This window comes from Pseudorasbora parva, chromosome 14 (assembly GCF_024679245.1).
Source record: "Pseudorasbora parva isolate DD20220531a chromosome 14, ASM2467924v1, whole genome shotgun sequence".
Lineage (NCBI taxonomy): Eukaryota > Metazoa > Chordata > Actinopteri > Cypriniformes > Gobionidae > Pseudorasbora > Pseudorasbora parva.
The window spans coordinates 1,447,576-1,518,859 of NC_090185.1; the positions used below are offsets into that span (position 1 = coordinate 1,447,576).

General features: G+C 42.2%; 3 protein-coding genes across 6 annotated transcripts; all 3 read left to right on the forward strand.

Annotated features, from left to right (window-relative positions):
- Nucleotides 1–3,650: 3,650 nt before the first annotated feature.
- Nucleotides 3,651–30,585, forward strand: def6b (DEF6 guanine nucleotide exchange factor b). The gene is made up of 13 exons (XM_067415185.1): nt 3,651–3,811; nt 4,533–4,596; nt 5,446–5,654; nt 6,172–6,312; nt 8,926–9,105; nt 9,568–9,780; nt 11,769–11,915; nt 12,342–12,450; nt 14,622–14,920; nt 21,558–21,724; nt 26,699–26,897; nt 29,956–30,046; nt 30,130–30,585. Exons 3-13 carry the CDS (start codon nt 5,559–5,561, stop codon nt 30,294–30,296), a joined length of 1,809 nt encoding a protein of 602 aa, XP_067271286.1. The 5' UTR covers nt 3,651–3,811; nt 4,533–4,596; nt 5,446–5,558; the 3' UTR covers nt 30,297–30,585.
- Nucleotides 30,586–31,030: 445 nt separating this feature from the next.
- Nucleotides 31,031–48,710, forward strand: pparda (peroxisome proliferator-activated receptor delta a). Its single transcript, XM_067415186.1, has 8 exons — nt 31,031–31,207; nt 39,335–39,698; nt 41,752–41,891; nt 41,990–42,128; nt 42,780–42,982; nt 45,012–45,218; nt 46,361–46,604; nt 48,329–48,710. The coding sequence occupies exons 2-8, from the start codon at nt 39,359–39,361 to the stop codon at nt 48,574–48,576; spliced, it is 1,521 nt and encodes a 506-aa protein (XP_067271287.1). The 5' UTR covers nt 31,031–31,207; nt 39,335–39,358; the 3' UTR covers nt 48,577–48,710.
- Nucleotides 48,711–59,831: 11,121 nt separating this feature from the next.
- si:ch73-352p18.4 (inositol 1,4,5-triphosphate receptor associated 1) lies at nt 59,832–69,101 on the forward strand. Of its 4 annotated transcripts, none has more exons than XM_067415187.1 (12): nt 59,832–60,059; nt 60,166–60,238; nt 60,305–60,335; nt 60,409–60,549; nt 64,207–64,338; nt 64,420–64,564; nt 65,235–65,269; nt 65,802–65,849; nt 65,928–66,010; nt 66,503–66,580; nt 67,855–68,112; nt 68,189–69,101. In XM_067415187.1, the coding sequence occupies exons 1-12, from the start codon at nt 60,014–60,016 to the stop codon at nt 68,325–68,327; spliced, it is 1,209 nt and encodes a 402-aa protein (XP_067271288.1). In that variant the 5' UTR covers nt 59,832–60,013; the 3' UTR covers nt 68,328–69,101. The 4 variants fall into 4 exon arrangements, with proteins under 4 accessions (XP_067271288.1, XP_067271289.1, XP_067271290.1 ...); XM_067415188.1 differs by having other exon boundaries at nt 60,308–60,335; XM_067415189.1 differs by having other exon boundaries at nt 59,832–60,026.
- The last annotated feature ends 2,183 nt before the right edge of the window (nt 69,102–71,284 follow it).

Below are 71,284 nucleotides of genomic sequence, written 5' to 3' on the forward strand. Positions count from 1 at the left end.
GCTGCGTCATCACAAATAAAACACACAATTACCCAATATGCTTACAAAATCTTGTAATAATATTTGAATAAAGGTTGTCGAATCTCAAAAAATGTTAATTGTATGAACTGTATCATTGTTCAATGTATCAATGAACTCAACATTTTAAGGCAACCAGATAACTTATTTTTAAATATTTTTTACAGTGTGCTACGAGTGCGCGCTTGTGATATGTTGGCCAAACATTAGTGTGTTTCTGGCAGTGTGTCGGAGATGAGAACTCGTAATCCGTCTCTAATTCACGACATTGTGTACAACACAGGAGTAAAGGGAACATGAATGGAAGGAAAACAAACGGCTGATCTAATCCCTCCGTGCTTTGTGATTTAAAGACGTCTCTGCGCTTGTCTCGCACGTGTGTGTGTGTGTGTGTTTGAGCTCGAGGCGAATCATTGTGTGTATGATCAATGAAAACGTGCCATACGGCTACAAAGAAAAACATGCTGGTGTCTAGCACAACTATTCAGAAATGTGTGAATATCATACAATGCAAATATTAATCTTAAAATAACTAATTTGAGTTATGACTTTATTTAACATGGACTAATAATGAACTGCACTTTAGTAATAATTTCAACATTTACTAATGCATTAATGCATTCAAACTGAAAAACAAGATTATTTTTCAGATTATTTATCTTATATTAAGCAAAAACTCTCTTCATTTTGAGTTATTTTTCCCCAAAACAAGACAATTACTGTTGCTTGTCTAGTAAATACTTCTTGTTTTAAGAATTTTTAGATGTTTGGACTCGAAACAAGACAGAAATACTGAGTAAGAAAAGCATTTTTGGTAGTGTGACAAGCCACGAAATACAGTGTCATGGTTAGTTCATATATTAACTAACGCTAACTAATGAGACCTTATGGTTTAGGTTTACAATAAAGGTTTAGGCTTAAAACAAGTATATATATATATATTGTATATTTTCAATTTATAAATCAAATGAATTCAAATTAACACACATGCACACTGCAAAAAATGCTTTTTTTATTTGGTATATTTGTCTTTTCTAGTCAAAATATCTAAACATTCTTACATTATGAAACATTTAATAAACAAGCAAAAGTAATTGTCTTGTTTTGGGGAAAAATACTCAAAATTAAGAAAAATAATCGTGTTTTCTGTTTGATTAAGATTATTTTGCTTACCTCACTGGCAGATTTTCTTTTTAAATAAGATAAAATAAGATATTTATCTTATTTTAAGCAAAAACTCTTCATTTTGAGTTATTTTTTCCCAAAACAAGACAATAATTTGTGCTTGTCTAGTAAATGTTTCTTAATTTTTTAGATGTTTGGACTCGAAACAAGACAAAAATACTGAGTAAGAAGAGCATTATTGCAGTGTTCTTTATGCGTATAGTTCAAAAACACTTGACACAAACGATTTCTAAATGGCAAAAGCTGGGAGAACGTAGAATATATAAAACAAATAGTTGTCAATAAGCAGCATGCAGTATATATATATATATGAAATACATCATTTTTGTCTGCATGCATTAGATTAGATATAGTTCTTGCTCTGCACATTAGGCATTTGACGCGTTGTGTGATTGTTTTAGTAGTTGTAATATATTTACCTCTGAGGAAGCGGCTCTGCTGTCTCTGTCTGAGTGATGGTACAGGTGAGCTCTCAGCGCTTTACCTGCCGTCGAGCCCGCCCTCTGTGTGTGTGTGTGTGTGTGTGTGTGTGTGTTTACGCTCCGACAGGAACATTTCAAAGGCAGGATGAGCCTCAGGAAGTCGGCAGAGATGGGTTTGTTTTGTGTTGGAGTCTGAAATTACAGCGGGTGCAGAAAGCTGCAATGGGCTGTTTGCTGATCTCAGATCTGTCATCCAGACGCTACAGCGAGCACTTCTATCTGAACGATCTTCACAGGTTTCCTGAAGACCACGAGCGCTGCAGATGTAGATCACTGGATGAGGAGTGTGTGGAGGCTCTTCCTCTGCTTTATGAACGTGCAGACAGACGAGCTGCCACTCAAAACACACATTTGACATGATAACACAAGAGATGTCTGTCTGTGTCATTTTCTGTCTGTCTGTTGTTTTGTCTGTCTGTCACTCGTTTTGTTTATCTGTCTGTCTGTCTGTTGTTTTGTTTGTCTGTCTCTCGTTTTGTCTGTCTGTCTGTCTGTTGTTTTGTCTCTGTCTCTCGTTTTGTCTGTCTGTCTGTCTGTTGTTTTGTCTGTCTGTCTCGTTTTGTTTATCTGTCTGTCTGTCTGTCTGTTTATCTGTCTGTCCCTCATTTTGTCTGTCTGTCTGTCTGTTGTTTTGTCTTTCTGTCTCTCGCTTTGTCTGTCTGTCTGTCTGTTGTTTTGTCTGTCTGTCTGTCTGTTTATCCGTCTGTCCCTCATTTTGTCTGTCTGTCTGTCTGTTGTTTTGTCTTTCTGTCTCTCATTTTGTCTGTCTGTCTCTCATTTTGTCTGTCTGTCTGTCTGTCTGTTGTTTTGTCTGTCTGTCTGTTGTTTTGTCTGTCTGTCTCTCGTTTTGTCTGTCTCTCATTTTGTCTGTCTGTCTGTCTGTTTTTTTGTCTGTCTGTCTGTTGTTTTGTGTGTCTGTCTCTCATTTTGTCTGTCTGTCTGTGTTGTTTTGTCTGTCTGTTTTGTCTGTCTGTCTGTTGTTTTGTCTGTCTGTCTGTCTGTTGTTTTGTCTGTCTGTCTCTCGTTTTGTCTGTCTGTCTCTCGTTTTGTCTGTCTGTCTCTCATTTTGTCTGTCTGTTGTTTTGTCTGTCTGTCTCTCGTTTTGTCTGTCTGTCTGTCTGTTGTTTTGTCTGTCTGTCTGTTGTTTTGTCTGTCTGTCTGTCTGTCTGTCGTTTTATCTGTCTGTCTCTCATTTTGTCTGTCTGTCTGTTTTTTTGTCTGTCTGTCTCTCGTTTTGTCTGTCTGTCTGTCTGTCTGTCTGTCTGTCTGTCTGTCTGTTGTTTTGTCTGTCTGTCGGTTTTGTCTGTCTGTTGTTTTGTCCTTTCTGTCTGTCTGTTGTTTTGTCTGTCTGTCTCTCGTTTTGTCTGTCTGTCTCTCAATTTGTCTGTCTGTCTGTTGTTTTGTCTGTCTGTCTCTCGTTTTGTCTGTCTGTCTGTCTGTTGTTTTGTCTGTCTGTCTCTCGTTTTGTCTGTCTGTCTGTCAGTCTGTTGTTTTGTCTGTCTGTCGGTTTTGTCTGTCTGTCTGTTGTTTTGTCCTTTCTGTCTGTCTGTTGTTTTGTCTGTCTGTCTCTCGTTTTGTCTGTCTGTCTCTCATTTTGTCTGTCTTTCTGTCTGTTGTTTTGTCTGTCTGTCTCTCGTTTTGTCTGACTGTCTGTTGTTTTGTCTGTCTGTCTGTCTGTTGTTTTGTCTGTCTGTCTGTCTGTCTGTCGTTTTATCTGTCTGTCTCTTGTTTTGTCTGTCTGTCTCTCGTTTTGTCTGTCTGTCTGTTGTTTTGTCTGTCTGTCTGTCTGTTGTTTTGTCTGTCTGTCTGTCTGTCTCTTGTTTTATCTGTCTGTCTCTCGTTTTGTCTGTCTGTCTGTCTGTCTGTCTGTCTCTTGTTTTATCTGTCTGTCTCTCGTTTTGTCTGTCTGTCTGTCTGTCTGTCTGTCTGTCGTTTTATCTGTCTGTCTCTCGTTTTGTCTGTCTGTCTCTCGTTTTGTCTGTTTATCTGTCTCTATATCGTTCCGTCTATCTGACTGAATCGGTCTCGTTGGTCTTACTCTCCTGAACACGAGAGCCAAACTCCCTGAGGAATCTCTCCTGATGTTGACGTCAGCGCTGGGACTCTTCAGGTGTTGATCTGCTGAGGTATGAGAGCTGCATCCAAACCGCTGTCAGCATCATCTGGCCCAGTCCCCAAAACAAACCGTCTCCACTGACAGCCGTATTAGCGAGTGAAGCTCGGCCCTCGCACACACAGTGTGTGTGTGTGAAACTTTGAAGGAGGATCACGTTTAAGCGTCTCTCATCGATGGCGGATATGAACACACACACACACACACACTGTCCCTAAACCTACCCATCACACACACACACACACACACACACACACACACACACACACACACACTGCCCCTAAACCTACCCATCACACACACACACACACTGCCCCTAAACTTACCCATCACACACACACACACACACACACACACACACTGCCCCTAAACCTACCCATCCCACACACACACACACACACACACACTGCCCCTAAACCTACCCATCACAGGAAACATTCTGCATTTTTACTTTCTCATAAAAACTCCTCCTGTGTGATTTATAAGCCTTTTGTAAAGTGGGGCCATGGGTAATGTCCTCATATTTCACCCTCTCCTGTAATACCTGTGTCATACCCATGGCATTATACACATTTGTGTCCTCATATGTCACAAAAACACACACACACACACACACACACACACACACACACACACACACACAGCCCTGAGCGCTAAACACTCAGCAACAATTAACACATCTCTGTCTGTCAGAAATCATCTGACGTGATCATAACATCACCTCATTTCCACAGGTGCGAGTGTATCCAGGTGTGCGTTCAGGAAAACCTGATGACACTGCGTCTGTCAGTGATGTGTGTAAGTGTTTACAGTGTTTACGGTGTGTGTGCGGTATACGGCCTGTTATCTTTAAAACAGTATGACAAAGAGTAGAATGCTTCATTGTTGTCATGTGACCTCATTCAGTACACACACCGATCGGTGATACAATTATGACCTGATATTGTGTTCGTCCCCCTCACCCGTCTCTGATGGACTCCTCTAGACCCCTGAAGGTGTGCTGTGGTATCCGGCACCAAGATGTTAGCAGCAGATCCTTTAAGTCCTGTAAGTTGGATCAGACTTGTTTGTTCGGCTCATCCCACAGATGCTCGATTGGATTGAGATCTGGGGAATCTGGAGGCCGAGTCGACGCCTCAAACTGAGCTGCTCTGTGTATTCTGACAGCTTTCTATCAGAACCAGCATTAACTTCTGGAGCAGTTTGAGCTCCAGTAGCTCGTCTGTTTGATCGGACCACACGGGCCAGCCTTCGCTCCCCACGGTCATCAATGAGCCTTGGCCGCCCATGACCCTGTGGCCGGTTCTCCACTGGTCCTTCCTTGGAGCACTTTTGATAGATACTGACCACTGCAGACCGGGAACAGCCCACAAGAGCTGCAGTTTTGGAGATGCTCTGACCCAGTCGTCTAGCCGTCACAATCTGGCCAAACTCGCTCAAATCCTTACGCTTGCCCATTTCTCCTGCTTCACACACATCAGCTCTGAGGACTAAATGTTCACTTGCTGCCTGTTGAATTATATTTAAAGTTCAATGAAATCCACTGGGAAAAAAACACATTAACAAGCGTTGAATAAATGTGTTTCCAAAAGTCAATGAGTAATCATGTTAACCAAAGTAATCTGTTCTCCTGCACACTGATCTCAGGTCTGCAGACAGGAGGCGCCAGAGCTCTGCAGACGCCGACAGGATGTGGACAGACTTGCAGAGAGAATGAAGGAGAGGAGAAAAAAAGAGAGTAAACTCATCAGGTGCGAGAAATGGCGCTGAGAGCCGCTCTGCTGAAGAGTATCTGGTACGCCTTCACGTCCCTGGACACCGAAGACAGCGGCAAAGTGTCCAAATCACAGCTCAAGGTGAGACAGATGTGTGTGTGTGTGTGTGTGTGTGTGTGAGAGAGAGACAGGTGTTTGACTGTGTACTTGTGTGTGTTTATCATGGATTTACCAGACTATAGTATCTCCAGAATTACTAAATCTCACTTTATGGACGTCCACAAAGTAAAAAATGATTGATAAAGTGAATTATTCAACTGCGTGTAAAATAACCACACTTTTCTATGTTATGTGCAAATGTTTTATACACTGTGCATGAGTGTTTTCAAGTGCTCACTTCATGTTCCCTCTCAGTATATCAGTGTGTAAGGCTGTAAAGGGCTGTTATTGATGACCAGGACTGTCTTTATATAACGCGACAGAAGTCTACAGTGTTCTCGTCGAGTTATCTGAGTTTGTGAAACTGCTAATCTCTCTCACGCTCTGTGGCTTTAGCCGGATCGGTATCAAACAAAAGCTGCAGTCAGACTCTCTCTCTCTCTCTCCCTCTCTGTGTGTGTGCGTGTGTGTGTGTGTGTGTGTGTGTGTGTGTGCACAGGTTTTGTCTCATAACCTTCACAGTGTTTTGAGGATTCCCCATGATCCGGCGGCCCTCGAGAGACACTTCAGCGATGATGATGACGGTCCCGTATCCAGTCAGGGGTACATGCCCTACCTGAACCAGTTCATCCTGGACAAGGTAGCGCAACACACACACACACACACACACACACACACACACACACACACACACTGCCCCTAAACCTACCCATCACAGGAAACATTCAGCATTTTTACTTTCTCATAAAAACTCCTCCTGTGTGATTTATAAGCCTTTTGTAAAGTGGGGCCATGGGTAATGTCCTCATATTTCACCCTCTCCTGTAATACCTGTGTCATACCCATGGCATTATACACATTTGTGTCCTCATATGTCACAAAAACATGCCCACACACACACACACACACACACACACACACACACACACACACACACACACACACACACACACACACACACACACACACACACACACACACTCAGTAGAGGCTCATTGAGTGCTCACGTATGATTCACTGAAGGACCAACAGATCACTGGATGAGAAACTTAGCTATGTTTCCGTCCACCTGTTTTTATGCGGATTTTGGAATATCGCATTAAAAAAAACACAAAGACGCCAAGATGTGTATAAAATCTAAAACCATGTGCTCAATCAAGGCCGATACTTGCTTTATCCGATAAGACATGCACATAAACTAGGCTGAAAACACATATAGTGAATAAATCCCTCAAACACCTCATGTGCCTTCGCCTCAGCAGAGGCTGTGATTGGAAAACTGGCCTAACCAGCAGACCAATGGCGTCGCAGCATCTCAAATGTTAATTTGGTGGCTCGGAAACGCCTGATCAGAGTGATTTGGTTTCATTCGCTCTGGAAGCCTATGGCAGCCCATAGAACCACTTTTGGGAAAGTTATGAAATTTACCACACAGATAGAGGACAGTCCAAACATTCACCATAGCAAATTTGGAGTCTGTTACTCACTCCCTCTAGCGCCACCACCTGTCCATATTTTGATGTATGTTTGCGCTAAAACTTTTGATCAGTAATTCCGGCATTTTTTATTTCAAGAAAAAACTACTAACTCCCCCTAGGCCATTGCTCTGATATGCAAGAAAATTGATTGACCGAGATCATCTTCAGACCGTGCCGACAAAAACGTATGGAATTTAAGTTGATTTGTCTTTCCGTTCTCGAATAACATGCAAATTCATTTTACGTAGCGTTTGCGATAACAGACGTAAGGCTGTATCCCCGCAAGGCCTAATCGTATTCAAACCAAACTTGGTACATGTCATCACAATCATGACCTGAGGCAACATGCTGTGTTTCGGCGCAGCGCCACCTACTGGTCCGGAGATACAGGAATAGCTATTTTTGCCAATAACTTCTAACCCATTTGCCCAAAAATCATAAAAGTGGTTAGATGTTTAGTTGAATGATAGGTTTAGTTGAATGTCGAGGGGCCATGTTTAGTTGAATGATATCCCATTTTTTCATATCGGCCATTTTGAATTTGTGTCTGTATTTTGTGAACGCATTAGCGAACCATTATAAAACTCGGTATGGGTCATGGGTCAAAATTTTTGAGCCAGATTAAGTTAAATATTCACATGCTTATAAGTTTGGATTTGGTTGACTTATTTTCACGTGCGCCACCTCATGTGTTTAACGAGTCCAACGATACCAAACATGCTAGGTTTAACCTTATGATTTGTGCAACGTTGTGATTAGCTTTACATTTTTTTTTAACGAATATCTTCGAAACCGTTTGTCCGATCGAAACGAAACCACTGTAGAACAATCGAAAAGTAGTAGATTGGGTAATTAAAGATGTACAAATGTCAAAATTCTGATAGCAAGTAGCAAAATTTTTTTTTTATTTTATTTGTCATTTTAAATGCTCACAAATATAAATGTCCATGACTCCTAAACGAAATCAGATATTTTCACCAAATTTGACTCGCGTATGAATGAGGACACACAAAAAAGCGGTGGGACTGTGCCACTCGGTGGCGCTATAATAGATCAAAACAGGAAACCGTCTTTAACTACAGTACCGTTGACATGCAGTGTCTTTGTCTAAGTTGCAATCTATCATAGTCTATTATGACATTAGTCTACCTTAAAAACATGTCTGACATTTTAAAAACAAAATGACAAAAAAAGATCTAAAGCTGTAGCTGCAATAGTTTTGCATATTGCTATATATTTTACGACCGCATTGGCATATCGTTATGAAACTTGTAATGAAATTGTGCTATAGGCAATTATTTCTCATTACAACTGAATGCATTAATGGGTTTTCAAACTTTGCTTAAAGTAGTCTCCAAATGTCTTTATATACTCATTGTTGCAGTTAGTCTGATGTTGGCATGACTTATCATGCTCTTTGTGTTATATTTACATTTTACTTTTACATTTATGCTTTTAGCAGACGCTTTTATCCAAAGTGACTTACAACTGAGGAGTACAGGAAGCGATCTGTCATGAAGAGGCCAAGAAACGCAAAAAATGCCCTAAATACAAAGATTTGGACATTACTCGGAGTAGCAAACTCTGACTATATTTACTGACATTTTGCGCCACTTTCCCAGGAAGTGACGATTTTGTTCTCTTGAACGCATTGGATGGAAACATTGGTGTATTCAAAAATGTTTCTTGCCATATTTTGCACACTTGTTTACAACTTTGGATGGAAACATAGCTAGGGAAACTCATTGATTTTATTGGGTTTGCTGTGCGATAAGGTGACGGAGGGGACGTTTGTGAAAGAGGAAGTCGACGAGTTGTGCTGGACTCTGTGTTCCAAGAAAAACTACCGCCCAAACACACTCCAGGTTTTGACCAATCAGGACGCTCTGCGGCTCTGGTGTCTCTTCAACTTCCTGGCAGAGGACAAATACCCTCTCACACTCGTGCCGGAGGAGGTGAGCTCACACACACACACAGGTCTCAGCTCCAACCAAAACCAGATTCTGCTGGTCCGGATGGAAGCTCTTCATCAGTAACTGGTAATCGCTTGTAGACCTGGTAAACCAGCAAAAAACAGCTACCATGTTTTAAAAAACCAGCTTGACCACAGTAACATCAGCATAAAATCAAAAACACACGATTTACTTTCACTAGTAAATAAGTATTTATTTACTAGATAAGCATTGCTCTTTGAATGCACCGACAACTGCTAATTTCAAAGCAAACACTGCGCAACATGCCGTTGCATCACATAATCAAATTCAGTCTGCGAATAAAGCTCGATCATTTAATGCAATATAACATTGTAAAACTACAACAACAATTCTACCATTTAACACGAAGCATCAACATAATTGTTTTAGTCTATGAGCAACAGTCTATATAGAAAACCGGCTACCTGCACTGTGTGTGCTCAGGCGGAGTATCTGCTGAGGAAGGTGAGCAGCATGATGACGGTGGAGCTGAGCTGCGTGGAGCTGGAGGACGGCGCTCAGAAAGACGGCCTGAGCGTCTGGAGCTTCCTGGAGCTGGTGAACGCGGCGGCCGCCAGCCGAGGAGCCGACGCGGAGGGCCTGTCCTTGGCCATTGAGAAGGTGTATCGCGAGATGGTGGGCAACGTGCTGAAAGAGGTGCGCTGATGTCACTTCCTCAGTCCGATGTCGAATCAACAATTTTTTCACTGACAAGAACTACGGCTAACTCGAGCTACTTGTAATTTTTACATTACTAGTTACTTGAAAAAGTAATCTGATTACATTATTCAAGTTACTTGTAATGCGTTACTTTACTAGTTACTTGAAAAAGTAATCTGATTACATTATTCAAGTTACTTGTAATTTGTTACTTTACTAGTTACTTGAAAAAGTAATCTGATTACATAACTCGAGTTACTTGTAATGCGTTACTTCACTAGTTACTTGAAAAAGTAATCTGATTACGTAACTCAAGTTGCTTGTAATGCATTACTTTACTAGTTACTTGAAAAAGTAATCTGATTACGTAACTCGAGTTACTTGTAATGCGTTACTTTACTAGTTACTTGAAAAAGTAATCTGATTACTTAACTCGAGTTACTTGTAATGCGTTACTTTACAAGTTACTTGAAAAATAATCTGATTACATAACTCGAGTTACTTGTAATGCATTACTTTACAAGTTACTTGAAAAAGTAATCTGATTACGTAACTCGAGTTACTTTTAATGCGTTACTTTACTACTTACTTGAAAAAGCAGTCTGATTACGTAACTCGAGTTACTTGTAATGCGTTACTTTACTAGTTACTTGAAAAAGTAATCTGATTACGTAACTCGAGTTGCTTGTAATGCGTTACTTTACTAGTTACTTGAAAAAGTAATCTGATTACGTAACTCGAGTTGCTTGTAATGCGTTACTTTACTAGTTACTTGAAAAAGTAATCTGATTACATAACTCAAGTTACTTGAAAAAGTAATCTGATTACGTAACTCGAGTTGCTTGTAATGCGTTACTTTACTAGTTACTTGAAAAAGTAATCTCATTACATAACTCGAGTTACTTGTAATGCGTTACTTTACAAGTTACTTGAAAAAGTAATCTGATTACGTAACTCAAGTTACTTTTAATGCGTTACTTTACTAGTTACTTGAAAAAGCAGTCTGATTACGTAACTCAAGTTACTTGTAATGCGTTACTTTAATAGTTACTTGAAAAAGTAATCTGATTACGTAACTCGAGTTACTTGTAATGCGTTACTTTACTAGTTACTTGAAAAAGTAATCTGATTACGTAATTTGAGTTACTTGTAATGCATTACTTTACTAGTTACTTGAAAAAGTAATCTGATTACGTAACTCGAGTTACTTGTAATGTGTTACTTTACTAGTTATTTGAAAAAGTAATCTGATTACATAACTCGAGTTACTTGTAATGCAATACTTTACTAGTTACTTAAAAAAAGTAATCTGATTACATAACTCGAGTTACTTGTAATGCAATACTTTACTAGTTACTTAAAAAAAAGTAATCTGATTACATAACTCAAGTTACTTTTAATGCGTTACTTTATTAGTTACTTCAAATGTAATCTGATTACATATCTCAAGTTACTTGTAATGCATTACTTTACGAGTTACTTGAAAAAGTAATCTGATTACGTAACTCGAGTTACTTGTAATGCGTTACTTTATTATTTATTTGAAAAAGTAATCTGATTACATAACTCAAGTTACTTTTAATGCGTTACTTTATTCGTTACTTTAAATGTAACCTGATTACATAACTCGAGTTACTTATAATGCGTTACTTTACTAGATACTTGAAAAAGTAATCTGATTATGTAACTTGAGTTACTTGTAATGCATTACTTTTATAAAAACTATATAGATGTTTTTTTAAAAAGTGAATTGAGCTCTTTTGTGTATTTTTGCGCTTGAACGGTCAAAAACACAATTATGTCAAAATGTCAGTTTCCGTTTACACAGTGCTTAAATGCTCAATTACTGCTTTAGAATTTAACTAAACTCATTAGATATGAGTTGACTAAAATTAGACTAAAACTAAAAACAATTCAGGTGAATAAAATATGACTAAAACTAAATCTAAATTTGCTGTCAGAATTAATACAGGTGTGTGTTTCAGGGCTACCTGTGGAAGAAGGGACACCTGCGCAGGAACTGGACGGAGCGCTGGTTTTGCCTGAAGCCCGGCTCATTCTCATACTACGCCAGCGAGGACGGGCGGGACTGCAAGGGCGTGATCGAGATGGACCAGAACTGCTGTGTGGAGGTACGGCTCACCTGCAGCTCCTGTTCAAAGAACACTCCACCGTTTTTAGAAATAGGGCTTATTTAATTTCAATCCTACATTTAGATGTATTGGAAAAATACATTTTTGTCTCAGTGCATGCATTGTTTTTGTTGGGCAGAGTCGGCGCTAGCTTAGCTTAGCCTAGTAAATGGAATCCTATGTTGCCACAAAAGTTGAATACTTTTACTCGGGACATGCTAGCTGGCAACATAGGATTCCATTCATTATGCTAAGCTAAGCTAGCGGTGACCCTGCCAAACTAAAACAATGCATGCACTGAGACAAAAATGCATTTGTCCACATATCTAAATGTAGGAAAGTAGTTAAATAAGCCCTATTTTTAAAAACAGTGGAGTGTTCCTGTTTAACGCATTCCCTTTCTGACGGCTTGACTGTGATTGACAGGTGCTGTCGGACCGGGACGGGAAGAGATGCATGTTCTGCGTGAAGACGCTCAACAAGAGCTTCGAGATCAGTGCACCGGACTCCAGACAGAGACAGGAGTGGATCACAGGTCGGATTTCACCACAGAAAACACTACAGAAAGCATTTTCTCAATGGTTACATGTCTAAACAGCCTTTAAACAACAAGGCTTAATTTAAGTATATATATATATATATATATATATATATATATATACACTCACCTAAAGGATTATTAGGAACACACACTAATACTGTGTTTGACCCCCTTTGGCCTTCAGAACTGCCTTAATTACTGCCTCTTAGAAATGTTGGCCCATATTGATAGGAGAGCATCTTGCAGTTGATGGAGATTTGTGGGACGCACATCCAGGGCACGAAGCTCCCGTTCCACCACATCCCAAAGATGCTCTATTGGGTTGAGATCTGGTGACTGTGGTGGCCATTTTAGTTCAGTCAACTCATTGGCATGTTCAAGAAACCAATTTGAAATGACTCAAGCTTTGTGACATGGTGCATTATCCTGCTGTAAGTAGCCATCAGAGGATGGGGACATGGTGGTCATAAAGGGATGGACATGGTCAGAAACAATGCTCAGGTAGGCCGTGGCATTTAAACGATGCCCAATTGGCACTAAGGGGCCTAAAGTGTGCCAAGAAAACACCCCCCACACCATTACACCACCACCACCAGCCTGCACAGTGGTAACAAGGCATGATGGATCCATGTTCTCATTCTGTTTACGCCAAATTCTGACTCTACCATCTGAATGTCTCAACAGAAATCGAGACTCATCAGACCAGGCAACATTTTTCCAGTCTTCAACTGCCCAATTTTGGTGAGCTCGTGCAAATTGTCGCCTCTTTTTCCTATTTGTAGTGGAGATGAGTGGTACCCGGTGGGGTCTTCTGCTGTCGTAGCCCGTCCGCCTCAAGGTTGTGTGTGTTGTGGCTTCACAAATGCTTTGCTGCATACCTCGGTTGTAACGAGTGGTTATTTCAGTCAAAGTTGCTCTTCTATCAGCTTGAATCAGTCGGCCCATTCTCCTCTGACCTCGAGCATCAACAAGGCATTTTCTCCCACAGGACTGCTGCAGACTGGATGCTCTTCCCTTTTCACACCATTCTTTGTAAACCCTAGAAATGGTTGTGTGTGTAAATCCCAGTAACTGAGCAGATTGTGAAATACTCAGACTGGCCCGTCTGGCACCAACAACCATGCCACGCTCAAAACGGCTTAAATCACCTTTCTTTCCCATTCTGACATTCAGTTTGGAGTTCAGGAGATTGTCTTGACCAGGACCACACCCCTAAATGCACTGAAGAACTGCCATGTGATTGGTTGATTAGATAATTGCATTAATGAGAAATTGAACAGGTGTTCCTAATAATCCTTTAGGTGAGGGTATATATATATATATATATATATATATATATATATATATATATATATATATATATATATATATATATATATAACAGACCAAACAATGGGAATTAATATTTACATTTTTTTAAATTAAAAAAGTTGAAAATTATGCAATGTAATATGAAATATTTTCAAATATTTTACAAATTAATATAATAATTTATATATATATATATTAAAGGGATACTTCACCGCTTTTTCATATTAAACTATGTTATTCCCTTAACTTAAACGAGTTGATACACACCTCTCTCGTCTCAGTGTGTGCTCTTAATCTCTCTGACGCGCGGTGACGATCTGATAGCATTTAGCTTAGCTCCCTAAGCCCAGTTCATTCACTATGGAACCAAACAGAGATCAAGTTAGAAGTACCAAACACCTCCACGTTTTCCCTATTTAAATACAGTTACACGAATAGTTGAACGATCAAGTATGGTGACAAAATAAAACGTGGTACTTCTCTAATCGGATTAAAAAGGAGAACTATAATGTATGGCGGAATAGCACTTCTGAGAGTACTTCGGCTCGGCGCAGTAAAAAGTCCCGGCCGAAACATCTTTCCTCACACCTCCCCCTCACTCTCTCATTTCTGTCAATAGGGAGATGTGAGGGAAGATGTTTCGGCCGGGACTTTTTACTGCGCTGAGCCAAAGTACTCTCAGAAGTACTATTCCGCCATACATTATAGTTCTCCTTTTTAATTCGATTAGAAACGCGCCACGTTTTATTTTGTCACCATACTTGATCGTTCAGGCTCGGGTTTTCTAGTAATAATGTGTGAGTTTCCAGTATACAGCACCACCCTCACTGAATGTTCTTCTGTACATCTGTCAGCGATCCAGACCGCGCTCCGTCTGTCGGCTGATGGCAGGGCGTCCCTGCACGAGGAGCTGAAGGAGCGGCGGGCAGAGCTGCGGGCAGAGCGGGGGCGGAGGCGGGAGCGGCGGGCGGAGGAGACGCGGCGGCTGCAGGAGCTGCAGGGGGAACGGGCGGAGCAGCTGGTGGAGCTGCGGCTGCTGAAGGAGGCGCAGATGGAGACCCGAGCCTCACTGGAGCTGGAGGAGCAGAGGAGGCGCAGTCAGACCATCGAGCTGCAGAAGACCCTGGAGAAGCAGCTGCGCGAGGCTCAGGAGGTGCACACTAGGGCTGCAACTTATGATTTTTTTGGTGATCGATTAGTTGGCTGCTTATTTTTACGATTAATCAGAGGCGGACACAGTACACAGCTTCATTACTTAAGTACAAGTACAGATATCCCTTGCTAAATTTTACTCAAGTACAAGTAAAAGTACTACAGTCAGATGTCTACTTAAATAAAGTACTACTTAAGTAAAAGTACTACAGTCAGATGTCTACTTAAGTAAAAGTGCTACAGTCAGATGTCTACTTAAGTAAAAGTGCTACAGTCAGATGTCTACTTAAGTAAAAGTGCTACAGTCAGATGTCTACTTAAGTAAAAGTGCTACAGTCAGATGTCTACTTAAGTAAAAGTGCTACAGTCAGATGTCTACTCTAGTAAAGTACTACAGTCAGATGTCTACTCTAGTAAAAGTACTACAGTCAGATGTCTACTTAAGTAAAAGTTCTACAGTCAGATGTTTACTTAAGTAAAAGTGCTACAGTCAGATGTCTACTCTAGTAAAAGTGCTACAGTCAGATGTCTACTTAAGTAAAAGTGCTACAGTCAGATGTCTACTCAAGTAAAAGTGCTACAGTCAGATGTCTACTTAAGTAAAAGCACTACAGTCAGATGTCTACTCTAGTAAAGCACTACAGTCAGATGTCTACTCTAGTAAAAGTACTACAGTCAGATGTCTACTCTAGTAAAAGTGCTACAGTCAGATGTATACTCTAGTAAAAGTACTACAGTCAGATGTCTACTTAAGTAAAAGTACTACAGTCATATGTCTACTCTAGTAAAAGCACTACAGTCAGATGTCTACTCTAGTAAAAGCACTACAGTCAGATGTCTACTTAAGTAAAAGTACTACAGTCATATGTCTACTTCAGTAAAAGTGCTACAGCCAGATGTCTACTTAAGTAAAAGTGCTACAGTCAGATGTCTACTTAAGTAAAAGTGCTACAGTCAGATGTCTACTTAAGTAAAAGTATTACAGTCAGATGTCTACTTCAGTAAAAGTGCTACAGTCAGATGTCTACTTCAGTAAAAGTACTACAGTCAGATGTCTACTTAAGTAAAAGTGCTACAGTCAGATGTCTACTTAAGTAAAAGCGTTACAGTCAGATGTCTACTTCAGTAAAAGCACTAGAGTCAGATGTCTACTTCAGTAAAAGTGCTACAGTCAGATGTCTACTTAAGTAAAAGTGCTACAGTCAGATGTCTACTTAAGTAAAAGTGCTACAGTCAGATGTCTACTTAAGTAAAAGTGCTACAGTCAGATGTCTACTTAAGTAAAAGTTCTACAGTCAGATGTCTACTCTAGTAAAAGTACTGCAGTCAGATGTCTACTTAAGTAAAAGTGTTACAGTCAGATGTCTACTTAAGTAAAAGTGCTACAGTCAGATGTCTACTTAAGTAAAAGCACAACAGTCAGATGTCTACTTAAGTAAAAGTACTACAGTCAGATGTCTACTCTAGTAAAAGCACTACAGTCAGATGCCTACTTAAGTAAAAGCTCTACAGTCAGATGTCTACTCTAGTAAAAGTGCTACAGCCAGATGTCTACTTAAGTAAAAGTGCTACAGTCAGATGTCTACTCTAGTAAAAGTACTACAGTCAGATGTCTACTCTAGTAAAAGTGCTACAGTCAGATGTCTACTTAAGTAAAAGCACTACAGTCAGATGTCTACTTAAGTGAAAGCTCTACAGTCAGATGTCTACTCAAGTAAAAGCACTACAGTCAGATGTCTACTCTAGTAAAAGCACTACAGTCAGATGTCTACTCTAGTAAAAGCACTACAGTCAGATGTCTACTCTAGTAAAAGCACTACAGTCAGATGTCTACTTAAGTAAAAGCTCTACAGTCAGATGTCTACTTAAGTAAAAGTACTACAGTCAGATGTCTACTTAAGTAAAAGTGCTACAGTCAGATGTCTACTTTAGTAAAAGTGCTACAGTCAGATGTCTACTTAAGTAAAAGTGCTACAGTCAGATGTCTACTCTAGTAAAAGTGCTACAGTCAGATGTCTACTTAAGTAAAAGTGCTACAGTCAGATGTCTACTCTAGTAAAAGTGCTACAGTCAGATGTCTACTCTAGTAAAAGTGCTACAGTCAGATGTCTACTCTAGTAAAAGTACTACAGTCAGATGTCTACTCTAGTAAAAGTGCTACAGTCAGATGTCTACATAAGTAAAAGCACTACAGTCAGATGCCTACTCAAGTAAAAGTACTACAGTCAGATGTCTACTTAAGTAAAAGCTCTACAGTCAGATGTCTACTTAAGTAAAAGTGCTACAGTCAGATGTCTACTCTAGTAAAAGTACTACAGTCATATGTCTACTCTAGTAAAAGTACTACAGTCAGATGTCTACTTAAGTAAAAGCTCTACAGTCAGATGTCTACTTAAGTAAAAGTGCTACAGTCAGATGTATACTCTAGTAAAAGCACTACAGTCAGATGTCTACTTAAGTAAAAGCACTACAGTCAGATGTATACTCTAGTAAAAGCACTACAGTCAGATGTCTACTTAAGTAAAAGCACTACAGTCAGATGTATACTCTAGTAAAAGCACTACAGTCATATGTATACTCTAGTAAAAGCACTACAGCCAGATGTCTACTCTAGTAAAAGTACTACAGTCAGATGTCTACTCTAGTAAAGTACTACAGTCAGATGTCTACTCTAGTAAAGCACTACAGTTAGATGTCTACTCTAGTAAAAGTACTACAGTCAGATGTCTACTCTAGTAAAAGTACTACAGTCAGATGTCTACTTAAGTAAAAGTGCTACAGTCAGATGTCTACTCTAGTAAAAGTGCTACAGTCAGATGTCTACTCTAGTAAAAGTACTACAGTCAGATGTCTACTCTAGTAAAAGCACTACAGTCAGATGTCTACTTAAGTAAAAGTGCTACAGTCAGATGTCTACTCTAGTAAAAATACTACAGTCAGATGTCTACTCTAGTAAAGTACTACAGTCAGATGTCTACTCTAGTAAAAGTACTACAGTCAGATGTCTACTCTAGTAAAGTGCTACAGTCAGATGTCTACTCTAGTAAAAGCACTACAGTCAGATGTCTACTCTAGTAAAAGCACTATAGTCAGATGTCTACTCTAGTAAAAGCACTACAGTCAGATGTCTACTCTAGTAAAAGTACTACAGTCAGATGTCTACTTAAGTAAAAGTACTACAGTCAGATGTCTACTTAAGTAAAAGTGCTACAGTCAGATGTCTACTCTAGTAAAAGCACTACAGTCAGATGTATACTCTAGTAAAGCACTACAGTCAGATGTCTACTTTAGTAAAAGTACTACAGTCAGATGTCTACTCTAGTAAAAGTACTACAGTCAGATGTCTACTCTAGTAAAAGCACTATAGTCAGATGCCTACTCTAGTAAAGCACTACAGTCAGATGTCTACTCTAGTAAAAGTACTACAGTCAGATGTCTACTCTAGTAAAAGCACTATAGTCAGATGCCTACTCTAGTAAAGCACTACAGTCAGATGTATACTCTAGTAAAAGCACTACAGCCAGATGTCTACTCTAGTAAAAGTACTACAGTCAGATGTCTACTCTAGTAAAGTACTACAGTCAGATGTCTACTCTAGTAAAGCACTACAGTTAGATGTCTACTCTAGTAAAAGTACTACAGTCAGATGTCTACTCTAGTAAAAGTACTACAGTCAGATGTCTACTTAAGTAAAAGTGCTACAGTCAGATGTCTACTCTAGTAAAAGTGCTACAGTCAGATGTCTACTCTAGTAAAAGTACTACAGTCAGATGTCTACTCTAGTAAAAGCACTACAGTCAGATGTCTACTTAAGTAAAAGTGCTACAGTCAGATGTCTACTCTAGTAAAAATACTACAGTCAGATGTCTACTCTAGTAAAGTACTACAGTCAGATGTCTACTCTAGTAAAAGCACTACAGTCAGATGTCTACTCTAGTAAAAGCACTATAGTCAGATGTCTACTCTAGTAAAAGCACTACAGTCAGATGTCTACTTAAGTAAAAGTACTACAGTCAGATGTCTACTTAAGTAAAAGTGCTACAGTCAGATGTCTACTCTAGTAAAAGCACTACAGTCAGATGTCTACTCTAGTAAAAGTACTACAGTCAGATGTCTACTTAAGTAAAAGTACTACAGTCAGATGTCTACTTAAGTAAAAGTGCTACAGTCAGATGTCTACTCTAGTAAAAGCACTACAGTCAGATGTATACTCTAGTAAAGCACTACAGTCAGATGTCTACTTTAGTAAAAGTACTACAGTCAGATGTCTACTCTAGTAAAAGTACTACAGTCAGATGTCTACTCTAGTAAAAGCACTATAGTCAGATGCCTACTCTAGTAAAGCACTACAGTCAGATGTCTACTCTAGTAAAAGTACTACAGTCAGATGTCTACTCTAGTAAAAGCACTATAGTCAGATGCCTACTCTAGTAAAGCACTACAGTCAGATGTATACTCTAGTAAAAGCACTACAGTCAGATGTATACTCTAGTAAAGCACTACAGTCAGATGTCTACTTTAGTAAAAGTACTACAGTCAGATGTCTACTCTAGTAAAAGTACTACAGTCAGATGTCTACTCTAGTAAAAGCACTATAGTCAGATGCCTACTCTAGTAAAGCACTACAGTCAGATGTCTACTCTAGTAAAAGTACTACAGTCAGATGTCTACTCTAGTAAAGCACTATAGTCAGATGCCTACTCTAGTAAAGCACTACAGTCAGATGTCTACTCTAGTAAAAGTACTACAGTCAGATGTCTACTCTAGTAAAAGCACTATAGTCAGATGCCTACTCTAGTAAAAGCACTACAGTCAGATGTCTACTCTAGTAAAAGCACTATAGTCAGATGCCTACTCTAGTAAAGCACTACAGTCAGATGTCTACTCTAGTAAAAGCACTACAGTCAGATGTATACTCTAGTAAAGTACTACAGTCAGATGTCTACTCTAGTAAAAGCACTACAGTCAGATGTCTACTCTAGTAAAGCACTACAGTCAGATGTCTACTTTAGTAAAAGTACTACAGTCAGATGTCTACTCTAGTAAAAGTACTACAGTCAGATGTCTACTCTAGTAAAAGTGCTACAGTCAGATGCCTACTCTAGTAAAAGAACTACAGTCAGATATCTACTCTAGTAAAAGTACTACAGTCAGATGTCTACTCTAGTAAAAGTACTACAGTCAGATGTCTACTCTAGTAAAAGTACTACAGTCAGATGTCTACTCTAGTAAAAGCACTACAGTCAGATGTCTACTCTAGTAAAAGTACTACAGTCAGATGTCTACTCTAGTAAAAGTACTACAGTCAGATGTCTACTCTAGTAAAAGTACTACAGTCAGATGTCTACTCTAGTAAAAGTACTACAGTCAGATGTCTACTTAAGTAAAAGTGCTACAGTCAGATGTCTACTCTAGTAAAGCACTACAGTCAGATGTCTACTCTAGTAAAAGTACTACAGTCAGATGACTACTCTAGTAAAGCACTACAGTCAGATATCTACTCTAGTAAAAGTACTACAGTCAGATGTCTACTCTAGTAAAAGTACTACAGTCAGATGTCTACTTAAGTAAAAGTGCTACAGTCAGATGTCTACTCTAGTAAAGCACTACAGTCAGATGTCTACTCTAGTAAAAGTACTACAGTCAGATGACTACTCTAGTAAAGCACTACAGTCAGATGCCTACTCTAGTAAAAGAACTACAGTCAGATATCTACTCTAGTAAAAGTACTACAGTCAGATGTCTACTTAAGTAAAAGTGCTACAGTCAGATGTCTACTCTAGTAAAGCACTACAGTCAGATGTCTACTCTAGTAAAAGTACTACAGTCAGATGTCTACTTAAGTAAAAGTGCTACAGTCAGATGTCTACTCTAGTAAAAGTGCTACAGTCAGATGTCTACTCTAGTAAAAGCACTACAGTCAGATGTATACTCTAGTAAAAGCACTACAGTCAGATGTCTACTCTAGTAAAAGTGCTACAGCCAGATATCGACTTAAGTAAAAGCACTACAAACAGATGTCTACTCTGTCAAGTTAAAATGTCTAAATATCAGTTTGTTTTTAAAAAGTATATATTTTAATTATTACAAAATAAAACTAAATTACATTACTTTAATAATTTTATTTACATTAAAAAACTATGAAATTATATCTAGACTAATTGAATAAACTGTAATTTTTATTAATAATTCAATTTTTAATACATTTTTATTATTAATACAAAATGTATTTAGCTCTAGAAATAGTTAAGAGACCACTTAACATTGATTTCTCAGGGCTGTGTATTACTAAAATAATTTACATTTATTTTTAATTTATTGAAAATAACTGTGATTGACATCTCGAGCAGGGGCTCATTAGCATATGACCCGCCCACATTCACAAATCCACACATTGACATGATAAAAAACAGAAGGAACTAGAACAGAGATCATTTATATATTTATATATCTAACTCTTAAAGATACAGGAGCAAAACAATCTCTCTTTTACAGCTGAAGGAACTGATCTTTATTACTGCATCAAAAGTGTAAAGACTCTTGAAGAGCAACAGACATGAGCAGGAAGACCCATTCGAACAGTCAAACTGAACTCAGGCTTGTGTGTGTGTATGTGTGTGTGTGTGTGTGTGTGGCAGGCGCGTGCAAATCTTCGAGCGGAGGTGGCGGTTCGTGATCTGGAGGCCGAACATCAGCGAAAGAGAATCCGAGAGCTGGAAGATCTTCATCACAAACTACAGGAAGCTCTAGAGCAACAGATCAGAGCGCGACAGGAGGAAGAGACGTACAGATACACACAGACCAGGTGCACACACACACACTCTTTCACACACACACACACCAGAGAGACATACAGAGAGAGAGCGAGAGAGACAGAAAGGTTGTGAGTGACTCTAAAGGAAGCACCGCCCTCACACTTAAAAACCCACAGATGCTTCTCACACACTTGTTCTAGATACAGAGATAAGTTTTTATTTAAAAAATATTATAGATTTATATTTAATTTTTTGCATATATATTTATGTATGTATTAGAAAACATTATTATATTAACATTTTATAATTTACATTAAAATTACATTTCAACTGTTCTTTATTATATATATATATATATATATATATATATATATATATATATATATATATATATATATATATATATATATATATATATATATATATAATTTACTGTATTTATAAATGTTTTTTTTTTATCTTTATGGAGTTGATAAAGGAGGTTTAGACACATTTAGTCCCAGTCTGATTAATAATAAATAAGGATCTGTTAAGCACACACACACACACACACACACACACACACACACACACACACACACATTTTGCTGATGGATGTTTTTATTGCACAAATGTTGACGTGTGTGTGTGTGTGTTTTTACCACATTATCATCACTCATTTATCAGACACACTGATTTCTGACCGTAGATAAATAAACATAAAACAAAAGTTAAAGGGATAGATTTTGCCCAAAACTGAAGTGGACTTGAAGCAGTTTTACGGCTCCTGAACCTTTATTGTTGGGGCCGCTCCATCTTTCAGCATTAGATCTGCAAATCCCGAGTTGAACTGGGCCTTGTTTATAAAACATTTGTCGCCGAAATGCAGGGAACAAAAACACTTGCTCAACTCCGGAAAAACAAACTGCATCCCCTGTCCCCTTAACACTGGTTTATTTGGGAAGCTGAATAGGGTTGTCTTGTCCTGGCAACAAAAAACACACTTCTTTGGTGACATTGGTGCGTTTACATGCACGTTCTTAAGACGATTATGCCTAATAAGCCAACAATGATCATGGTCATGTAACCTCGCTAACCCGTTTTCTTTAATCGGAGTAAGCTCATAAACGGTGTAAGCATAAACCGCTCGACACAGGGAGTTTTTTACCTCTGATTTCGCACTGCATGTAAACGCATTAACCTGCTTTCTGTCGGCTTATTGAAGTGCGCATGTGTGATCGGTGACAAAAACGCAAACTTAGAGCAGATTTAAACTTCTCCAGACAGAGCGAGCGTTCTGCATGAAATAAGGACATATATCACTAACGCAGACTCTTTTAAGAGACTGTAAATTGTAAAGATGTGTTCTCATCTCATGCAGCAGAAGTAGAAGAGGTTCAGTCTAAACGCTGCATCTGGAACTCCGAATCAGATACAGACATCATTATGTTTGACGTCACTACAAGAAAATAACCCGGTTTATTAATAAAGTCATGTAAACGCGGTGTACTTGCGTTGTCAGTTTACTGTTTTGCTATGTTAGCAGTGATATTTCTGGTGTTTAGCTGTGTTAGCAGTGATATTTCTGGTGTTTAGCTGTGTTAGCAGTGATATTTCCGGTGTTTAGCTGTGTTAGCAGTGATATTTCCGGTGTTTAGCTATGTTAGCAGTGATATTTCTGGTGTTTAGCTGTGTTAGCAGTGATATTTCTGGTGTTTAGCTGTGTTAGCAGTGATATTTCTGGTGTTTAGCTGTGTTAGCAGTGATATTTCTGGTGTTTAGCTGTGTTAACAGTGATATTTCTGGTGTTTAGCTGTGTTAGCAGTGATATTTCTGGTGTTTAGCTGTGTAAGTAGGGGTATTTCTGGTGTTTAGCTGTGTTAGCAGTGGTATTTCTGGTGTTTAGCTGTGTTAGCAGTGATATTTCTGGTGTTTAGCTGTGTTAACAGTGATATTTCTGGTGTTTAGCTGTGTTAGTAGTGTTTAGCTGTGTTAGCAGTGATATTTCTGGTGTTTAGCTGTGTAAGTAGGGGTATTTCTGGTGTTTAGCTGTGTTAGCAGTGGTATTTCTGGTGTTTAGCTGTGTAAGTAGGGGTATTTCTGGTGTTTAGCTGTGTTAGCAGTGATATTTCTGGTGTTTAGTTGTGTTAGCAGTGATATTTCTGGTGTTTAGCTGTGTTAGTAGAGGTATTTCTGGTGTTTAGTTGTGTTAACAGTGATATTTCTGGTGTTTAGCTGTGTTAGCAGTGGTATTTCTTGTGTTTAGCTGTGTTAGTAGGGGTATTTCTGGTGTTTAGCTGTGTTAGCAGTGATATTTCTGGTGTTTAGCTGTGTTAGTAGAGGTATTTCTGGTGTTTAGTTGTGTTAACAGTGATATTTCTGGTGTTTAGCTGTGTAAGTAGGGGTATTTCTTGTGTTTAGCTGTGTAAGTAGGGGTATTTCTTGTGTTTAGCTGTGTAAGTAGGGGTATTTCTGGTGTTTAGTTGTGTTAGCAGTGATATTTCTGGTGTTTAGCTGTGTTAGTAGAGGTATTTCTGGTGTTTAGTTGTGTTAACAGTGATATTTCTGGTGTTTAGCTGTGTTAGCAGTGGTATTTCTTGTTTTTAGCTGTGTTAGTAGGGGTATTTCTGGTGTTTAGCTGTGTTAGCAGTGATATTTCCGGTGTTTAGTTGTGTTAGCAGTGATATTTCTGGTGTTTAGCTGTGTTAGTAGAGGTATTTCTGGTGTTTAGTTGTGTTAACAGTGATATTTCTGGTGTTTAGCTGTGTAAGTAGGGGTATTTCTTGTGTTTAGCTGTGTAAGTAGGGGTATTTCTGGTGTTTAGTTGTGTTAGCAGTGATATTTTTGGTGTTTAGCTGTGTTAGTAGAGGTATTTCTGGTGTTTAGTTGTGTTAACAGTGATATTTCTGGTGTTTAGCTGTTAGCAGTGGTATTTCTTGTGTTTAGCTGTGTTAGTAGGGGTATTTCTGGTGTTTAGTTGTGTTAGCAGTGATATTTCTGGTGTTTAGCTGTGTTAGTAGTGATATTTCTGGTGTTTAGCTGTGTTAGCAGTGATATTTCGCAGTGATATTTCTGGTGTTTAGCTGTTAGCAGTGGTATTTCTTGTGTTTAGCTGTGTTAGTAGGGGTATTTCTGGTGTTTAGCTGTGTAAGTAGGGGTATTTCTGGTGTTTAGCTGTGTTAGCAGTGGTATTTCTGGTGTTTAGCTGTGTAAGTAGGGGTATTTCTGGTGTTTAGCTGTATTAGCAGTGGTATTTCTGGTGTTTAGCTGTGTAAGTAGGGGTATTTCTGGTGTTTAGCTGTGTTAGCAGTGATATTTCTGGTGTTTAGTTGTGTTAGCAGTGATATTTCTGGTGTTAAGCTGTGTTAGTAGAGGTATTTCTGGTGTTTAGTTGTGTTAACAGTGATATTTCTGGTGTTTAGCTGTGTTAGCAGTGGTATTTCTTGTGTTTAGCTGTGTTAGTAGGGGTATTTCTGGTGTTTAGTTGTGTTAACAGTGATATTTCTGGTGTTTAGCTGTGTTAGCAGTGGTATTTCTTGTGTTTAGCTGTGTTAGTAGGGGTATTTCTGGTGTTTAGCTGTGTTAGCAGTGATATTTCTGGTGTTTAGTTGTGTTAGCAGTGATATTTCTGGTGTTTAGCTGTGTTAGTAGAGGTATTTCTGGTGTTTAGTTGTGTTAACAGTGATATTTCTGGTGTTTAGCTGTGTTAGCAGTGATATTTCTGGTGTTTAGCTGTGTTAGTAGAGGTATTTCTGGTGTTTAGTTGTGTTAACAGTGATATTTCTGGTGTTTAGCTGTGTTAGCAGTGGTATTTCTTGTGTTTAGCTGTGTTAGCAGTGATATTTCCGGTGTTTAGTTGTGTTAGCAGTGATATTTCTGGTGTTTAGCTGTGTTAGTAGAGGTATTTCTGGTGTTTAGTTGTGTTAACAGTGATATTTCTGGTGTTTAGCTGTGTAAGTAGGGGTATTTCTTGTGTTTAGCTGTGTAAGTAGGGGTATTTCTGGTGTTTAGTTGTGTTAGCAGTGATATTTCTGGTGTTTAGCTGTGTTAACAGTGGTATTTCTTGTGTTTAGCTGTGTTAGCAGTGATATTTCCGGTGTTTAGTTGTGTTAGCAGTGATATTTCTGGTGTTTAGCTGTGTTAGTAGAGGTATTTCTGGTGTTTAGTTGTGTTAACAGTGATATTTCTGGTGTTTAGCTGTGTAAGTAGGGGTATTTCTTGTGTTTAGCTGTGTAAGTAGGGGTATTTCTGGTGTTTAGTTGTGTTAGCAGTGATATTTCTGGTGTTTAGCTGTGTTAACAGTGGTATTTCTTGTGTTTAGCTGTGTTAGCAGTGATATTTCCGGTGTTTAGTTGTGTTAGCAGTGATATTTCTGGTGTTTAGCTGTGTTAGTAGAGGTATTTCTGGTGTTTAGTTGTGTTAACAGTGATATTTCTGGTGTTTAGCTGTGTAAGTAGGGGTATTTCTTGTGTTTAGCTGTGTAAGTAGGGGTATTTCTGGTGTTTAGCTGTGTAAGTAGGGGTATTTCTGGTGTTTAGCTGTGTTAGCAGTGATATTTCTGGTGTTTAGCTGTGTTAGTAGAGGTATTTCTGGTGTTTAGTTGTGTTAACAGTGATATTTCTGGTGTTTAGCTGTTAGCAGTGGTATTTCTTGTGTTTAGCTGTGTTAGTAGGGGTATTTCTGGTGTTTAGTTGTGTTAGCAGTGATATTTCTGGTGTTTAGCTGTGTTAGTAGTGATATTTCTGGTGTTTAGCTGTGTTAGCAGTGATATTTCGCAGTGATATTTCTGGTGTTTAGCTGTGTTAGCAGTGGTATTTCTTGTGTTTAGCTGTGTTAGTAGGGGTTTTTCTGGTGTTTAGCTGTGTTAGCAGTGATATTTCTGGTGTTTAGCTGTGTTAGCAGTGATATTTCTGGTGTTTAGCTGTGTTAGCAGTGATATTTCTGGTGTTAAGTTGTGTTAACAGTAATATTTCTTGTGTTTAGTTGTGTTAGCAGTGATATTTCTGATGTTAGCGTTTAGCCTTAATGTGCCGCTGTGTTTGCAGGCTGTTGGCGGAGGAGGAGGAGAAGGTGAAGTCGCTGCTGGCGCTGCAGGAGGAGCAGGAGGAGCAGCTTCTGCAAACCCAGCGGGAGAAGCAGGAGCTGAAGCAGGAGATGGACCGCAAGTCTCAGGCTCTGAGCGAGGCGCAGCAGCAGCTGGACACGGTGCGGGCCAGTCGGCGCAGAGTGGACCAAGATATCGCGGTGAGCTCAGAACATTAGCTAATGTTGTGGCAAAGTTCTCTCAAAGTTATGTTCAAACAATCTTCCAGTAACATTACTAGAACATCCGTTCTGATTTATCTGGGGCCTATTGCACAAAACTAGGATAAGGGATTAAGCCGGGATATCTTGGTGATCTTGTCATCTGTATGCAAAATTTAGCACACCGCTGTTGTGTAAACGTACCCTGAAGGCAAGCTCACACCAAGAACGATAACAATAACGAAAGATAACTGTATATTAGCGGATAAATTGAGCCAGGATCACCATCCGCTTAATCCCTTATCCGAGTTTTGTGCAATAGGCCCCTGGTCTTTAATAATGGAAAACATTACGGAACTTGGATACTAATATTTGTATCGTTATAGTTATCGTCAGCTGGTGTGGATGCTAATATAGTTATCGTTATAGTTATCATCAACTGGTGTGGACGCTAATATAGTTATCATTATAGTTATCGTCAGCTGGTGTGGATGCTAATATAGTTATCGTTATCGTCAGCTGGTGTGGATGCTAATATAGTTATCGTTATAGTTATCATCAGCTGGTGTGGATGCTAATATAGTTATCGTTATAGTTATCGTCAGCTGGTGTGGATGCTAATATAGTTATCGTTATAGTTATCATCAACTGGTGTGGACGCTAATATAGTTATCATTATAGTTATCGTCAGCTGGTGTGGATGCTAATATAGTTATCGTTATAGTTATCATCAACTGCTGTGGATGCTAATATAGTTATCGTTATAGTTATCATCAACTGGTGTGGATGCTAATATAGTTATCATTATAGTTATCGTCAGCTGGTGTGGATGCAAATATAGTTATCGTTATAGTTATCGTCAACTGGTGCGGATGCTAATATAGTTATCGTTATCATCAACTGGTGTGGATGCTAATATAGTTATCGTTATAGTTATCATCAACTGGTGTGGATGCTAATATAGTTATCGTTATAGTTATCGTCAGCTGGTGTGGATGCTAATATAGTTATCGTTATAGTTATCGTCAGCTGGTGTGGATGCTAATATAGTTATCGTTATAGTTATCGTCAGCTGGTGTGGATGCTAATATAGTTATCGTTATAGTTATCGTCAGCTGGTGTGGATGCTAATATAGTTATCGTTATAGTTATCATCAGCTGGTGTGGATGCTAATATAGTTATCGTTATAGTTATCGTCATCTGGTGTGGACGCTAATATAGTTATCGTCAGCTGGTGTGGATGCTAATATAGTTATCGTTATAATTATCGTCAGCTGGTGTGGATGCTAATATAGTTATCGTTATAATTATCGTCAGCTGGTGTGGATGCTAATATAGTTATAGTTATCGTTATAGTTATCGCCAGCTGGTGTGGATGCTAATATAGTTATCGTTATAATTATCGTCAGCTGGTGTGGATGCTAATATAGTTATCGTTATAGTTATCGCCAGCTGGTGTGGATGCTAATATAGTTATCGTTATAATTATAGTCCGCTGGTGTGGATGCTAATATAGTTATCGTTATAATTATCGCCAGCTGGTGTGGATGCTAATATAGTTATCGTTATAATTATCGCCAGCTGGTGTGGATGCTAATATAGTTATCGTTATAATTATCGCCAGCTGGTGTGGATGCTAATATAGTTATCGTTATAATTATCGCCAGCTGGTGTGGATGCTAATATAGTTATCGTTATAGTTATCGTCAGCTGGTGTGGATGCTAATATAGTTATCGTTATAATTATCGTCAGCTGGTGTGGATGCTAATATAGTTATCGTTATAATCATCGTCAGCTGGTGTGGATGCTAATATAGTTATCGTTATAGTTATCGTCAGCTGGTGTGGATGCTAATATAGTTAGCGTTATAGTTATCGTCAGCTGGTGTGGATGCTAATATAGTTATCGTTATAGTTATCGTCAGCTGGTGTGGATGCTAATATAGTTATCGTTATAATTATCGTCAGCTGGTGTGGATGCTAATATAGTTATCGTTATAGTTATCGTCCGCTGGTGTGGATGCTAATATAGATATCGTTATAGTTATCGTCAGCTGGTGTGGATGCTAATACAGATATCGTTATAGTTATCAACTGGTGTGGACACTAATATAGTTATAGTTATCTTAGCTGTTGTGGATGCTAATATGGTTATGGTTATAGTAATCGTCAGCTGGTGTTGATGCTAATATAGTTATCGTTAAAGTAATCGTCCGCTGGTATGGACGCTAATATAGTTATCGTTTAAGCTGGTGTGGATGCATATATAGTTATCGTTATAGGTATCAACAGCTGGTGTGGATGCTAATATAGTTATCGTTATAGTTATCATCAGCTGGTGTGGATGCTAATATAGTTATCGTTATAGGTATCAACAGCTGGTGTGGATGCTAATATAGTTATCGTTATAGTTATCATCTACTGGTGTGGATGCTAATATAGTTATCGTTATAGTAATCGTCCGCTGGTGTGGATGCTAATATTGTTATCGTTATAGTTATCGTCAGCTGGTGTGGATGCTAATATAGTTATCGTTATTGTTATCGTCAGCTGGTGTGGATGCTAATATAGTTATCGTTATAGTAATCGTCCGCTGGTGTGGACGCTAATGTCAGCTGTTGTGGATGCTAATATAGTTATGGTTATAGTAATCGTCAGCTGGTGTGGATGCTAATATAGTTATCGTTATAGTAATCTTCCGCTGGTGTGGACGCTAATATTGTTATTGTTATAGTTATCGTTAAGCTGGTGTGGATGCTAATATAGTTATCATTATAGTAAACTTCCGCTGGTGTGGACGCTAATATTGTTATTGTTATAGTTATCGTCAGCTGGTGTGGATATTAATATAGTTATCGTTATCGTCAGCTGGTGTGGATATTAATATAGTTATCGTTAAGCTTGTGTGGATGCTAATATAGTTATCATTATAGTTATTGTCCACACTAATATAGTCATCAAAATAGTTATTATATTTATTGTTGTTGGTGACGAAATGGCCTTTAGAACATATGTTTGTTAGCTGGATCCGCACTAATAAACACGTGTCATCCACAGGCCGCCCAGCGTAAACTTCGTCAGGCCAGCACAAGCGTTAAACACTGGAACGTTCAGATGAACCGCCTGATGCACCCCATCGGCCCTGGAGGTTTGTTTCTCTATGCTTATGCCTTTTGAATGCTACAAGAACACGTTGATGTCTTATGATGTCTCCATTCTTCTGTCTTAAAGAAAGGAGACTGTCCTCCGGTAATCTTCTCGCCCCTCCGGTCCGCGTCCCCTCCGTTAGCGAGACCGAATCGAGGCCTCCAGAGAAAGACAAACAGAACAGCCTGGACTGTGAAGAGGACAGAAGTGGGGAGAATATGGACACAAACAACCAAAACACAGCCGAGTGACGTCAAGGCTGAATAAACCTGACATAACAGTGATAAACCTGACTGAAAAATGACCTGACATGGCAAACTTAACTGACTGTGAATGATTCAGAGCTGTTATCATGACTGGAATACACTTGTGTTTGTTTTTTTGCTGTTGTATGAGAGACCCAATCTGTTTTTTTGGTGAAACTGTGGTTTTACATCCTGTTTCCTGTGTCAGCAGTAGATGCTGTGCTTGTGTAGAACTGATGATTATCTCTCGCTTATACTGTCTTGAAAGCGAATAAATGATTATAAAAACAAAGTCTGTAAGTCTCCAGAGTGTTTTATACACATTATAATCTCACTCAAACACTAAACAAACACTTAAGAAGCTAGCTCTTCATCTTTCACGTCACACAAATGAGACACCGTTTGAGCGTTTATAATTATCGCCATACTAGAAGAAAACATTTAACAAACATCAATTCTGTCAACTTTGTACAGATATTCGCTCGGTTTTTGTTTGTTTTGTGTGGCGGAGCGCGCCATCTGCTGGCGGTGACCGGAAGTGAGTCTGAAAACGCACGTAAGTGTATAAATATAGTTTGTGCTTCAGTTAGGAGCAACATATATAGGCTATTAAAGGGACATTTTAACAATATGCCGCATATTTAAATGATATCCGCATATATTCAAAAACAAAAACACACGAGGTTCTTATAGGGTTAATGAAACGAGCCGCTGTGACGTAATACCGGAGTGGGGCCGTGACGCGGGGAATCCGGAGCGCTCGCGCCGTCGGGACTCCCGTGTGATGAAGCGCAGCGGAGCGCGTCCCGGTAAACATGGCGCGCGTCCCGTGCACTCGCTGATCCGCCCGGAGAATAACACCGCGAACGGGAGGAGGAAACCCTCGGGATCGGTCGTCCTCACGCGGTTAAAGTCTCGTAAGTTTGTTTTTTCCGTTTTGTCACGAGGAGCGGATCGAGTCATACGAGACTCTGATGGTTTATTTACCGAGACCGTGAACTTATAAAGTTTCAAAGAGAGTTTTCAGATAGAGAGAGAGAGGGAGAGAGTGCGAGATGAGTGGATGATAGAGAGTGAGATGGATGAATTGATAGATGGATAGATAGAGAGATGATTGGATAGAGGAATAAAGAGATGGATAGATGGATGGAGAGATGATTGAATGGATGGATGGAGAGATGATTGAATGGATGGATAAAGAGATGGATGGATAAAGAGATGGATGGATGGACAGATAGATAGACGGATGGATGGATGGATGGACGGACCGAGATTGATAGATAGACAAAATGACAGATAGATAGATAGATAGATAGATAGATAGATAGATAGATAGATAGATAGATAGATAGATAGATAGATAGATAGATGGAGAGATGTGGCTTGTGTTGTTTGTAGGGTAAAGTTGTTTTGGCTGGTTTTTAGGATGATCTGTCCTCTTGCGACACTGTTTGTTTACCAATCACACACACACACACACACACACACACACACACACACACACACACACACACACACACACTGTAGAATCAGTTTGAGTGGCTTCATTCTTCATCACAGGCTCAGAAATACAAACACGATGAATCCGCCAAGGCCAGAGTCGCCCCCTCTCTCGTGTGTGTTGATCTGAACTTTGAGATGTTTGTGGTGGTTTCCGTTCATTGACCCCCAAGAGGTCACGACCTGCCGCTTAATATTAACACATCACCGGCTCGGTAGTGTCTCACACAGATCATGAAGTGTGTGTGTGATAATGAAGTGTGTGTGTGATAATCAAGTGATAATGAAGTGTGTGTGATCGTCTCTGCTCTGGTCTTGTGTTGTATTGAACACAAGTGTCCAGACGGACATCTAGCGGCCCCTTCCTTCCTCACTGTAGTCTGTATTGTCAACTCTCTCTCTCTCTCTCTCTCTCTCTCTCTCTCTCTCTCTCTCTCTCTCTCTCTCTCTCTCTCTCGATGTTTTGTAGTTAACGTTTAAACGTCATTCACTACCCCCCTCCTCCTCCTTAGACATCACCCTTCTTAGTGTTCTTCAATCAGTTCATTATAAACAATATACAAAGATAAAATGATAAAAGAATGCCTGTTACGCCGCAGTTGTGTCAGAAAACAACAGCTCAGAAGAAACAACAACAAACTCCGCACAAACGCTCATCAGGTTCGCCGTGCATTGTAGTGTTGTCCTCTTGTTTCAAGCGTGTTGTTGTTAAATCGCTCACAAAGTCGGAAGCATGAAATTGCCCAAAATGTCTTGGTGAAGCATTAAGAGTTCCTTTACCCGGAACTAAGGGGCCAACCCCTGAAAAACAACCCCACCCCCCCTCCACCAAACTTTACACTTGGCAGAATGCAGTCAGGCGAGTCCCGTTCTCCTGGCGACGGCCAAACCCAGACTCGTCCATGGGATTGTCAGCCTGAAGCGTGATTGGTCGCTCAGAGAACACGTCTCACTGCTCTAGAGCTCTTCATGGGGCACACGAGACCCGTGGACCCGGGTCTGTTTAACGCTGTAGCGTATGTACGTCGATCGGACTCGGAGAACACCTGGAGTCAGTGAGAGTCAGCACGGCTTGTGTGTTTTGGATATCTTGCAAATTGCTAAATTAGGATAAGAAAAGTTAAGCCGGGAAATAAGGTTTCGAAATATAAAAACACACGAACTCTCTTTCTCTTTCTCTCGCGCTCTCTCTCTCAGCCGTTTAGAAAGCGGGCATGCGCACAGTAATAATGTTCTCAAGAATATATTTCAAATCAGCAACAAGACCTCAGGTGAACGGTCACATAAATGTTTTCTGTGACGCTCAAATTGCGTAAAAAAGCTCTTATTTCAGGTGCTCCAGCTAACTTTAGATAGTTTAATGTGAACCCGAGCTTCCGCAGGGACTAAAAATAATGCTAGTCTTGTTTGAGAGTCAGTCGAAACGTTAAAGTTTTGGTAGTCAGACGCGGCAGATTATGGCAGATAAATCATGCTAACGTCAGCGGCCGTGGCTCTGAACGAGCAATCGTTATTGGTTTAAAAGAGCAAACAGTCAAAGTTATTATGCGTGTTAGCTCGAGCCGAAATGCCCTGCTGTAAATCCGTCACCGTGACATAAAGTCGACTATTACAGCTGAAATGATGAGTCAATTAAGCGTGCTTGGAACAACAAGAGGAATATTGTAATATATCAGAATCGGGTAGGAGCGAGACGACGGCTGTATCGTTAGGTAGGCTGAGACAGTTATTTTTCACAGCTTAGTTTATTGACTTAAGGCCGACTGAAGTGCCGTGAAACGTGCCGCGTTATTCAGTGTGTTGACGTGATTTCCCCTGAAACGGCTCCAGCTGTTAGCAGCTCCTCCCCTTTTTTGAAACAGCCAATAGCGTTTGGTTAATATACAGTTTGACTAGAGCGAGCCTCTCTCTCTGTTTGGTAAAGTCAGTTTCCTCTAACATCATCATAATCTCCTCCACATCGCTCTGTAATGCAGCATTCGGTGCAGAACTCAAATGGGTCGAGATGTTTGTTGTCAGCGCCGACTCGCGCATATGATCGGCATCTCGTGTCTGTAGTCTAAATTTAGACCAGAGCCGTTGGTGTGTGTGTGTGTGCGCGCGAAACCAACCTGAAAACGGACTTAATTCGCCTCAAATGAAAGCATATTTACACTGAATGGTTTCCTATCGCATATATAGTGTGCGCTGTGCCTTTCACCGTGTAGAAATGAGTAAATGTGTGTTAACAACTGACCAATTTCAGCTTCAACAATGTAGGGGGCGGGCTTTAGATTCTAGAGAGCATTCTGATTGGACAAAACATTTGACGAGAAAGTGAAGTATGCGATGATGTCACCAAAATCTGAGATTCGTTTTAGCGGAAGTGGGAAACTGTACATTTTGAATGTTTATATCTCCTAAATGCACATTTGGAACACACCAGCGTATTCATAACTTTAAGGCTAACACAGTCATACTAAAAGCTAAACAACTTAAATTTTGACTTCAGTGGACCTTTAAGAGCAGTTTCTAGTGGATTATGAGATAGTCGGGTCCAGTCGGGTCTGTGTCTTCCGGCCGGGTTCGGTTCCAGTTATCAAGTAATAGACGGGTCCGGGTCGGGTCTGTGTGGAACATCGCGGGTCTCTTCGGGCTCGGGTACGAATGTTTGGACCTGTGAAGACCTCTACTCTACACACTGTTCTTGAGCTCATCTGAAGGCCACAGAAGGCAACAGAGCTGTTGACTCCGCAGAAAGTTAGAGACTTCTGCTTTAAAAATCTGTTTTTAGCGATAAAACTCTTTACATTGGATTCTCCTGAGAACGAGAGAACGATCTCCCCGCTGGCCATCTGTTAGTCACCCCGAGGGTCATTTCTCACCGCAGTCGTCCTTCAAGCGCTGCGTTTGCCATGAAGACTTCTTTAACCCCTTCAACGCGTCTGCTTCCAGTCCCATGATCCTCTGCTCTTACAGCGCTCACCGGTTTGGTGGTTAGGGCTTTTTCCATAAGAGGTCAAAGGTCGTCTGCCTTTCACATTGTTGGGGTCAAAAGTTCATTTGAGCTTTTAGAATGTAATACTGGTGTACTGAACACGACAGGCACATTAAAGGGTTAGTTCACCCAAAAATGAAAGTTATGTCATTAACTCCTCTCCCTCATGTGGTTGGACACCCGTCAGACCTTCGTTCATCTTCAGAACACAAATGAAGATATTTTAGTGTAAAGCTGAGAAAGGCTTCAGATAGGCCTCCATTGGCATTCAGTCCATTCCCACTCACAAGACCCATAAAGGCCCTAAACACATCGACACACAGCCCATCTCACTACAGCGGCTGCACAATCACTTTACAATGAGACGAGAATAGATATTGTCTGCACTAAAATCAAAATAACGACTTTATCCGCCGAGTTCTTGTCTTCCGTGTCGGTCTCGCTCCTCTTCAGGTCATGAACGGCGGAGCTGCGTCATATTCTCACGCATGCGTCGAGTTCACGTCAGGGATGTTAAAGGTCCCGTTCTTCGCGATTCCATCTTTCAAACTTTAGTTAGTGTGTAATGTTGCTGTTAGAGCATAAATAATACCTGTACAATTATAAAGCTCAAAGTTCAATGCCAAGCGAGATATTTTATTTAACAGAAGTTCCCTTTCAAAGCCTACAGCGAGCGGCCGGTTTGGACGACACCGCTACACTTCCTGCTGTGATGACATCACTAGAACCGTTTGTTGACTAAAGCTCCGCCCACAGGGACACGCGAAATAGGGGGCGTGGTCTCGCCGCTCTCCCGCGTGGAGAAGAGCGCGCATTCAGTGCTTGCATCGCCCCGTTATGGTAAGAGGCGGGACCTTTCCGGGCAAAGTGCGCTAAGCTGCTGTCCAATCACAACACAGGAAGCGCTGGCCCAATCAGAACTCGTTACGTGTGTGTGTGTGTGTGTGTGTGTGTGTGTGTGTGAGAGCGGCAGAGAGATGCGACAGAGTTGCGAAACTGCAGGCGTGGCTCGCGGCTGTTATTTCAAATAGCGCAGCATATTTTAAACTAATCGGTTAACCGGTTTCAACCGACTAATGACGCTCGGTATAGAAAAGAAAATCTTTGGTTTTCGCCATCCCAAGTTCACGTCAATAACTTGGCGGATAAAGTCGTTATTTTGATTTTTTTTGTGCACAATAACTTCTCTCGTCTCATTGTAAAGTGATTGTCCAGCCGCTGTAGTGAGATGGGCTGTGTGTCGATGTGTTTAGGGCCTTTATGGGTCTTGTGAGTGGGAATGGACTGAATGCCAATGGAGGCCTATCTGAAGCCTTTCTCAGCTTTACACTAAAATATCTTCATTTGTGTTCTGAAGATCAACGAAGGTCTGACGGGTGTCCAACCACATGGGGGCGAGGAATTAATGACATAACTTTCATTTTTGGGTGAACTAACCCTTTAATAATCATTTTGTGTACTTAAAAATGACTTGCATTTGAATAAACGTTATAAGTATGCGTAGTGGCATGCCGCGCGGCTCGCAGTGACCTTTGACCTCACGGTGACGTATGTGAAGCTCTTTAGGAGATCCGTGTGTTTGAACGCACTCATTGATCCGCACACTGACCCACATCACGCTCATCTGACCAATCGTGACGCAGCTGAAGCTCCAGTGAGGGTCGGCGTTGTAACAGGACGACCTGTGCTCTTGTTTATTTGGGCACAGATTGGAAAGATTATAGATTAACCCTAAAATAAAATGTGGCTACTATTTAGTTTTATAGTTTTATTTCACTATTTTAAGTTTTGTTGTAAAGCAGTTTATAAATGATTATAGTGTTAAACCCACTTAAATGTATCCCGATCGCTCTTTTTAATATACACTGATCAGGCATAACATTATGACCGGTGAATAACACTGCTGATCTCTTCATCACGGCTCCTGTTAGTGGGTGGGATATATTAGGCAGCAAGTGAACATTTAGTCCTCAGAGTTGATGTGTGTGAAGCAGGAGAAATGGGCAAGCGTAAGGATTTGAGCGAGTTTGGCCAGATTGTGACGGCTAGACGACTGGGTCAGAGCATCTCCAAAACTGCAGCTCTTGTGGGCTGTTCCCGGTCTGCAGTGGTCAGTATCTATCAAAAGTGCTCCAAGGAAGGACCAGTGGAGAACCGGCCACAGGGTCATGGGCGGCCAAGGCTCATTGATGACCGTGGGGAGCGAAGGCTGGCCCGTGGGGTCCGATCAAACAGACGAGCTACTGGAGCTCAAACTGCTCCAGAAGTTAATGCTGGTTCTGATAGAAAGCTGTCAGAATACACAGAGCAGCTCAGTTTGAGGCGTATGGACCAGTCAGGGTGACCTCTGACCCCGCCGAAAGGAAGGCTTACCTGGGGAACACATGGCCCCAGGATGCACTATGGGAAGAAGGCGAGCCGGCGGAGGCAGTGTGATGCTTTGGCCAATGTTCTGCTGGGAAACCTTGGGTCCTCCATCCATGTGGATGTTACTTTGACACGCTCCACCTACCTAAGCATTGCTGAGACCATGTTCAGCCTTTGATGGAAACGGTATTCTGGTGGCTGTGGCTCTTCCAGCAGGATAATGCTCCTGACAAAAAGCACAAATGCTTCAGGAATGGTTTGAGGAGCACAACAACCAGTTTGAGGCGTCGACTCGGCCTCCAGATTCCCCAGATCTCAATCCAATCGAGCATCTGTGGGATGAGCTGAACAAACAAGTCAACTTACAGGACTTAAAGGATCTGCTGCTAACATCTTGGTGCCGGATACCACAGCACACCTTCAGGGGTCGAGTGGAGTCCGGAGTCGACGGGTCAGCAACACAATATTAGGAAAGTGTTCATAGTGTTATGCCTGATTGGTGTAAGCGCTGCAGTTTTGTCGTCTGTTGCTTTAAATGCTGGAGCTCTTTAAAGCAGGATTCTGATTGGCTGTCAATGTTTTTATCGTCCATCGTTCTAAAAATGGATTCCAATGATATTGTTCCTCTGTAATCGTTATAGATGTGGTGTGGACTCTGTTATTCATTTATATTTAGCACTATATCTTTATTATTATCGTTATAATTATCGTTGGTGTGAACGGCCTTAACCCTTAAATAAATCTTGTGACTGTTTTTTGTTTGTTTAGTTTTGCCGTGAAGCAGATTATAATGAGCGTAGACTAACTCTAACGTAAACCTGTTATTTTTATTTGACCTCTTTAGTTTGGTTGAGCTTGTTTTCTGCACTCGTCTCTGCTTCACGACAAAGCTAGCGTGTGATTTAATTCTATTTTTCTTTTGGATGTTAGAATCTGTTCCCCAAACTTGCAGGACTCGTGATCAAAGGCTGCGGCGTTGGTTTGTGGGCCGTTAATGTCCCTGTTCGTAGACTTTAGAGATGAGATGTGTGAAGCTCCAGTGACGCGCCGGACCGACCTCTGCTCTTCATTCTGACGCTCTCATTGTTTGTTTCTGAAACTGATACTGAGAAACTCCGATCTGTGTGTGTGTGTGTGTGTGTGTGTGTGTGTGTGTGTGTGTCAGAGGTCTAAAGACAGTCTGTGAACATTTGGGCTTCAGTCGCAGACGTTTCATGTCTCTGCAGCTGGTGTGTGTTAGTTCCCAGAATGCAGTGCGTCTGTCGGTCGGGGGTGGGCGGACCGCAGGTCTCTGGTGTCTTCTGAACACCATACAGCTGTCAAATCAGTGTTGTGTTATTTCAACTGTTCCTCGAATACACACACACACACACACACACACACACACACACACACACTCTTCAGGCACTTGTGGGACTTTATGAAACTTAAGAACAAGGTACAGTACAAAAGACATGAGGATATAATTATACAGTATAAACGAGAAAAAAACGTTTGTAGACAAACTTTAAGTTGGCTGATAGATAGATAGATAGATAGATAGATAGATAGATAGATAGATAGATAGATAGATAGATAGATAGATAGATAGATAGATAGATAGATAGATAGATAGATAGATAGATAATGAAGTCTAATGAGCCTCTCCAACTGTCAAAATTTGAATTTTGTCAGTTGGAGTTTGAACAGTCTTGGCTCATTTGAATATTCTGTTGAAAAACTTCCAGACAGAAGTTCACCAATATACAAACTTTTTAATTAAATAGTATTTTATTAAAGTTATAATTGAGCTTATCTATGTTAGTGTAATTCTGGGACAACAGACCAAATATATTGATGACATCATCTTGTTATGGACTTTTCTGTCCAATCAGATGCTTAGTAGAATGACAGCGCCCCTCCCCCTAGATTAAGAGACCACCTGACTCTGACCGGCAACAGCGAGTGCAGTCATGGCTTATTTGAGTTTCCCATCCTCAATTTGCTTTGAAAAAAGTGTCTTTGGTTTAGAAAATGTCTTAATTTTGCTGCTCTGTGCCAATAAAATGTACAACGGCCACCTCAAATTCCTTTTCCAAACTGAAACTGTGCTCAACAAACCTTTTCACCGTTAGCATAATGCCTTCGAAACGCTGCAGAAATGAATTATGACGCATAAAGCGTGTTTTCGGCATGTGTGTGACACGTTTGATTTTTACAGATGCTGTTATGACCGAAGCGGCTCATGAGCGTGTTTGAATTTCTGGAGATGGACGGAAGAGACTCGGCTGTTGTGGCCAGATTACCCAGAGATCCCGGCGCAGTGGGCGGAGTCTGTATGGCGAACGAAGGCTCCTCCCCCTGCATTAGCCAAGGGGAGGGGCCGGATGACGAGCGACTTGAGGATGTGCTTTGTGATCTTGGAGCGGGGGCGGGGCTTAACCTGGAGCTGGATGTGAGGGCGGAGCCTCAGGACGACGAGAATCTGCAAGGGGCGGAGCTTAGCTGGGAGACGAACCGACAGGAGGCGAATGAATTGGAGGAGCAAAGTACAACGAGTCCTGACCCTACAGCGACCTCTACAGGTGAGGGGAATGGACGCCAATTACTTACATAATAAAGCGTTAGTTCAGCCATAAATGTAAATAGTGTGATTAATTCCTCCTGTGGTTGGCCAGCCGTCAGACCTCCGCTCATCTTCACACACAGATGAAGATATTAGTGTTGAAATCAGATGGCTCAGAAAGGCCTTCATTGACACCAATGTCATTTCCTCTCTCAAGACCCATAAAGGCACTAAAGACGTCGCTACAAAGCCCATCTCACTACAGCGGCTCTACAATCATTGATGAAGAGGCCAGAATAGAGTTAGTGCGGGAAAACACTAAATAACGACTTATAGAGTGATGGCCGATTTCAGAACAAAGCTTCGAACCGTTATGAGTCAGTGAATCGATTCATGATTCGAACCGTTATGAGTCAGTGAATCGATTCATGATTCGAACCGTTATGAGTCAGTGAATCGATTCATGATTCAAACCGTTATGAGTCAGTGAATTGATTCATGATTCGAACCGTTATGAGTCAGTGAATCGATTTATGATTCGAACCGTTATGAGTCAGTGAATCGATTCATGATTCGGATCGACAGAGTCTCGTGATTTCAGCAGTTTGACACGCGATCCGAATCATGAATCGATTCACTGACTCATAACGGTTCGAAGCTTTGTTCTAAAATCGGACATCACTATATAAGTCGTTATTTCGTTTTTTTGCGCACTAACTCTATTCTCGCCGCTTCATAAATTGGGGGTGATTACTTTTGCAAACTTTTATCGCACAAGATTCCCCAGTGTTGGGTAAGTTACTCTAAAAAAGTAATTAATTACTAGTTACTAATTACATAGTCAATAGTGTAATTACATTACTGTACTAATTACTCTCTCCAAAAAGTATTTAATTACTAATTACTTTCCAGATCCTATATCAACCTCGACTCGTTTAGAGATTCAAGGATAGATATGAAACGACTCTTTTAATTCATTCAAATACAAAATATAAAACAAATCAATTCTTATTAACTGACCAAAGGTTTAAACGTGAGATGGATAGATAAAAACATGCATTTTAAAGTTAGACTTTAAATGTTGATGTTAATTCCACTATTGTATTATATATATTTATATCTAGTATTTAGTTCAATTACATCAAAGTAACTGTAATTAAATTACAGAAAAAAGAGTAATCCCTTACTTTACTTTTACAAGGTAAAAATAATCAAATTACAGTAACTTATTACCAGAGCTGGACAGTCCCTCAGCTCATCTACTCGAGTCCTGTACTGAAGTTCACTGTTTGAGTCTCTGTGCTTTACTGGAGTATTATTTTTTCTGTAATCTTCTGACTTTAACTTCACTCCATCTGAAAGACAAATATCGTCCTCTTTACTCCACTACATTTCTATCAAGGTCCTCGAAGTGGAAAGTCGTTTCTGTCGCAGCTTTGAAAGTCAGTGATGATTTTTTTCTTCTTTAAAAGGTGTTTGGGTTTTTGCAGAAAGCCTTTCAGGAATCACTCTTGTAGAGTCTCGTGAAGTTCAATGATTTCACAGCATTTATTAAACACTGATTTATAGTTTAGAGCAAAATGGAAGAAGACGGATGTCCAAATGCTCATTTAGTGGAGGATTCACATAAACAAAGTTGATTCTGTCTTCAGTGAAGGTGAACAGTGTGAGAATATCAGATGTGTATCAGTGTATTGGATCCGTGCATTCGGCCTTAAAGTGACAGCAGCTTTGTAACTTTTCTACAAGTATTTAAATGAGTTTAAGTTAGTCGTCTGCTAGTGTGTCAGATGGAGCGTCACTGACTGGCTTAAACCATGATGGCATAATGTGCATTTATACAACTATAATACAATAATGCGGCGACATAAAGAAGGACATTTACTTTTGATACTGAAGTACTTCTGAAAACAAATACTTCTGTACTTCTACTGCAGTAAAAATCTGTTTTTACAACTTTCACTTGTAACGGAGTAATATTTGACCAGTAGTTCTTTTACTTGAGTAATGAAGTTGTGTAGTTTTTCCGCCTCTGCTAATGTCACTGGTTGTGTGTGTGTGTGTGTGTGTAGATTTGTGCAAAATGTCGCCTCTGTCGGAGCAGCTCCTGCAGGGCCGTGAGGAAGGGGCGGGGCTAAACATGGAGTGCCGAATCTGTGGAGACAGAGCCTCGGGATTTCACTACGGCGTCCATGCCTGCGAGGGCTGCAAGGTCAGAGGTCACGCTCGCATCACACTCCAAAAAAAAATCCCCTTGGTTTGTTCTTCTCCCAGACCCGGAAAACTGGACGGTGTCTCTGTGTCTCTCAGGGATTTTTCCGGAGGACCATTCGAATGAAGTTGGAATATGAGAAATGTGAACGCAGCTGCAAGATCCAGAAGAAAAGTCGGAATAAATGCCAGTTCTGCCGATTTCAGAAGTGCCTGATGCTCGGGATGTCCCACGACGGTGAGCGAAACAATCGAAGTAATCCGTTTCAAAAACAGTGTGAAACAAGTTGCTTTTAATTTAAAAAACTGATTTATGTATAATATTGTCAACATTGTTACTCTACCTTGGTCACTGCAAAAAACGCTTTTCTTACTCAGTATTTTTGTCTTGTTTCTAGTCAAAATATGTAGAAATTCTTAAAACAAGAAGTATTTACTAGACAAGCAAAAGTAATTGTCTTGTTTTGGGGAAAATAACTCAAAATGAAGAGAGTTTTTGCTTAAAATAAGATAAATAATCTGCCAATGGGGTGAGAAAAATAATCTTAATTCAAACAGAAAACAAGATTATTTTTCTCACCCCATTGGCAGATTATTTATCTTATTTTAAGCAAAAACTCTCTTCATTTAGAGTTATTTTTCCCAAAACAAGACAATAATTTGTACTTGTCTAATAAATATAAATAAAATAAGTAAATATTTCTTAATGTAAGAATTTTTAGATATTTAGACTAGAAACAAGACAAAAATACTAAGTAAGAAAAGCATTTTTTGCATTGTAAATATTTCAAAATATAACCATTTGAGAATAATAATGACCTTGGTCAACAAATGTGCCTGAAATGATAGACTCAGTAAAGCAGTATTTGGTGTGATTGTGTGTTGGTAGCGATCCGATACGGACGGATGCCGGAGGCGGAGAAGCGTAAGCTGGTGGCGGGTCTGCTGGCGGGAGAAAAATGCTCTCACACCTCCAGCGGTTCAGACCTGAAGTCTCTCGCCAAACGGGTCAACAACGCCTACCTGAAGAACCTCAACATGACCAAGAAGAAAGCTCGAAACATCCTGACGGGGAAGACCAACGCAAGCCCGGTACGCTGCAAACAACGCTCTTCTTACTCAGTCATTTGGTCTTGTTTCCAGTCTAAATATCTAACAATTCTTAAAGGTCCCGTTCTTCGCGTGTTCTCGAAGCTTTGGTTATGTTCACAGTGTGCAATATAACATGAGTTCATGTGTCGCGTGTAAAACACAGTATTTTTCACACCGTTGTCTTATCTGTACGGCGCTGTTTCCTCTGTCCTACAAACGGCCTGATGATTTCCTTGTTCTATGAAGTCCCTCCTTCAGAAACACGTAACGAGTTCTGATTGGGCCAGCGCTTCCTGTGTTGTGATTGGACAGTAGCTTAGCGCACTTTGCCCGGAAAGGTCCCGCCTCTTACCATAACGGGGCGATGCAGGCGCTGAATGCGCGCTCTTCTCCACGCGGGAGAGCAGCGAGACCACGCCCCCTATTTCGCGTGTTCTTGTGGGCGGAGCCAACAAACGGCTCTAGTGACGTCATCACAGCAGGAAGTGCAGCGGTGTCGTCCAAACCGGCCGCTCGCTGTAGGCTTTGAAAGGGAACTTCTGTTAAAGCAGCACTAGGTAACTTTTCAACCTTCATAATATATTTTTTAAGACTCTTGTGATGATAAATCGACTTACAATAGGTTGAATGACACGTCTGCCATAGCCTGACGGGGTCTGTATCGTTTTTAATTGTACTTTTAAACTTCGGGTTTCGGGTAGTAACCCGAGAACAAAAAGAACTACAAAATTCGACTGCTTTTCGACGTCACTTCCACCAACACACACACTTCCTTACATTCGAACGTGCGAGCCTAACTTTGTTCGTCGGATAATATAGTCATGTCCGAAGCAGCACAGACACATAAGAAATAAAAGGTTTTGTTGGAGGAAAGCAATAAGAGGAAATGAAAAAGTGATGGGATTAAAGGCCGGACGAGGATCAACATGTGACCAGCGTTTGCTCGTCGGCGTGAGCTGAAGGAGGCGTGCCCGACCGATGCTGTCCTGCTTGTTACGGTGAGCTACCACTCAAACATTGAACTGAAGTATCATATAGATTCTGGAAAACGCTAACCAATAGACTACTATAATGACGCTGGCTTGTAAACGTGAGCATGGTGATTATTTGCCGTTTGAAAAAAATAAAACCCATGAAATTATATTCATATGACATGCTGAAGCATCTGCCACTGACTGTACCTGGGATGAAGACATTTCACACGCGCCGCCAGAAGAACACCTGCATGTGAACTCCTCCTGCAGTGTTCGGGGAACTGTTAGTGCTGCACCGACCCGCGGGACGCTTTTATGAAGTTATTTGGCCCGCACCGCACCACTGGATATATTTTTACAACCCGCCGCGCACCCGCGACCATTAAATAGACATACGGGGCCCGCGGGTTAAGAGACGACCCACGCATCACTAGTTCAGGGCTATCAGGGTTGTCATGTCAACAAATGCACGCGCGATGGCGTCCCCTGATGTAGGATTACAGAGCTTATGACAGTAGTTGAGGACATTATTTTTTTCCAAACTGTAGGGGGACCCCGAGAGCAAAAGTAGCCAAGTGGGGCTTTAAATAAAATATCTCGCTTGGCATTGAACTTTGAGCTTTATAATTTTACAGGTATTATTTATGCTCTAACAGCAACATTACACACTAACTAAAGTTTGAAAGATGGAATCGCAAAGAACGGGACCTTTGAATCAAGATGCATTTGCTATATAATTAAAACAACATAATTTTCCTTGTTTTCTTAAAAATAACTCAAAATTAAGAGAGTTTTTGCTTAAAATAAGATAAATAATCTTGTTTTCTGTTTGAATTAAGATTATTTTTCTCACCCCATTGGCAGATTATTTATCTTATTTTAAGCAAAAACTCTCTTCATTTTGAGTTATTTTTCCCAAAACAAGACAATCATTTGTACTTGTCTAGTAAATACTTCTTAATGTAAGAATTCTTAGATATTTGGATTTGAAACAAGGCAAAAATACTAAGTAAGAAAAGCGTTTTTTGCAGTGTGTGTCTTTGTGTGTCCTCCAGCCGTTCGTCATCCATGACATGGACTCGCTGTGGCAGGCAGAAAACGGGCTGGTCTGGAATCAGGTGATCAACGGAGCTCCGCCCAATAAGGAGATCGGCGTGCACGTGTTTTACCGCTGCCAATGCACGACTGTGGAAACCGTGCGAGAACTCACGGAGTTCGCCAAAAGCATCCCGGGATTCATCGACCTTTTCTTAAACGACCAGGTAATGCAATCCGGACATGAGGTTAAAGGGATAGTTCAGCCAAAATTGAAATGTATGTCATTAACTCCTCTCCCTAATGTCGTTCCTCAAGCCAATGCTGAATAAAGTCGTAGTTTTTGTTATTTTTGGACCCAAATGTATTTCTGATGCTTCAAGAGACTCTAATTAACCCACTGATGTCTCATATGGACTACTGTGATGATGTTTTTATTCCCTTTCTGGACATGGACAGTATAGTGTGCATACACTTGCATACGCTCTCGGACTAAATATAAAATATCTTAAACTGTGTGTGAAGATGAACGGAGGTCTTACGGGTGTGGAGCGACATTAGGGGGAGGAGTTAATGACAGACATTTCATTTTTAGGTGAATTAACCCTTTAAATGTTGAAAAACCTCATACAATGAAAATTTCATGCCATGGGACCTTTAACTACTTTTTTTATATGTGCGAGAGTTTACGCAAGAATTGCTTTACGAACAATGGGTCTCATTCATGAAACACAAGCAGAACATATTTATGTGTAAATCGTTCATAAAGCCGTTCCGACGGAAATTTTCGGATTCACGAAAATGTTCGTATTTTCAAAATGTTAGTTGGTACGAAAGAGAAGTACACCTGCTCCCTACCTCGAGTAAATGGTGCGTCAAATATTTAACGATCTGTGCTCTAATTTAGGCAAACGGATGACACTGCATTTTGATGCACTAATAATATTTCAAGAGTTGATTTGGCCCGTCTTTTTAGTTTAGTTTTGTTTGTACTGTTTAACTTTGGGCAATAGGCAGCGCTCGTCACTGTTGTTTGTTACCAGGCCGTCCAATCACAGTGGAGGAGGGGCGGGACAAATTGCATGTCATATGGCCAATTACTCTCTTTAGCATTTATGCAAAATCCTGGATCCAAACCTGAGAAAATTATGCTAATTAAGAATGAGCGTGCACGCGCTACTTATTTACACATGTTTGGAATTCACTAATACACACGTTTAACTAACAAATCTGTTGTATACGAAGCGTTTATGAATTTTACGTGCAAATTACTTCCAATTTGCTCATATATATATATATACGGAAGTTTCATGAATGAGGCCCAATATGTTTTTCTCGACTCTTGACTAGCTCCGCTTGGCTCCCGCAGGTGACGCTGTTGAAGTACGGCGTCCACGAGGCCATCTTCGCCATGCTGCCGTCGCTCATGAATAAGGATGGGCTGCTGGTGGCGAATGGGCGGGGCTTCGTGACCCGAGAGTTCCTCCGCAGTCTTCGGAAACCCTTCAGCGAGATCATGGAGCCGAAGTTCGAGTTTGCGGTGAAGTTTAATGCTCTCGAGCTGGACGACAGCGACCTCGCCCTGTTCGTGGCCACCATCATCCTGTGCGGAGGTGAGGTTTGGGCCACCCCTAGTGGTTTATAATGGAACTGCAGTAGGATTGTGGGAGAAAATTGGTTTAAAAAAATTGTAGAGACAAACTTTTTTTTTTTTTTGCTTGAGAAAGCCGGACTAGAACGCTTTCAAAAGTTTTAAAAGCTTAAGGGTCGAAGGTTCTCAGTTTTAAGTTTAAAGTAGTTTAAAGTTTGATGGTTTTATAGTCAACGCAGTCTATCAGAAGATGGATGGATGGATGGATGGACGGATGGATGGGTGGGTGGATGGATGGATGGATGGATGGATGGATGGATGGATGGATGAATGGATGGGTGGGTGGATGGGTGGATGGATGGGTGGATGGATGGGTGGGTGGATGGATGGGTGGATGGATGGATGGATGGATGGGTGGGTGGATGGATGGGTGGGTGGATGGGTGGATGGGCGGATGGATGGGCAGGTGGATGGATGGGTGGATGGGCGGATGGATGGGCGGGTGGATGGGCGGATGGATGGGCAGGTGGATGGATGGATGGATGGGCGGGTGGATGGATGGGTGGATGAATGGACTGATAGATCGCTGGATGGCTGGATGGATGGATAGATGGCTGGATGGATGAATGGACTGATAGATGGCTGGATGGATCGATGGACTGATAGATGGCTGGATGGATGAATGGACTGATAGATGGCTGGATGGATCGATGGACTGATAGATGGCTGGATGGATAGATGGACTGATAGATGGCTGGATGGATGAATGGACTGATAGATGGCTGGATGGATAGATGGACTGAAAGATGGCTGGATGGATAGATGGATTGAAAGATGGCTGGATGGATAGATGGACTGAAAGATGGCTGGATGGATAGATGGACTGATAGATGGACTGAAAGATGGCTGGATGGATAGATGGATTGAAATATGGCTGGATGGATGAATCGACTGATAGATGGCTGGATGGATGGATAGATGGACTGAAAGATGGCTGGATGGATAGATGGACTGAAAGATGGCTGGATGGATAGATGGACTGAAATATGGCTGGATGGATGGATAGATGGCTGGATGGATGAATGGACTGATAGATGGCTGAATGGATAGATGGCTGGATAGATGGATGGATGGATGGATGGATGGATGGATGGATGGATGGATGGATGGATGGATGGACTGATAGATGGCTGGCTGGATGGATGGATGGATGGATGGATGGATGGATGGATGGGCGGGTGGATGGATGGATGGATCGATGGATCGATGGACTGAAAGATGGCTGGCTGGATGGATAGATAGATGGATGGATGGACTGATAGATGGCTGGATGGATGGATAGATGGCTGGATGGATGGATAGATGGCTGGATGGTTGAATGAACTGATAGATGGCTGGATGGATGGATAGATTGATGGATGGATGGATGGACGGATGGACTGATAGATGACTGGATGGATAGATGGATCGATGGACTGATAGATGGCTGGCTGGCTGGCTGGATGGACTGATAGATAGATAGATAGATAGATAGATAGATAGATAGATAGATAGATAGATAGATAGATAGATAGATAGATAGATAGATAGATAGTGTAGTCTAATGATCCTCTCTAAGTGTAAAAATTTGAAATGTTGACAGTTGGAGAGGCTCATTAGACTGCTATCCTATGTACTATTTCTAAGCTAGTAAATGCTCTCAAGCCAACTTAATGATGTGCAAATAAAACTGGTCTGTGTGTGTAGATCGTCCAGGACTCATGAACGTCCATCAAGTGGAGGAGATCCAGGACGGCATCCTCCAGGCCCTGAATCAGCACCTGCAGCTCAATCATCCTGACGCCGGCTTCATCTTCCCCAAACTGCTGCAGAAGCTGGCGGACCTTCGGGAGCTGGTGACGGAGAATGCGCAGCTGGTGCAAAAGATCAAGAAGACGGAGTCGGAGACGTCGCTGCACCCGCTGCTGCAGGAGATCTACCGGGACATGTACTGACCCCACCCATTCCAGGCACGCGGACCAATCACTGTGGAGATACTGTTTTTATAAAACACTTCGGATCTTATGCGACTGGATGATTTGTTACGGAACTGAACTCAATGCAATAAAACCCTCATTTGCTGCTCAAATCTGCGTCGCATATGCGTCACACCTTCTTTAACCAAATCAAAGTGAATATTAGCAACTTTAAAATCGGAGCAATGCGTTCCTGTTGACATACACTCACCTAAAGGATTATTAGGAACACATACTAATACTGTTTGACCCCCTTTCGCCTTCAGAACTGCCTTAATTCTCCGTGGCATTGATCAACAAGCTGCTGAAAGCATTCTTTAGAAATGTCGGCCCATATTGATAGGAGAGCATCTTGCAGTTGATGGAGATTTGTGGGATGCACATCCAGGGCACGAAGCTCCCGTTCCACCACATCCCAAAGATGCTCTATTGGGTTGAGATCTGGGCACTGTGGCGGCCATTTTAGTTCAGTCAACTCATTGTCATGTTCAAGAAACCAATCTGAAATGATTGGAGCTTTGTGACATGGTGCATTATCCTGCTGGAAGTAGCCATCAGAGGATGGGGACATGGTGGTCATAAAGGGATGGACATGGTCAGAAACAATGCTCAGGTAGGCCGTGGCATTTAAACGATGCCCAATTGGCACTAAGGGGCCTAAAGTGTGCCAAGAAAACATCCCCCACACCATTACACCACCACCACCAGCCTGCACAGTGGGAACAAGGCATGATGGATCCATGTTCTCATTCTGTTTACGCCAAATTCTGACTCTACCATCTGAATGTCTCAACAGAAATTGAGACTCATCAGACCAGGCAACATTTCTCCAGTCTTCAACTGTCCAATTTTGGTGAGCTTGTGCAAATTGTCGCCTCTTTTTCCTATGTGTAGTGGAGATGAGTGGTACCCGGTGGGGTCTTCTGCTGTTGTAGCCCATCCGCCTCAAGGTTGTGTGTGTTGTGGCTTCACAAATGCTTTGCTGCATACCTCGGTTGTAACGAGTGGTTATTTCAGTCAAAGTTGCTCTTCTATCAGCTTGAATCAGTCGGCCCATTCTCCTCTGACCTCGAGCATCAACAAGGCATTTTCTCCCACAGGACTGCTGCATACTGGATGCTCTTCCCTTTTCACACCATTCTTTGTAAACCCTAGAAATGGTTGTGTGTGTAAATCCCAGTAACTGAGCAGATTGTGAAATACTCAGACCGGCCCGTCTGGCACCAACAACCATGCCACGCTCAAAACGGCTTAAATCACCTTTCTTTCCCATTCTGACATTCAGTTTGGGGCTCAGGAGATTGTCTTGACCAGGACCACACCCCTAAATGCACTGAAGAACTGCCATGTGATTGGCTGATTAGATAATTGCATTAATGAGAAATTGAACAGGTGTTCCTAATAATCCTTTAGGTGAGGGTATTCACAATGTATTTGAAGACGCAATGATTTTTCGAGTTTAAGGTCGTTTTTGTTTGGGGGGGGGGTCAAAATACTGCAACGCAACAGGACAAAAGCATTCTCGCCAACTGACGACTGCTACAAGTGAAATCTATTTTGCTCCATCTACACTTCAAAAAATGCTTTTCTTACTTGGTATTTTTGTCTTGTTTCTAGTCCAAACATCTAAAAATTCCTATTCTTATTAAGTATTTACTAGACAAGCAAAAGTAATTCTCTTGTTTTGGGGAAAAATAACTCAAAATGAAGAGAGTTTTTGATTAAAATAAGATAAATAATCTGCCTATGGGGTGAGAAAAATAATCTTAATTCAAACAGAAAACAAGATTATTTTTCTCACCCCATTGGCAGATTATTTATCTTATTTTAATCAAAAACTCTCTTCATTTTGAGTTATTTTCCCCCCCAAAAAAGACATTTTACTTGTGTAGTAAAAATTTCTTAATGTAAGAATTTTTGGATATTTAGACTAGAAACAAGACAAAAATACTAAGTAAAAGAAGCATTTTTTGCAGTGTATTTTGGGTCTGTTCGCAGGCTTCGCTAGTACGTCCATTGTCTTTTTGCTATGTTGCTGTTTGCAAACGTTGAAGGCCAAAAGCACACTACATGAGCACGCTAACGCTATTAAACTGTTTTATTTAGCTACTAGCTACAGATAACGAGCTTTAACTAACCTGCTTAGCAAGAGTTTTAACTGCTGTGGCGTAGTTGAGCTGACTGTAGACATTGCGCTAATGTCTGCTAGCGCCCCTTGTGGCGAAACTGAGATTGCAGCACGTACTTGTTATTGCTTTTTAAAAAGTGCCTAATGCTGCATTCACACCAAATGTGAATAGAACGTCTGGAGCGAGTGGATTCCATGTAAAGTCGATGGATAGGTAGTTGACGCGCATCTGGAGGTCCTGCAGATGCGTTTAGCGCGGCGCGTTGGACGAGATTTTGCCTCATTCGCGCATCCGGTTTGCGTGAATTACACAAATGTGACGCAAATTGAGTGTCGCAAGTTAGGCGCGAGTGGTGCTTTTTGTGCATTCACGTGCTGAAGGAAATTCGTGTCTGACGCCCGAGTTGAAAAATTTGAGCTTTGCCGTCAATTTACGGCACGTTAACCAGATATGATTCGTCTTGTGTAGATCTAACGGGTTATCTTTGGTCTCATGAATGTATAATTTGTTGCTTGCCAAATCGTTTAATCTTAAACTTGATATTCATATATAACTACATATTAATGTGTTTAATATTTTTTTTTAAATGCAAACGAAAAGAGGCATGGTTGTGTTTTATATTTCGTTTGTTATAAATATACGCAGTGAAGATAATCAATATGCGTTGCCTGAGCCACATTTGTGTGGCTATTAATGCTTCATTTTTTTTTTTTTTTTTTTTTATGAAAATTAAGAGACGCGTTTTATGACGTATTTTATTTTATTGTAGCCTAAAATACACATACAGGAGTGAGAGCGAGCTGAGCTCCCGGGGCGCCTTAAATGCGCGTCTATTTTGCTTCAAACGCTCGATTTATTCGCGTGAATGGATTCAAAATCTTCAAGCTAGACGCGAATTTGACGCTCTATTCGCGTTTGGTGTGAACGCAGCATAAAACCTCTCAAAAACCATCTAGAAGACAAGACAAGACCTGCTGGTTTTTCTAGCAAGAATCTTCGCTAGCACCTGGACGACTGACTACAACTTTTATAACCTCAAACTCTCCGTTGTTCTTTTAATTGTTTTTGTTTGCGATCCTGAGAAATGATACTGTGATCACATTTATATCCGAGTTCAGATCGGTGATTGAATATCTGACTCCAGAGTTTATATACATATTATTTAATTACGCTTTATTAGCTACTTTCGTGAATCAGAGGCCGCGGTCGCAACACGACGTGTATCCACTGTGACCTTTGACCCCATGCGCGTTGTAGGGCCTCAATCTGATGTCATTTCCTGCATGCGTCGTGGTCGTGCTGCTAACTGGTTCCTGTAGACATGACCAGCTGTGTGAAATGTGTCCGAGTCTTCCTGTTTGTTTCCTGGTTAATGTGAAAGATGTGGACACATTCCTCTGTCTGAACTGATTGATGTTTTCTATCGGCCTTTTGTAAAACGTCTGAATAAAACCACAGGGTAAAACCTCACAGATTGACCTCCTGGGCTGTTTCATACCTGCTTTTGCAAACCTAATGAACATCTCTTATGCTCACACAGGGGTCACGGGATTAATCGTGAGGTAAGTGGATGTTTTAGAGCGTTTGTGGGGATTTTAGGGTGTCTTCAAGGTCTTTGTGTGTGTGTGTGTGTGTGTGTGTGTGTGTTTTAGGGGACCATTGGGGTGTTTTTGAGGGTCACTGTTTGTTTTAGGGGACCATTGGGGTGTTTTTGAAGATCAATGGGTGTTTTAGGGGACCATTGGGGTGTTTTTGAAGATCAATGGGTGTTTTAGGGGACCATTGGGGTGTTTTTGAGGGTTAAGATGTATTTATGGAGAAATCTTGGTGTTTTTGATATTAAGTATGCATTTCTGAAGATCATTGGGTGTTTTAGATGACCATTGGGGTGTTTTTGAGGGTCACTGTGTTTTAGGGGACCATTGGTGTGTTTTTGAGGGTCACTGTGTTTTAGGGGACCATTGGGGTGTTTTTGAGGGTCACTGTGTTTTAGGGGACCATTGGGGTGTTTTTGAGGGTCACTGTGTTTTAGGGGATCATTGGGGTGTTTTTGAGGGTCACTGTGTTTTAGGGGACCATTGGGGTGTTTTTGAGGGTCACTGTGTTTTAGGGGACCATTGGGGTGTTTTTGAGGGTCACTGTGTGTTTTAGGGGACCATTGGGGTGTGTTTTAGGGGACCATTGGTGTGTTTTTGAGGGTCACTGTGTTTTAGGGGACCATTGGGGTGTTTTTGAGGGTCACTGTGTTTTAGGGGACCATTGGGTGTTTTTGAGGGTCACTGTGTGTTTTAGGGGACCATTGGGGTGTTTTTGAAGATCAATGGGTGTTTTAGGGGACCATTGGGGTGTTTTTGAAGATCAATGGGTGTTTTAGGGGACCATTGGGGTGTTTTTGAGGGTTAAGATGTATTTATGGAGAAATCTTGGTGTTTTTGATATTAAGTATGCATTTCTGAAGATCATTGGGTGTTTTAGATGACCATTGGGGTGTTTTTGAGGGTCACTGTGTTTTAGGGGACCATTGGTGTGTTTTTGAGGGTCACTGTGTTTTAGGGGACCATTGGGGTGTTTTTGAGGGTCACTGTGTTTTAGGGGACCATTGGGGTGTTTTTGAGGGTCACTGTGTTTTAGGGGATCATTGGGGTGTTTTTGAGGGTCACTGTGTTTTAGGGGACCATTGGGGTGTTTTTGAGGGTCACTGTGTTTTAGGGGACCATTGGGGTGTTTTTGAGGGTCACTGTGTGTTTTATGGGTGCTTGAGGGTCAATGGGTGTTTTTGAGGGTCACTGTGTTTTAGGGGACCATTTTGGTGTTTTTGAGGGTCACTGTGTGTTTTAGGGGACCATTGGGGTGTTTTTGAGGGTCACTGTGTGTTTTAGGGGACCATTGGGGTGTTTTTGAAGATCAATGGGTTTTTTGGGGACGATTGGGGTGTTTTTGAGGGTCACTGTGTTTTAGGGGACCATTGGGGTGTTTTGAGGGTCACTGTGTGTTTTAGGGGACCATTGGGGTGTTTTTGAGGGTCACTGTGTGTTTTAGGGGACCATTGAGGTGTTTTTGAAGATCTATGGGTGTTTTAGGGGACCATTGGGGTGTTTTTGAAGATCAATGGGTGTTTTAGGGGACCATTGGGGTGTTTTTGAAGATCAATGGGTGTTTTAGGGGACCATTGGGGTGTTTTTGAAGATCAAGGGGTGTTTTAGGGGACCATTGGGGTGTTTTGAAGATCAATGGGTGTTTTAGGGGACCATTGGGGAGGTTTTGAAGATCAATGGGTGTTTTAGGGGACCATTGGGTGTTTTAGGGGACCATTGGGGTATTTTTGAGGGTCAATGGGTGTTTTAGGTGACCATTGGGGTGTTTTTGAGGGTCAATGGGTGTTTTAGGAGACCATTGGGGTGTTTTTTAAGGTCAATGGGTGTTTTAGGGGACCATTGGGGTGTTTTTGAGGGTCAATGGGTGTTTTAGGGGACCATTGGGGTGTTTTTGAGGGTCAGTGGGTGTATTAAGGGACCTTTGGGGTGTTTTTGAGGGTCAATGGGTGTTTTAGGGGACCATTGGGGTGTTTTTGAAGATCAATGGGTGTTTTAGGGGACCATTGGGGTGTTTTTTAAGATCAATGGGTGTTTTAGGGGACCATTGGGTGTTTTTGAGGGTCAATGGGTGTTTTAGGGGACCATTGGGGTGTTTTTGAGGGTCAATGGGTGTATTAAGGGACCTTTGGGGTGTTTTTGAGGGTCAATGGGTGTTTTAGGGGACCATTGAGGTGTTTTTGAGGGTCAATGGGTGTATTAAGGGACCTTTGGGGTGTTTTTTGAGGGTCAATGGGTGTTTTAGGGGACCATTGGGGTGTTTTTGAAGATCAATGGGTGCTTTAGGGGACCATTGGGGTGTTTTTGAGGGTCAATGGGTGTTTTAGGGGACCATTGGGGTGGTTTTGAGGGTCAATGGGTGTTTTAGGGGACCATTGGGGTGTTTTTGAAGATCAATGGATGTTTTAGGGGACCTTTGGGGTGTTTTTGAGGGTCAATGGGTGTTTTAGGGGACCATTGGGGTGTTTTTGAAGATCAATGGGTGCTTTAGGGGACCATTGGGGTGTTTTTGAGGGTCAATGGGTGTTTTAGGGGACCATTTGGGGTGTTTTTGAGGGTCAATAGGTGTTTTAGGGGACCATTGGGGTGTTTTTGAAGATCAATGGGTGTTTTAGGGGACCATTGGGGTGTTTTTGAAGATCAATGGGTGTTTTAGGGGACCATTGGGGTGTTTTTTAAGATCAATGGGTGTTTTAGGGGACCATTGGGGTGTTTTTGAAGATCAATGGGTGTTTTAGGGGACCATTGGGGTGTTTTTTAAGATCAATGGGTGTTTTAGGGGACCATTGGGTGTTTTTGAGGGTCAATGGGTGTTTTAGGGGACCATTGGGGTGTTTTTGAGGGTCAATGGGTGTATTAAGGGACCTTTGGGTTGTTTTTGAGGGTCAATGGGTGTGTTAGGGGACCATTGAGGTGTTTTTGAGGGTCAATGGGTGTATTAAGGGACCTTTGAGGTGTTTTTGAGGGTCAATGGGTGTTTTAGGGGACCATTGGGGTGTTTTTGAAGATCAATGGGTGTTTTAGGGGACCATTGGGGTGTTTTTGAGGGTCAATGGGTGTTTTAGGGGACCATTGGGGTGGTTTTGAGGGTCAATGGGTGTTTTAGGGGACCATTGGGGTGGTTTTGAAGATCAATGGGTGTTTTAGGGGACCATTGGGGTGTTTTTGAGGGTCAATGGGTGTATTAAGGGACCTTTGGGGTGTTTTTGAGGGTCAATGGGTGTATTAGGGGACCATTGGGGTGTTTTTGAGGGTCAATGGGTGTTTTAGGGGACCATTTGGGGTGTTTTTGAGGGTCAATAGGTGTTTTAGGGGACAATTGGGGTGTTTTTGAAGATCAATGGGTGTTTTAGGGGACCATTGGGGTGTTTTTGAGGGTCAATAGGTGTTTTAGGGGACCATTGGGGTGTTTTTGAAGATCAATGGGTGTTTTAGGGGACCATTGGGGTGTTTTTTAAGATCAATGGGTGTTTTAGGGGACCATTGGGTGTTTTTGAGGGTCAATGGGTGTTTTAGGGGACCATTGGGGTGTTTTTGAGGGTCAATGGGTGTATTAAGGGACCTTTGGGGTGTTTTTGAGGGTCAATGGGTGTTTTAGGGGACCATTGAGGTGTTTTTGAGGGTCAATGGGTGTTTTAGGGGACCATTGGGGTGGTTTTGAAGATCAATGGGTGTTTTAGGGGACCATTGGGGTGTTTTGAGGGTCAATGGGTATATTAAGGGACCTTTGGGGTGTTTTTGAGGGTCAATGGGTGTATTAGGGGACCATTGGGGTGTTTTTGAGGGTCAATGGGTGTTTTAGGGGACCATTTGGGGTGTTTTTGAGGGTCAATAGGTGTTTTAGGGGACAATTGGGGTGTTTTTGAAGATCAATGGGTGTTTTAGGGGACCATTGGGGTGTTTTTGAGGGTCAATAGGTGTTTTAGGGGACCATTGGGGTGTTTTTGAAGATCAATGGGTGTTTTAGGGGACCATTGGGGTGTTTTTTAAGATCAATGGGTGTTTTAGGGGACCATTGGGTGTTTTTGAGGGTCAATGGGTGTTTTAGGGGACCATTGGGGTGTTTTTGAGGGTCAATGGGTGTTTTAGGGGACCATTGGGGTGGTTTTGAAGATCAATGGGTGTTTTAGGGGACCATTGGGGTGTTTTTGAGGGTCAATGGGTGTATTAAGGGACCTTTGGGGTGTTTTTGAAGATCAATGGGTGCTTTAGGGGACCATTGGGGTGTTTTTGAGGGTCAATAGGTGTTTTAGGGGACCATTTGGGGTGTTTTTGAGGGTCAATAGGTGTTTTAGGGGACAATTGGGGTGTTTTTGAAGATCAATGGGTGTTTTAGGGGACCATTGCGGTGTTTTTGAGGGTCAATAGGTGTTTTAGGGGACCATTGGGGTGTTTTTGAAGATCAATGGGTGTTTTAGGGGACCATTGGGGTGTTTTTTAAGATCAATGGGTGTTTTAGGGGACCATTGGGTGTTTTTGAGGGTCAATGGGTGTTTTAGGGGACCATTGGGGTGTTTTTGAGGGTCAATGGGTGTATTAAGGGACCTTTGGGGTGTTTTTGAGGGTCAATGGGTGTTTTAGGGGACCATTGAGGTGTTTTTGAGGGTCAATGGGTGTATTAAGGGACCTTTGGGGTGTTTTTGGGGGTCAATGGGTGTTTTAGGGGACCATTGGGGTGTTTTTGAAGATCAATGGGTGCTTTAGGGGACCATTGGGGTGTTTTTGAGGGTCAATGGGTGTTTTAGGGGACCATTGGGGTGTTTTTGAAGATCAATGGGTGTTTTAGGGGACCATTGGGGTGTTTTTGAAGATCAATGGGTGTTTTAGGGGACCATTGGGGTGTTTTTGAGGGTCAATGGGTGTATTAAGGGACCTTTGGGGTGTTTTTGAGGGTCAATGGGTGTTTTAGGGGACCATTGGGGTGTTTTTGAAGATCAATGGGTGCTTTAGGGGACCATTGGGGTGTTTTTGAGGGTCAATGGGTGTTTTAGGGGACCATTTGGGGTGTTTTTGAAGATCAATGGGTGTTTTAGGGGACCATTGGGGTGTTTTTGAGGGTCAATAGGTGTTTTAGGGGACCATTGGGGTGTTTTTGAAGATCAATGGGTGTTTTAGGGGACCATTGGGGTGTTTTTGAAAATCAATGGGTGTTTTAGGGGATCATTGGGGAGGTTTTGAAGATCAATGGGTGTTTTAGGGGACCATTGGGGTGTTTTTGAGGGTCACTGTGTGTTTTCAGGGAACCATTGGGGTGTTTTTGAAGATCAATGGGTGTTTTAGGGGACCATTGGGGTGTTTTTGAAAATCAATGGGTGTTTTAGGGGATCATTGGGGAGGTTTTGAAGATCAATGGGTGTTTTAGGGGACCATTGGGGTGTTTTTGAGGGTCACTGTGTGTTTTCAGGGAACCATTGGGGTGTTTTTGAAGATCAATGGGTGTTTTAGGGGATCATTGGGGTGTTTTTGAGGGTCACTGTGTGTTTTCAGGGAACCATTGGGGAGGTTTTAAAGGTTGTGTATTTAGGGAGTAATTTTGGTGTTTGAGTTACAGTAGGCAGAGAGTCACTGGGTGTTTTAGGCGATCAATAGGGGTGACTTTGAGGGTCATTATGTAATGAGGGAGTAATGTGAGTGTTTTCTTTAGTTTTAGAGGGGGTTTTAGGAGATCATTGGGGAGGTTTTAGGGCTGAGTGTGTTTCGGTGGATGTTTTACAGGATCACTGAGTGTTTTTGAGGGTGCTTTTGATCTCCCCCGAGGCTCAGATGGACAGGGAGTTGTTGAGGCTCGTTGTGTGATTTAAGGGTGGTGAGGATCCGCAGGGCGTGAGGGTTTGCAGAGGTACGTGCTCTTCCTTCTGTCAGGTGGTTTCCTGGCCGTTACGGATATATTTCCTCCTCAGCTGAAGGCCGTGACCCTGCGTTCTGTTTGATTTGTTTCCTGTCTGTAAGGTCAGTAATGAAATGCACGAGGAACAGAACAATAATGTGGGACACAGGATAGCACACGCCCATCTGAACCTGATTATGATTATCATTATGTGCGACTGTTTGTGTATGGCCTTTGTTTTAACGGTGTGTGTGTGTGTGTGTGTGTGTGTGTGTGTGTGTGTGTGTGTGTGTGTGTGTGTGTGTGTGAATGTGCTTTGCAGATGTTGGTTGAACAATGTGGCCCCAGGGGGGCATAACTCGTGTGTGTGTGTGTGTGTTTGTGACATATGAGGACACAAATGTGTATAATGCCATGGGTATGACACAGGTATTACAGGAGAGGGTGAAATATGAGGACATTACCCATGGCCCCACTTTACAAAAGGCTTATAAATCACACAGGGGGAGTTTTTATGAGAAAGTAAAAATGCAGAATGTTTAGGTTTAGGGGCAGTGTGTGTGTGTGTGTGTGTGTGTGTGTGTGTGTGTGTGTGTGTGTGTGTGTGTGTGTGTGTGTGTGTGTGTGTGTGTGAGCCTGTTTATGTGGTTTATGAGGACACAAATTTGTATAACTACATGGGTATTACACTGGTATTACACTATAAATGTGGTTTATGAGGACATATCAAATGTCCTCATAATTCAAATGGCCTTGAAAACATACTAAATTATGTTTTTTTGAGAAAGTAAAAATGCAGAATGTTTCCTGTGATGGGTAGGTTTAGGGGCAGTGTGTGTGTGTGTGTGTGTGTGTGTGTGTGTGATGGGTAGGTTTAGGGGCAGTGTAAGGGGATAGAAAATACGGTTTGTACAGTATAAAAACCATTACGCCTATGGAGAGTCCCTGTAAACCACATAGACCAACGTGTGTGTGTGTGTGTGTGTGTGTGTGGGAGTGTGTGTGTGTGTGTGTGTGTGTGTGTGTGTGTGTGTGTGTGTGTGTGTGTGTCCGATTCCAGTCCGGATTCTGCCATTTCTCAGTCTCCTCTGACTCCCGAGCTCAGAACAAAAGAGTTTAAGGGTTTCCAACAGGATTTGTTCTCATGAGATGCTGAAATCTGCCTTACACAGATTAGACGGATCAGCACTCAAATCATTGCAGGAATGCTGGAATGTGCTTTTACGAAACTAAACACATTCACAATACATAAACGTAATCGATCTCAGAGGCCACTGGAGTGTTGTTTTATTAATATCATAAGTTTTGTAAGTGATTAATCTCTGAAGTGTCAAACACCGGCTGCTGATCTGCACCGCCCTCTTGTGGTCAGATGTGGAAATACATCCTGCATTTGATTGTCATGTTCAGTGTGTTTTGCGGCTGCTCTGGGAACAGTTGTGATGTGTGTGTGTGTGTGTGTGTGTGTGTGTGTGTGTGTGTGTGTGTGTGTGTGTGTGTGTGTGTGTGTGTGTGTGTGTGTGGGCTGGTAAACCCTACATTATGCGGACAAAATTATACCCACAAAGATGGCAGTATCCGAAATCCTTGTGGGGAAATTTTTTTAGTCCCCATGAGGAAAACGTCTAATAAATAAATCATACAGGATGAGTTTTTTTAGAATGTAAAAATGCAGAATGTTTCCTGTGATGGGTAGGTTTAGGGGCTGTGTGTGTGTGTATGTGTGTGTGTGTGTGTGTGTTGAACCACTTCAGATCACGAGACCTGGCCGGAGCTAAGAAGATTATGATTGACTCTTTATCTCTGAACGGGACACGATACAAACACAGAGACCGCGGTTTGGAAGAAGCGTTGTGTTTTATCAGCAGATGAGTAAATCAGGCCAGTGTGATTATACTGATGACAGCGATGACGGTACACTCTTACACACACACACACACACACACACACTTACACACACACTCATAATAACATACTGAGATGAGCTCTAACTTTGTCTGGTTTTGGTCACACCAAACAGATCCAAACTCATCGAACCTGCTGGCGGCTTCCTGGGAGAACTTATCCATCATGGACAGACTGGGATTAAAGAGGTAAAGACCCCACGAAACACACACACCGTGACAGGCTGCTAATGCTAACGCTAACGTTTCTCTCAGCAGTGTGGAGATGACGGAGGATGAGGTCGAGGTGAGTCTCTCAGAGTGTATGTTAGATATAACTAACAGACATCAGTAACATCTGTGAACACACACACACACAGGGCGCGTTTACCCAGGGTGCACTGGGGTTTCGCTGTGACCAGTTCACGCTGACCCAGCGGCTGCAGGCGGAGCGGCATGACCGAAGCGTCGCTGAGGAGAATCTGCAGAGAGAGCTGAGACTGACCAGAGACATGTTGCAGGTAATGGGGTGTGGGAACCCTGTGGGAACGCTGTGGGAGTGCTGTGGGAGTGCTGTGGGAACGCTGTGGGAACGCTGTGGGAGTGCTGTGGGAGCGTTGTGGGAACGCTGTGGGAGTGCTGTGGGAACGCTGTGGGAGTGCTGTGGGAACGCTGTGGGAGCGCTGTGGGAACGCTGTGGGAACGCTGTGGGAGTGCTGTGGGAGTGCTGTGGGAACGCTGTGGGAACGCTGTGGGAGTGCTGTGGGAGCGTTGTGGGAACGCTGTGGGAACGCTGTGGGAACGCTGTGGGAGTGCTGTGGGAACGCTGTGGGAGTGCTGTGGGAACGCTGTGGGAGTGCTGTGGGAGTGCTGTGGGAACGCTGTGGGAACGCTGTGGGAGTGCTGTGGGAGCGTTGTGGGAACGCTGTGGGAGTGCTGTGGGAACGCCGTGGGAGTGCTGTGGGAACGCTGTGGGAACGCTGTGGGAGTGCTGTGGGAACGCTGTGGAAGTGCTGTGGGAGCGCTGTGGGAACGCTGTAGGAGCGTTGTGGGAACGCTGTGGGAGTGCTGTGGGAACGCTGTGGGAGTGCTGTGGGAACGCTGTGGGAGTGCTGTGGGAACGCTGTGGAAGTGCTGTGGGAGCGCTGTGGGAACGCTGTAGGAACGCTGTGGGAATGCTGTGGGAACGCTGTGGGAGTGCTGTGGGAACGCTGTGGGAGTGCTGTGGGAACGCTGTGGGAACGCTGTGGGAGTGCTGTGGGAACGCTGTGGGCTCGCTGTAGGAACGCTGTAGGGACGCTGTGGGAGTGCTGTGGGAACACTGTGGGAGTGCTGTGGGCTCGCTGTAGGAACACTGTGGGAGTGCTGTGGGAACGCTGTGGGAACATTGTGGGAGTGCTGGGGGAAACGTTGTGGGAGTGCTTGGGGAGTGCTGGGGAAACGTTGTGGGAGTGCTGGGGGAACGTTGTGGGAGCGCTGTGGGAGCATTGTGGGAGCGCTGTGGGAACGTTGTGGGAGCCCTGGGGGAACGTTGTGGGAGCACTGTGGGAACGTTGTGGGAGTGCTGGGGGAACGTTGTGGAAGCGCTGTGGGAACGTTGTGGGAGTGCTGGGGAAACGTGGGAATGCTGGGGGAACGTTGTGGGAGTGCTGGGGGAACATTGTGGGAACGCTGGGGGAGTGTTGGGGGAGCGCTGTTGGAGCATTGTGAGAGCGCTGTGGGAACGTTGTGGGAGCGCTGGGGGAATGTTGTGGGAGTGCTGGGAGAACGTTGTGGGAGTGCTGGGGGAATGTTGTGGGAGAGCGCTGTGGGAACGCTGTGGGAGTGCTGTGGGAACGCTGTGGAAGTGCTGTGGGAACGCTGTGGGAGCGCTGTGGGAACGCTGTAGGAACGCTGTGGGAATGCTGTGGGAACGCTGTGGGAGTGCTGTGGGAACGCTGTGGGAACGCTGTGGGAAAGCTGTGGGAGTGCTGTGGGAACATTGTGGGAATGCTGTGGGAGTGCTGTGGGAACGCTGTGGGAGTGCTGTGGGAACGCTGTGGGAGTGCTGTGGGAACGCTGTGGGAGTGCTGTGGGCTCGCTGTAGGAACGCTGTGGGAGTGCTGTGGGAACGCTGTGGGAACGTTGTGGGAGTGCTGGGGGAAACGTTGTGGGAGTGCTTGGGGAGTGCTGGGGAAACGTTGTGGGAGTGCTGGGGGAACGTTGTGGGAGTGCTGGGGGAGCGCTGTGGGAGCATTGTGGGAGCGCTGTGGGAACGTTGTGGGAGCCCTGGGGGAACGTTGTGGGAGCACTGTGGGAACGTTGTGGGAGTGCTGGGGGAACGTTGTGGAAGCGCTGTGGGAACGTTGTGGGAGTGCTGGGGAAACGTTGTGGGAATGCTGGGGGAACGTTGTGGGAGTGCTGGGGGAACGCTGGGGGAGTGTTGGGGGAGCGCTGTTGGAGCATTGTGAGAGCGCTGTGGGAACGCTGTGGGAGCGCTGGGGGAATGTTGTGGGAGTGCTGGGAGAACGTTGTGGGAGTGCTGGGGGAATGTTGTGGGAGAGCGCTGTGGGAACGTTGTGGGAGCGCTGGGGGAATGTTGTGGGAGTGCAGGGGGAATGTTGTGGGAGTGCTGGGGGAACACTGTGGGAGCGCTGGGGGAACGTTGTGAGAGCGTTGTGGGTGCGCTGTGGGAACGCTGTGGGAATGTTGTGGGAGTGCTGGGGGAATGTTGTGGAAGTGCTGGGGGAACGTTGTGGGAGTGCTGGGGGAACGCTGTGGGAGCGCTGGGGGAACGTTGTGGGAGCGCTGGGGGAACGTTGTGGGAGTGCTGGGGGAACGTTGTGGGAGTGCTGGGGGAACGTTGTGGGAGTGCTGGGGGAACGTTGTGGGAGTGCTGGGGGAACGTTGTGGGAACGCTGGGGGAGCGCTGTGGGAGCGCTGTGGGAGCATTGTGAGAGCGTTGTGGGAGCGCTGTGGGAACATTGTGGGAGCGCTGTGGGAATGTTGTGGGAGTGCTGGGGGAACGTTGTGGGAATGCTGGGGGAACGTTGTGGGAGTGCTGTGGGAACGCTGGGGGAGCGCTGTGGGAGCATTGGGAGAGTGCTGTGGGAACGTTGTGGGAGGGCTGGGGGAATGTTGTGGGAGTGCTGGGGGAACGTTGTGGGAGTGCTGGGGGAACGTTGTGGGAGCACTGTGGGAGCGCTGGGGGAACGCTGTGGGAGCGCTGGGGGAACGTTGTGGGAGTGCTCGGGAAACGCTGTGGGAGCACTGTGGGAACGCTGTGGGAGCGCTGGGAGAACGTTGTGGGAGTGCTGGGGGAACGCTGTGGGAGCACTGTGGGAACGCTGTGGGAGCGCTGGGAGAACGTTGTGGGAGTGCTGAGGGAACGCTGTGGGAGTGCTGGGAGAACGTTGTGGGAGTGCTGGGGGAACGCTGTGGGAGTGCTGGGAGAACGTTGTGGGAGTGCTGGGGGAACGCTGTGGGAGCGCTGGGAGAACGTTGTGGGAGTGCTGGGGGAACGCTGTGGGAGTGCTGGGGGAACGTTGTGGGAGCACTGTTGGAACGTTGTGGGAGTGCTGGGGGAACGTTGTGGGAGCACTGTGGGAACGTTGTGGGAGTGCTGGGGGAACGTTGTGGGAGCACTGTGGGAATGCTGTGGGAGCACTGTGGGAATGCTGTGGGAGCACTGTGGGAACGTTGTGGGAGCACTGTGGGAACATTGTGGGAGCACTGTGGGAACGTTGTGGGAGCACTGTGGGAACGCTGTGGGAGCGCTGTGGGAACGCTGTGGGAACGCTGTGGGAACGTTGTGGGAGTACTGTGGGAACACTGTGGGAGCGCTGTGGGTGCGCTGGGGGAATGTTGTGAGAGCGTTGTGGGTGCGCTGGGGGAACATTGTGGGAGCGCTGGGGGAGCTTTGTGAGTGCGTTGTAGGAACGTTGGGGGAGCGTTGTGGGAGCATAATTTTGAGTTATTTTTTGCCAAAACAAGACAATTACTTTTGCTTGTCTAGTAAATACTTCTTGTTGTAAGAATTTTTAGATGTTTGGACTAGAAACAAGACAAAAATACTAAGTAAGAAGAGCATGTTTTGCTTTGTGAGAGCGTTGTGAGGATGTTATGCAAGTGTTATGAGAGGGAATATAGATTTATCGAATTGTTATGAAGCATTGTGAGAGGATTGTGCTGTCCTGCAGGTGTTGTACGAGCGTCTACCAGATGTGGACACCAGAGAGATGGTGCAACAAATAAAGAGCAACCTGCAGATGTTCGAGAGCAATGTGGACAATGTTGTCAAAGCAGCAGAGACGCTTGGAGCTGCACACCAGGTACTTCACATCACAAAACCCGCATAAACCTTCCACAAACCTTTTTATAGCCATGCTTTGTTCGCGTGTTTTGTGCATCAGGAAGCGCGTGTCTGTCACGCCGTGGAGATGATGTCTGTGCATATGGAGCATCTCAAGAGACGCCAGGCCACAGAGAGCGAGGAGATAATGGAGGTCAGAAAGCTGCTGCACAGGAGGAAGGGCCGATTACACAGCGACTCCACAGGTCAGTGCTGCCCCCTAGTGGCCTGGAGGTTAAAGGGTTAGTTCAGCCAGAAATGAAATGTCTGTCATTAACTCCTCATATACTCAAAATACATTTGGGTCCAAAAATAACAAAAACTACGACTTTATTCAGCATTGGCTTCTCTTCCGGGTTTGTGTTCAATCCTCAAATAAAGATTCAAACGATTATGAGTCAGCGAATCGATTCATGATTCAGATCGCGTATCAAACTGCTGATATCACGAGACATTGGCGATCCGAATCATGAATCGATTCGCTGACTCATAACCGTTTGAATCTTTATTTGAGGATTGAACACAAACTCGGAAGAGAAGCCAATGCTGAATAAAGTCGTAGTTTTTGTTATTTTTGGACCCAAATGTATTTTGGATGCTTCAAGAGACTCTAATTAACCCACTGATGTCTCATATGGACTACTGTGATGATGTTTTTATTCCCTTTCTGGACATGGACAGTATAGTGTGCATACACTTGCATACGCTCTCGGACTAAATATAAAATATCTTAAACTGTGTGTGAAGATGAGCGGAGGTCTTACGGGTGTGGAGCGACATTAGGGGGAGGAGTTAATGACAGACGTTTCATTTCTGGGTGAACTAACCCTTTAATGAAAACTGAAGTCTTATATAATCAGGGTTTTCCTCAAACAGATGACCGAGACCTGTTCAGACATTTATCACAACAGGTAACTGACAATAATTCATCTTATTTGACTAAATCAGTGTCTCATATGAGTACTTTTAGACTTTACTTTGTCGTTACACTGCAAAAAATGCTTTTCTTTCTTAGTATTTTTGTCTTGTTTCTAATCTAAATATCCATAAATTCTTACATTAAGAAACATTTACTAGACAAGCAAAAATTATTGTCTTTTTTTGGGAAAAATAACTCAAAATGAAGAGAGTTTTTGCTTAAAATAAGATAAATAATCTGCCAATGGGGTGAGATAAATAATCTTGTTTTCTGTTTGAATTAAGATTATTTTTCTCACCCCATTGGCAGATTATTTATCTTATTTTAAGCAAAAACTCTTGCTTAAGAAGAGCATATTTTGCAGTGTATGAACCCTTTTTGTTGCTTTATACCACTCTTTTCCATAAAATGACAGTTCATAGTGATTTTTTTGTTGAGTTTGATAGATGTGGCTAGATGTGTTTTGTCTGGTATAATTCTGAAATGTGTTTAACCATCAATAAACGCTTGTGTTCATGTCGTAGCCAACACGCCGAAGGGTCAGCATCACGTTACTCCCGACTCAATCTGAGGTACGTTTCTGGATCATATTCCTGCATTTACTTCAGGTTTTTATGGCTGAATGTGTTTATGGGTTTCTATCACTGCAGTTGAAGCATCTAGAGGCTTCGTTTCGGGAGAGCTGCGAAACCAGTGCGAACGCAAAGACAAAACCTGATCAAGCCGATGGGAGGTAACACTAGACTAATAGTTTAAGCTTTACACTGCAAAAAATGCTGTTCTTACTCAGTATTTTTGTCTTGTTTCGAGCCAAAACATCTAAAAATTCTTAAAATAAGAAGTATTTACTAGACAAGCAAAAGTAATTGTCTTGTTTTGGGGAAAATAACTCAAAATGAAGAGAGTTTTTGCTTAAAATAAGATTAATAATCTGCCAATGGGGTGAGAAAAATAATCTTAATTCAAACAGAAAACAAGATTATTTTTCTCACCCCATTGGCAGATTATTTATCTTATTTTAAGCAAAAACTCTCTTCATTTTGAGTTATTTTTAACAAATCAAGCAAAAATATCTTATGTCGTTTTACTTGTCTAGTAAATGTTTCTTAATTTAAGAAATCTTAGATATTTAGACTAGAAACAAGACAAAATTACTGAGTAAGAAGAGCATTTTTGCAGTGTATTTAACCAGAAAACATGATTGTTTCCTGTGTGCATCTTTCAGACAGGAAGTAGCTCCAGCAGACTCTTCTGTGAACAGCCTAAACCAAGATGATGACGGCGACAGCGGCGTGTTTCAAAGGTAAAACGCGAGCAGTATTCTGACATACACTATATTGCCAAAAGCATTGGGCCGCTCCTCCAGATCCCTGAGTTCAGGTGTTCAGTCTCTTCATGGCCACAGGTGTATAACTCCAGCTCTCGGCCTGCAGACGCTTCTACACACATTAGTGAGAGAATGGGTCGCTCTCAGGAGCTCAGAGAACTCAAGCGTGGGGCCGTGATAGGCTGACACCTGTGCAATAAGTCCATTCCTGACATTTCCTCACTACTAAATATTCCACGCTCAACTGTTAGTGGGATTATAACAAAGTGGAAGCCATTGGGAACAACAGGAACTCAGCCATGAAGTGTTCAATCCCAGAGCGGGGTCAGCGCATGCTGAGGGTCACAGTGCGCAGAAGTCTCCAACTTTCTGCAGAGTCAACAGCTCCAGACCTCCAGACTTCTGTGGCCTTCAGATGAGCTCAAGAACAGCGGAGAGAGCTTCATGGAATGGGTTTCCATGGCCGAGCAGCTCATCCAAGCCTTACATCACCAAGAGCAATGCAAAGCGTGGGATGCAGTGGAGTAAAGCAGCCGCCACTGGACTCTAGAGCAGTGAGACGTGTTCTCTGAGCGACCAATCACGCTTCAGGCTGACAATCCCATGGACGAGTCTGGGTTTGGCCGTCGCCAGGAGAACGGGACTCGCCTGACTGCATTGTGCCAAGTGTGAAGTTTGGTGGAGGGTGGGGTTGTTTTTCAGGGGTTGGCCCCTTAGCTCCAGTGAAAGGAACTCTTAATGCTTCACCAAGACATTTTGGACTATTTCACGCTCCTGACTTTGTGGGATCAGTTTGTGGACGGCCCCTTCCTGTCCCAGCATGACTGCGCTCCAGTGCACAAAGCGTCGCTCCATAAAGACATGGATGAGGAGTTTGGTGTGGAGGAACTGGACTGGCCTGCACAGAGTCCTGAGCTCAACCCGATAGAACAGCTTTGGGATGAATTAGAGCGGAGACTGAGAGCCAGGCCTTCTCGTCCAACATCAGTGCCTGACCTCACAAATGAGCTTCTAGAAGAATGGGCAAAAATCCCCATAAACACACTCCTAAACCTTGAGGAAAGCCTTCCCAGAAGAGCTGGAGCTGTTAGAGAGGGTGGGCCGACTCCAGATTAAACCCCACGGGTTAACAATGGGATGGTATTACAGCTCATGAGCATGGAAAGACAGGCGTCACAACACTTTTGGCAATATAGTGTATGTATTCGTGCACTTCATGAATGCATCTGACCAATCTTCATATTCGCCAGTGTGACGCAAGTCCCGCCGATGTGCCGTCGCCGTCGTTACGGTCCAATCAAACCCAAAGAAAGTTCATTCAAAGGGGAGGAGTCCGAACAAGGGGAGGAGTCCGAACAAGGGGAGGAGTCCAAACAAGGGGAGGAGTCCGAACAAGGGGAGGAGTCTGAACAAGGGGAGGAGTCCGAACAAGGGGAGGAGTCTGAACAAGGGGAGGAGTCCAAACAAGGGGAGGAGTCAGATCAAGGGGAGGAGTCCGACCCTGAGCTGTGCGTTTACATTCATGTGTTCATTATAATTTATGCGCATAATTCAGACCTCTGACATGCTGTATGATGTTTGCAGGCATATCACAGCACGTCGGCGCCCCCTGGTGGCCTGGAGGACACTGTGTGGATGGCGGTTCGGTCTGATAATGCTGATGGCGACTGTTTTATATGTAGTTATGAGTGTTTGTTTAAAGGGGTGTCTGCATGCGATCTGACTTGTGTAACTTTAGTTAGTGTGTAATGTCGCTGCTTGAGCATAAACAGTCTCTGCAAAGTTACAGCGCTGAAAGTTCACTGCAAACGGAGATATTGTCTTTTAAAGTTACGGCAGTTTATTGCCTACAAAAATGGCCGGTTTGGACTACAACGAGCTTCTTCCTGGGTTGGTGACATCATAAACCCTCGCTAGTCTCCGCAGATGTGACTTCTGCCCGTAATGGGAAGGGGCGTGGCCTTAACCTGTGCTTCAGCCAATAAAAATACAGGAAACTACATTTGGCCGTCTGGCCAATCTAAGACCATTGTGTTTTTCAGAGGGAGGGGCTTCATAGAAGCAGGAAGCAAACGAGCCGTTCAAAGCACAGACAGCGGTGAGGAATAAAGGGAGGATAGAAGAAAAATACGCCGTTTAAATAAAAAAGAAGTATTAAGACATGTTATACTGCGCCCCATGAACACAAACAAGCCTAGAAAAAAACCAAGAAGCCGCCCCTTTAAATGGCTGATGTTGTTATTTGATCGTAAAGGACTAGTTTAGGTATAGATAAAGTCATGACTCATGAATGAAACGATATCTGGCATGAATTGAGTGTCTCTGATTAGTTTCCACCAGGTGGCGGTAGTGAGTTACACACACTCATTCAGACAGCAGATGAATGTAACTGGATTATAGAGTTAAATTCACTTTAATCCTTGTGAATGTGGCTGTACGTGTGTGTCCTGAACACAATACAAACAGATTGACAATAAATATTCCTGTTTAATTCAAATGAATGTCCTCTTTTCTCCTGAAGCCATGGCAACAGATTAGTGACAATGATTGACAGTATTAAAAATTCAGATTCACCAGGTGTTGCTCATTTCACGCCGCTCTCATTTGGATTGTTAGTAATGCTAATGAATGCATGAGAGACGTTAATATTCATTAGAGGTTAAATGACCCAGATCTGGATGAGATTAAACTCTTCGCTCTGCTGAAGTTATTAACACATACACTAACGGTCCTTCACAGGCATCTTAAACCCGCCCACATCCTGCCGCGCAGCCAATCACGTCTCAGAATGAGAAACGAGATCAGGCTCTTAACATTTTAACCGGATTAAACCAGCTCACAGGAGCCGAAAATGTTCTTAAACGAACATCTACTGTAATTACAGATCAAACTCATCAGCTATTTTTTAATTTATCGATTTAATAGTTTTATAGAGGTTCATTTGTGAAAGTGACTTCAATATTTTTAACCTTGAAAAACAATGTGCATACTGCAAATAAACAGTGAAAATAATTATCATATTATTTGTTACTTCAGATATTGTGTGAAATGTACTCTCGGTTTATCAGGATATCACATTAGGTCATTGTATTAATTGAATGCATAATATGTTATATAATCATTTATATGTGTGGTACGTGTGTTATTTAAATGCCAATAAATAAAGTTTTAATAGGTAATTACTATATTATTATTAGTGCTGTCAAATCGATTAATCGCGATTAATCGCATCCAAAATAAAGTTACTTAAAAGTATATATACTGCAAAAAAATTATTTTTATAACATTTTTCCTTTTTATAATTATTTTTCTCACCCCATTGGCAAATTATTTTGGATGTTTTAAGCAAAAACTCACTTCATTTTGATAATTTCCCCCAGAAAACAAGAAAAAATATCTCATGTCATTTTACTGATCTAGTAAATGCATCTTGATTTAAGAATATTTAGATATTTAGACAAGACTAAATTACTAAATAAGAAGAGCATTTTTTTGCAGTGTGTGTATATATATATCTTTAATGTGTGTGTGTACTTGTATATACATAATAATTATACACAGTACACATATATAGTATGTTAACAAACTTTATTTGGGATGCGATTAATCGCAATTAATCGATTTGACAGCACTAAATATTATGTTCCGTAATCTCAGATGATTTCGTGTAATAATTATAACTATTATGATGTGAAGGAGCTGTGTGAAATGTGACGTAAGGCTCACGGACTGAACATGTGCTGCTGACACACACACACACACACTGATTAAACACCTGATACTGCAGCTCATGGAGATTCATGTGCGCTCAGTGTCTCACTTACATATAATCATATTATCAAGATGTTATACGTGTGAATATACACACACCGCGCTGATAAACAGGATGCATTCAAGTATAATGCAAAACTATATTAGAGTATAAGACATTATATTCAGTGCACCTGCTCCCACAGGTGCACACACACACACACACACACACATGCGCGCTCAATCACACGTTAAGCTGAACACATAGCCGGCACATGTTCTAACCCACAAGCATGTATTAAAGCTGCCTGTTTTTATATAGTTATAAATGAAAATATATTCCTTTTGTAAAAATATTATTCCTGTATACTACATAATTTGTAGTTCTTCACCACGTACACCAAAATTTATAAAAACACGTTTGCTTTTCTTAATGAAGAAAATACAAATCACAAATCACTTGTACTTAATGTACAAATCAGACCCCAAAATGCAAATTTTGTCAAATTTTATTCATAGATAAAAGTGAAAAAAGTGTTTTATTTACAGTAAAAAAATACAGTAGCAACATTTTAGGTTTAACAGACTTGAGGTACATTTTCAGTAAATATCTGTATTTCATTGACTGAAATAATGTTATATAACCAACCTGTTGAAATACTAATATCTGTTATGTATCTTTGATATATACTGACATCCACCAATCACAGTGGAGATGAGAGTCACATGATCAATCAATGCTTTTGGGAGAACAACACTAATGTACAGTCATTCACACAAACATTAAACACCATCACGGTAACACACATATGACATTTAATAAACTTTAATTTAAAAACATTAAATGTAACCAAAACCCCAATGTACATAACTGATTAGAAAAAAAATAAGAAGAAACAGAAATACATTAGTCACACTTTCAAAAACAGC

Coding starts and splice junctions, on each gene's coding strand:
- si:ch73-352p18.4 (XM_067415187.1), top strand. CDS start 60,014: ATGAGTAAATCAGGCCAGTGTGATTATACTGATGACAGCGATGACG. Junction 60,060..60,165: donor TACTGATGACAGCGATGACG/GTACACTCTTAC, acceptor CACACCAAACAG/ATCCAAACTCATCGAACCTG. Junction 60,239..60,304: donor GACAGACTGGGATTAAAGAG/GTAAAGACCCCA, acceptor CGTTTCTCTCAG/CAGTGTGGAGATGACGGAGG.
- pparda (XM_067415186.1), top strand. CDS start 39,359: ATGAGCGTGTTTGAATTTCTGGAGATGGACGGAAGAGACTCGGCTGTT. Junction 41,892..41,989: donor ATGCCTGCGAGGGCTGCAAG/GTCAGAGGTCAC, acceptor TGTGTCTCTCAG/GGATTTTTCCGGAGGACCAT. Junction 42,983..45,011: donor GGAAGACCAACGCAAGCCCG/GTACGCTGCAAA, acceptor TGTGTCCTCCAG/CCGTTCGTCATCCATGACAT.
- def6b (XM_067415185.1), top strand. CDS start 5,559: ATGGCGCTGAGAGCCGCTCTGCTGAAGAGTATCTGGTACGCCTTCACG. Junction 6,313..8,925: donor ACCAGTTCATCCTGGACAAG/GTAGCGCAACAC, acceptor CTGTGCGATAAG/GTGACGGAGGGGACGTTTGT. Junction 26,898..29,955: donor GAGTGGACCAAGATATCGCG/GTGAGCTCAGAA, acceptor TGTCATCCACAG/GCCGCCCAGCGTAAACTTCG.